General features: G+C 29.3%; 2 protein-coding genes across 3 annotated transcripts; one reads left to right on the top strand and one right to left on the bottom strand.

The window, feature by feature from the left end:
* The first annotated feature begins 1202 nt into the window (after nt 1-1202).
* Nucleotides 1203-8521, top strand: LOC133547614 (gastrula zinc finger protein XlCGF57.1-like). 2 transcript variants are annotated; one of them, XM_061893225.1, is made up of 2 exons: nt 1203-1702; nt 7145-8518. In XM_061893225.1, exons 1-2 carry the CDS (start codon nt 1516-1518, stop codon nt 8248-8250), a joined length of 1293 nt encoding a protein of 430 aa, XP_061749209.1. In that variant the 5' UTR covers nt 1203-1515; the 3' UTR covers nt 8251-8518. The 2 variants fall into 2 exon arrangements, with proteins under 2 accessions (XP_061749209.1, XP_061749210.1); XM_061893226.1 differs by lacking the exon at nt 1203-1702 and adding an exon at nt 4909-6584 and having other exon boundaries at nt 7145-8521.
* Nucleotides 8522-13059: 4538 nt separating this feature from the next.
* LOC133547613 (zinc finger protein OZF-like) lies at nt 13060-23948 on the bottom strand. Its single transcript, XM_061893224.1, has 3 exons — nt 23895-23948; nt 23518-23630; nt 13060-15326 (listed from the first exon to the last, which is right to left on the bottom strand). Exon 3 carries the CDS (start codon nt 15274-15276, stop codon nt 13903-13905), a length of 1374 nt encoding a protein of 457 aa, XP_061749208.1. The 5' UTR covers nt 15277-15326; nt 23518-23630; nt 23895-23948; the 3' UTR covers nt 13060-13902.
* Nucleotides 23949-60948: the final 37000 nt, after the last annotated feature.

Below are 60948 nucleotides of genomic sequence, written 5' to 3'. Positions count from 1 at the left end.
CTTGGTCATTTATTAAATAATTGATTGAGGATGAAAAACTTATTGGGGTGTTACCATTTAGTGGTCAATTGTATGGAATATGTACTGTACTGTGCTATCTACTAATACAAGTTTCAATCAATCAATCAATCAATCAATCAATCAAATCAATGAATGCCTACTGAAGCTATGGTGCTGTTAAGTTATTGTGGCTCGATGTGCCATTTTTAATTGTATTTTAATGTACTATTATTTAATATATAATATTGTTTTAGTTGCTTAAGAGATATTCCTGGCTCTGAATTTGCTCATTGCTATTTTTATGTTTTTGTGCATTATTTGTTGCCGTCATAATTAAACAAACAGGTTACTCATCAGTTACTCAGTACTTGAGTAGTTTTTTTCACAACATACTTTTTACTTTTACTCAAGTAAATATTTGGGTGACTACTCCTTACTTTTACTTGAGTAATAAATCTCTAAAGTAACAGTACTCTTACTTGAGTACAATTTCTGGCTACTCTACCCACCTCTGGTGGTAAAATTTCTCTGGGTTCCTGCTCATGTAGGAGTTGAGGGAAATGAGTTAGCTGATAGATACGCAAAACAAGCAAGCACTAAAACAGAAGTAAACATGGAGATAAAGCACAGTAAAGAAGAAGTGAAGAGCATCATTAAGATAGAACACAATAAAAAGTGGCAGGATAATTGGAATAAGGAAACAAAAGGTAGAGAGTTTTACAAAGTCCAGAGGAGAGTAGGTGTAATGAGAGGAGGAATAGAAATAGGAAAGAAGAAGACATTATTACTAGAATGAGATTAGGACATACTTATCTAAATAGTTCACTAAAATTGATAGGCAAACATAATACAGGGCTGTGTGATTTTTGCCATCAAATAGAGAATGTTGACCATGTTTTAATACAATGTAGGAAATACAATAGAGAAAGAGAAATACTGGAAAATAAGTTAGCAAAAGAAAATATTAGGTTAGAAGTGGGAAGTATATTAGGATTGCATTCAGAACACATAGGATATAAAGCAATATAAACATATTTAAAAAACACTGGGTTGAATAAAAGAATATAGAGTAGGGATCCACCTCGGTCCAAACTCCATTACAGTAGGTGGCGCTAATGCACACCACAAGGTTGCTTGCCAACCGACATAAAAAAAAACAAAAGAAGAAGAAGATGTATGCTTCGTTCAATCGAACGAATCGTTCGCGACCGACACAACGCTAGCACATCGACGCAGAAAGCCGCGAGCAGGACGCTAATAAGTCAGTCTTATTATTTGTTCTCCAGTTTGAAATATTTACGTCGTATAAAACACATATTTTATTCTTTAGTTAAGGATAAAGTGGTCTGGATGCGCTAGAAGCACTGTGCCGCTTCTCGTGCTATCTTTGCTTGTTAGTTAGCTTAGCTGGCTAGTTAGCTTAGCTTGTTAGCTGCTAACAGAAGACACAGAAGTTATCAACACATCGCTAAGTAGAGATCAAGTGTGAGAGTAAAGTGTTGTGATTGTGTGAAAATGTCTACATTACAAATGTTGAGAGCGTTGGTGGATCAGCGACTAACTGCTGCCGTTGAAGAAATATTTGTAGTGTTAGAAAGAACGATAGCAGAATACCAGGCGGAACTTTCTAGAACAAAAGAGGAAAACTATCAACTACTGGACGCTGTTTTCAAGAAACCTCAAGTTGTGTCACACAGAACAGGTTTGTTGACTTCTTACTCTCACATCTTTACTAACTTTATATTTGATTGTTAACAAGACAATGACATTTATTATGTGAGTGGAGTAGCCTTGTCAAGTGAAAGTAAACAATCCGGCATGCAAATGAAAGAAGATTCATGGAACAGAGTATTGTAACTAAAGAAGATCATGGGTAATCAACAGAAAACATTCCTAGGTTTTGTTACAGAGGTAGTCAGCAAATCATAATGACAGCAAGCACTAAAGTGTCCGTTCGCAACTTGCTTAAAATTACTTTCTTTTTTTTTTTCTACAAAAAAATATAACTAGATTATCACTGACTTGCTTATGTTACTATTCGTGGTTTAACAGAATGTATACATATTTTTAAATGTCCATTATCTTTCACAATGACTAACTGAGAAAGGCTCCGGCGACCCCGAAAGGGAGAAGCGGTAGAAAATGGATGGATTGATAATTATATAGAATAAAAATGGTTGGGAATTAGTGCATGCTAGTCACTTACTGCTGTCTCGTACACACACTGGGAGCGTGTGCACGTACACAGAAACAGTTCGAGAGAAGCAACTAACACTTTGCAGTCATGTTGTTGTTATCATGATAGAATATACTTTCAGTGATAACTAGGGATGTACGCTTTGCTTTTTCACTCGGGCACTGGTGCTATTAAATGAAAACATTTAGTAAGTAACTCAGAAAAAAAATTGAAGTAATATGAAGTGTTCTAAATATTAATTATAATATCAGCACTCAAACAACAATATACAGTAACACACATGTGCACTCATACTAATAAGACCTCATTCAGCTTTTTATAGCCAAGTAATACTATAAAAGTATAGTCCAGTAGCATGTATCAGTAACATAACATGACTGACAGCACATGCATGTCCATTACTGATCATAATGCCACGCATACACATGCCAGAATGAGAAGTGACACTGATAGGTTTTCAATGGAGTCAGTCCCCAGGAACGGGGATTTGTTTAAAGTCTGTAAAAAATCGGATAATGTTAACACAAGGTCTAAAGGGCAAATATTTATCCATGAAAGCAGAATATGGCTTTTAGCACAAAATGATGTAACTCCACACATACGTAACATGTACACGCACATTAGCTTTGTGTGTTGACCTAACGCAGGAGTCGGCAACCTTCAGCATACAAAGAGACATTTTAGCCTGTTTCCCCCAAATAAAACCCACCTAGAGCCACAAACTCTGTTAGATTCCTAAAACGATGATAACACCACTTATAGTTGTGTTACACGTGTGCTATAGGATTTATGAAATCAAACACTTATTTGATTTATCTCTGGGTATAACAAAGCAAATCATCAAATTATTTTGAATATTAGAAACAAAATACACTCTTCCTTCCTTTAATAATTAATTGAAATTAAAAAATCAACTCATTCCAATGTTCTGAAGGCATAAAACTGTGGATTATTCATTTGACTAAAAACAACTACTTGGTCATCAATAAAAACAGCAAATTAATAAAAATGTAAGTAAATAAAATATCTATCTTTGTTGATCCGTCCATTGCTAGGGGTTGACCGCTAAAAACAATTTAATTGCATGGCAGCAAGAGATGTCGCATAAGGGCTGTGACATACATTTACATCCACAATATATTCACATGGGTTTTATTTTCCTATGACAAGATCCCAGAACTCTCCAAAATTACAACTGTAAAATTCAAATGAACTAACTAAATAAAATGAAATATAATAGATCAAGTAACCATTATTTGTTGACATTCGGTTTCAAAGCCGAAGGGAGCCAGGGAGGCATGAAAGAACCTCATGTGGCTCCAGAGCCGCGGGTTGAAGACCCCTGATCTAACGCTAGCTATCATTGAATATAGATTCAATATAATAAGATAGTGTAAGTCAGTGTTTTTCAACCTTTTTTGAGCCAAGGCACAATTTTTGTGTTGAAAATATCTGGAGGCACACCACCAGCAGAAATCATTAAAAAATAAACCTCAGTTGACAATAAAAAGTCGTCACAATTGTTGGATATGACTTTAAAGCATAACCAAGCATGCATCAATATAGTTCTTGTCTCAAAGTAGGTGTACCTGTCACACCGTGCCGTGACTTATTCTGAGTTTTTTTTGCTGTTTTCCTGTGTGTAGTGTTTTAGTTCTTGTCTTGCGCTCCTATTTTGGTGTCTTTTTCTCTTTTTTTGGTATTTTCCTGTAGCAGTTTCATGTCATCCTTTGAGCGATATTTCCCGCATCTACTTTGTTTTAGCAATCAAGAATATTTTTTTTTTCTTTCTTTGTGGGGACATTGTTGATTGTCATGTCATGTTGGGATGTACATTGTGGGCGCCGTCTTTGTTCCACAGTAAGTCTTTGCTGTTGTCCAGCATTCTGTTTTTGTTTGTTTTGTAGCCAGTTCAGTTTTAGCTTTGTTCTGAATAGCCATCCCCTAGCTTCAATGCCTTTTCTTAGGGGCACTCACCTTTTGTTTATTCTGGGTTTAAGCATTAGGTACCTTTTGACCTGCAAGCTGCCTTCTCGCGGTTCCCGACATCTACAAAGCAATTAGCAACCAGCTGCCACCTACTGATATGGAAGAGTATTACACGGTTACTCTGCCGAGCTCTAGATTTCAGACACTCAACAACAACACATCATTTGCAGACTATAATTACTGCTTTGCAAAAAATATTTTTAACCCAAATACGTGAAATTAGATCATCTCCCACGGCACAGCAGACTGTATCTCACGGCACAGTGGTTGAAAAACACTCGTGTAAGTAATATAGATGCTAAAATGTTCTGTTAAACCACAAATGGTAACATCTATCCTTTGATGTTCTGTGTGTGTGTGTGTGTGCGTGCGTGCGTGCGTGCGTGCGTGCGTGCGTGCGTGTGTGTGTGTGTGTGTGTGTGTGTGTGTGTGTGTGTGTGCGTGCGCGTGGGCGTGTAAGTCAACATTGAAGAGTTATGACATGATGGTGTTGTTACAGTGTACAAACCCCGTTTCCATATGAGTTGGGAAATTGTGTTGGATGTAAATATAAACGGAATACAATGATTTGCAAATCCTTTTAAACCAATATTCAATTGAATATGCTACAAAGACAAGATGTTTGATGTTCACACTCACAAACTTTATTTTTTTTTTGCAAATAATAATTAACTTAAAATTTCATGGCTGCAACACGTGCCAAAGTAGTTGGGAAAGGGCATGTTCACCACTGTGTTACATCACCTTTTCTTTTAACAACACTCATGGTTCTCGAGCTGGAAGAATCCTCAGATCCTACAGTGAGGAATGCACAGGTACCAATCCGAACAGGCCGGAAGTGGCAAGCAGGGCCAGAGGTTGCCAAAGCCATTGGCAGGCTCCAACACCAGGAGATAGTTGGCAGGGTGCAAGTAGGAAGAGCGGGGCTTGGCTGGGGAGATTCTCCACGCCTTTGGTCCAAGGCCACAAAGAGGGAACGCAGAGCCATGGTTGTGGAGGAGGTCTCAAGGGCGAACCAGGAGCAATATACCATCAAGGCCGTGTCTCAAGGTCGCCAAGGAAGATGGACCACTTGGGAAGGTACCCTTAGCAGACCCATCAGCTGGGCCGACCTATGGAAGATGCCCCAAGCCAGACTCAGCTTCCTACTCAGGGCAACTTATGACACCTTGCCATGCCCCAGAAACCTCCACCAGTGGTACGGCCAGGAGGAGAGCTGTCCCCTGTGTGGTGCTCCCAATGCCAGCCTGCAGCACTTGCTATCAAGCTGCAAGATCGGGCTGACACAGGGTCGCTTCAGATGGCGACATGATCAAGTCCTGATGAAACTGGCAGAAATCCTGGAGAGCAGTAGACGAGAGGCCAACAGCCAACCCATAGCCAAACAACATTCTGTCATGTTTGTGAGGCCAGGGGAAGGCAAAGGAGACACCAGCCGAAGAGGCCCCCGCAGTGTCCTCTCTCTGGCAAGGGACTGGAGTATGAGGGCTGACATTGGCAAACAGCTCCAATTCCCCCGTGAGATCACCACCACTTCACTCCGCCCAGACATTGTGCTGTGGTCTGCTGTTACCAAGTCTGCCATGCTGGTTGAGCTTACCATCCCCTGGGAGGAGGGAATCCAGGCAGCATACGAGCGCAAAGCAGCCAAGTATGCAGATCTGGCTGCTGAGTGCAGAGAGGCAGGCTGGTCCACTACCATCTACCCTGTGGAAGTAGGCTGTCGGGGCTTCGTCGGTACATCAACCATAAGGCTGCTCCGAGATGTGGGATTGACTGGGGCTAAGCTCCGAAGGGAAACAAAGGCCCTTGCTGAGGAAGCAGAAAAGGGAAGTTTCTGGTTGTGGCTGAGGAGGAGAGATAAGTACTGGGGGTCGAGGCAATAAGATGGGTCAGCTGCAGGGGGTGGCAGGGAGACGTCCCTGCCACCGCTCCGCCACCAGGAGGCGTTCCGGGGTTAAAGAGAGCGAAACTCCTATGAGCGGTGGTCCCCGGCTGATGACCCTGCAGCTGACCCAAGGCGCTGTAGGAGGCGCGTCAGGCATACTTGCCCAGCAGAAACAACACCATATCTGTACAATCAATCTGCTTTGCAAAAAATATTTTTAACCCAAATACGTGAAATTAGATAATCTCCCACGGCACAGCAGACTGTATCTCACGGCACAGTGGTTGAAAAACACTCGTGTAAGTAATATAGATGCTGCCGTGTGTGTCTTTCTCTCTCCGTCACTCTCATCATCTTTCCCCTCAAGATCTCCAACGCTGCTGATAAAGGGAACAGGTGATTGGATCACTCGCTCCAGCTGAGGTATCTGCTCACCTGTATGCTGCTTCCTGGCCGGCCCCTGCACACGCCCCGCCCGCAGGGAACGCGTAGGCCACGCCCCTCTCCACAGTTATATTATTCTTTTATTTTTCCATATTTAACATATTGTGTTGAAGTTTGTGGAAATGTTTACAGCAACAGTCTTCCAGCTTGTATTCTTAGGTTATTTCAATTAAGAGGAGAAAACTATCATTTACGGGGGATATTGATTTTTGAAATAGGTAAAGTAAGAAGGAATACAAAATACAAATGGATCACAGTTTTAGGAGTTAAGTGGTGGAACAAGCTCAGTGATGAGTTGAAGACATGTAGTTCTCTCACTGGGTCCATGTGTACACTCTCAGTTACATTAACACTGACATTATACATGTGGGCCAATAGATAGAAATGCTGTTAAATGTAGCTTTGATGTGGCAAGCTACTTTTGCAGTGTAGCGTGTAGTGTAGCTTGCTACAATTCTCTGAGGATAGCTTAGCTACATTTAATGGAGAGTAACTTGTAGCTTAGCTTACTACATTTTCCAGGTCGCTTGCCCATCACTGTCTGTTTGGCCTAGCTCACATGTGAATAGTTTGAATACTGCAAACTTCAATACAGTAACACCTCATTTGTGTTTTATGTTCTGCAGACGTCCAGCAGGTGTCAGCAGAGAGTCATGAAGAGATTCCCTCCAAGCAGCAGGAGTGGAGCTCCAGTGTGGGACAGAAGGAGCTACAGGCCCCCTCCCACATTAAAGAGGAAGAGGAGGAACTGTCGAAGCAGCTTCAAAGGGTGGAGGAGGCTAATGATGAAGATGAAGCTCAGTCCTTACAGCTTCATCACAGTCAAAGTGAGGAGAACAGAGGGGCGGAGCTTGTAAGTCAACACATCACAGAAGCTGATGGAGAGCATTGTGAAGATATAAAGTCAGAACCAGACAGCATCTTTGCTCCACTGTCAGACATGGACCACATGATGTCACACTCTTCTGATCACAGTGACCACATCCAAAAACCTTTGGAGAGTAAAAATGACTCCAAAGGTGATACGAGACATCACACTAACAACAAACACTTTGACTGCTCTCAATGTGGGAAATCATTTAAAAGAAAGACTGATTTTACAAGACACAAGAGAATACATACTGGAGAGAAACCTTTTACTTGCTCTGTTTGTAAAAAAAGTTTCTCCACAAAGCAACACATGACCACACACATGAGAACACACACTGGAGAGAAACATTTTACTTGCTCTGTTTGTAAGAAGAGTTTCTCCATTAAGTCTGCCATGACCAGACACATGAGAACACACACTGGAGAGAAACCTTTTCCTTGCTCTGTTTGTAAGAAGAGTTTCTCCAGAAAGCAACACATGACCACCCACATGAGAAGACACACTGGGGAGAAACCTTTTCCATGCTCAGTGTGTCCCAAAAGATTCTCCATAAATGAGCAAATGAAAAGACACATGAGAACACACACTGGAGAGAAACCTTTTACTTGCTCTCTTTGTAAGAAGAGGTTTTCCAGAAAGCTTAACATGTCCACGCACATGAGAACACATACTGGAGAGAAACCATTTACTTGCCCTGTTTGTAAGAAGAGTTTCTCCACAAAGCTTGTCATGACCAGACACATGAGAACACACACTGGAGAGAAACCGTTTAGTTGCACTGTGTGCGATAAAACATTCAGGGTTAAGTATCAGGTCAGTAAACACAAGTGTGTAACAGTCATGGAAGCTGCAGGGATTTAAAAACACTTAAACAGTGATTGTGCTAAATGTACTTTAAAACACAGCATGTTTAATATGAATGAATATTTGATGTTGTATGTAGTGCTTCTCATCTTCTACTGTTATTCTATGTTGTTCTGGAATTACTTTTAAGTTGTGTGCATTTATTGAATATCATGTATGTAGCTACTATTTTATTTCATTTTCTCATTGTTAAAGAGAGAACTTCTTATTATTTACAGTTGTTTTTTGTTCACACATTTTCTTCCATTGCATTTTTATTGATGTTATTATCCAATTAAAAGAATGAATGAATAAAATTGTTAACAAAATGTGGACTGAGCAGCATTATTACATCATGGATGTTAACTCCTGCAAAACATCAACAAAGAAGAAAAAGGCTGAAGTTAGCAACACATCACTGAACTTTAGAGCCATCGTGAGTGGAGTTGCTTGTTTTTATTGCTGCATTTGTACTTATTTCACCTCACATCTTCACTTTCAACCCTAAAGTCTTCTTCAAATATATTGTTGAAGGTTTTGAAGACCGATGTTTATGATGTGTGTGTAGTCTGTGGAAAGGGTTGTTGTCCCTTGTGGATCCATTTGTTCACTTGCACAGATACATCTTCATCATCATCATCATCATCAGACATAACCGGTCCACTACTGGATGAAACCTTAGCATTAATGTTCTAATATCAGTGTGACCTCATTATTCCTTGATTATAAGACCTAAAGGCCTACTGAAATGAGATGTTCTTATTTAAACGGGGATAGCAGGTCCATTCTATGTGTCATACTTCATCATTTCACGATATTGCCATATTTTTGCTGAAAGGATTTAGTAGAGAACATCCACGATAAAGTTCGCAACTTTTGGTCGCTAATAGAAAAGCCTTGCCTTTACCGGAAGTCGCAGACGATGACGTCACCCGTGTGATGGCTCCTCACATCCTCACATTGTTTTTAATCGGAGCCTCCAATAAAAAGAGCTATTTGGACCGAGAAAACGACAATGTCCCCATTAATTTGAGCGAGGATGAAAGATTTGTGTTTGAGGATATTGATAGCGACGGATTAGAAAAAAATAAAATAAATCAAGTTTAAAAAAAAAAGGCGATTGCATTGGGACGGATTCTGATATTTTTAGACACATTTATCAGGATAAACCTGGGAACTCCCTTATCTTTCTATTGTGTTGCTAGTGTTTTAGTGAGTTTAATATTACCTGATAGTCAGAGGTGTGTGTCCACGGGTGTCTTGAGGCCAGTATTTGAAGGAAGTCGACGGCAGCTTTATGGATGGCACAAGCTCAACTGATCTCCGGTAAGTGGCAACTTTTTACCACAATTTTCTCACCCAAAACTGCTGGTTGACGTGTGGTCAGGATCCATGTTCGCTTGACCGCTCTGATCCATAGGAAAGCTTCACCTCCGGGAATTTCAAACAAGGAATCACCGTGTGTTTGTGTGGCTAAAGGCTAAAGCTTCCCACCTCCATCTTTCTACTTTGACTTCTCCAATATTAATTGAACAAATTGCAAAAGATTCAGCAACACAGATCTCCAAAATACTGTGTAATTATGCCGTTAAAGCAGGCGACTTTTAGCTGTGTGTGTGTGTGCAGCGCTCATACTTCCTATAAACCCGTGACGTCTTGCGTACACGTCATCATTCTGTGACATTTTCAAGAAGAAACTCCCAGGAAATTTAAAATTGCAATTTAGTAAACTAAAGCGGCCGTATTGGCATGTGTTGCAATGTTAATATTTCATCATTGATATATAAACTATCAGACTGCGTGGTGGCTAGTAGTCGCTTTCAGTAGGCCTGGAAAATACAGATTTCAGCACTGTATTGCTGTGTTGGATCCGCTTTGGACTGGACTCTCGCGACTGTGTTGGATCCATTATGGATTGAACTTTCACAGTATCATGTTAGACCCGCTCGACATCCATTGCTTTCCTCCTCTCCAAGGTTCTCATAGTCATCATTGTCACCGACGTCCCACTGGGTGTGAGTTTTCCTTGCCCTTATGTGGGCCTACCGAGGATGTCGTGGTGGTTTGTGCAGCCCTTTGAGACACTAGTGATTTAGGGCTATATAAGTAAACATTGATTGATTGATTGATACTCCAACTCACCACACTGAGAAGTGGGGGCGATCCTGAGCTAGCAGATGCATGTTGCTATCATGTTTTATCAGCGAGGAAGACAGCAATTGTGTATACTTTTTTGTCGGAAGCAAGTTGTATTTGTGGTATACTGAAGTTTCATGATGTTGTTTGCACATCAGATTGACTCTCTCTCTCATCCACAGTCTGGAGTGCAGCTGACGCTGGTCAATCCAACACACCTGAGGTTGATTAGCGTGCCTTTATTAACTGGCTGCTTACGGCCCGTTAGCGCCGGTACTTTGTGGTTACTGCTGTTCCTCACGCATGACTGTCCTTCTCGTCTCACTTGCTAAACCCTCCTGTTTTTGCTCGTGCATCTTGCAGGTTTGCCTGTTTATCCAGCGCCGACTAACGCTTGCAGTTTATCATTTTGTGTTTCTGTTTTACTTCATTCTTGAAGTATGTTTCCTAGCTTCGTATAGAGATTTATTTTTGTACTTTGCTCTTTTATTTTTTATCTTATCTGTCAGTATTATTCCCAGTCTTTACTAGCGCTTTTGGTTTAGTTTTGGTATTTATCTTAGTAGTTTTTATGGTGTGTTTTTGTGCTCCACCATCGCTTTATGTTTTTGTGGCTACATCCTCCTTGCGCCCAGAATAAAAGAATACATTTTGTCTACAAACAATATGTCTCTGCATCCTTGGGTTCCATCTAATTCAGCTCCTAACAGTATTGCTCTGCTGAATAAATGAATCACTATAGCTGCCAATATGGAAGATTATTTATATATTTAAGAAGATATCATTTCCTAAACAGGTAGCAAAATGACACCACAAAAAGTGAACTAGCAGCAGGACTCAGTTAGTATTTTATTAATTTAAAAATGAATTAACTATAAAGAGTAACATGAGAGTGGATTTTTCACAAGAGTTCACCAAAAACTGGAAATTGGGAATGCTAGTTACAATCATTTCGTTATTTTTAACATGCAGAAGAACGAGGTGGCACCGTGCAGTGAAAAAAGGGATATTTATTGATAAAAGAACAAAAACCCAGAGCAACTTTTCTATGAAGAAAACAAAACAAACTGCTGAAATCCAGCAAAACACTCACAGAAAATCAGCAAAAAAAGAAAAAAAACTAACCAAAGTAATATTAACAATAATAACGATAATAATAATAAAAAAAATGAAAGAATATGAACAGTTAGTAAATAAATAAATAGAAAAAACTATGTACATATAGGGAGTCATCTTTAAAAAAAAAATAACAGTTTAATCACGAATTGGAAAAAATAAAATTAGTCTTATGTGGCGTGACATAATGGAGCCAGTATTCCCAGTATGAAGTACATTTCTCTAGTTTATAAATAATAAAAGCTGTTATCTCCTGTGTTTTATAAATGTCCTTTGTGATTTCCATCCATTTCTTCAAAGTTGGGCTCTCCTGTAATATCCATTTCCTGGTAATGCTCTTTTTACAAACCACTAGTAGGATATTCATGAAGTATTTCTCTTTTTTCAGCCAATCCTGAGGTGCGATGTGTGAAAAACAGAATGTTACTTTCAAGGGGTGATTTGAAAATATCCTGTAGAGCTTGGTGTATCTCTTTCCAATAGTCCTTTATGGCAGAGCAGTCCCAGAAAACATGCTAGTGGTTTGCCTTTAGATTCCCACAATTTGTCCCACAGGCAGGGGAGTTGTTATCATACTGAGACTTCTGAGAAGGTGGAATAAAACTTTCCCAGCCAAACTCTCCACTTGGGTGAGCTGCTACAAGTCCATTGATATCTCCATTTTATTGTCCATTCTTCCTCAGATGTAGTTATCCCTCCTTCCTTCTCCCATTTTGTTTTAACACATGAAGTTAAATATGATTTCTTATACAAGCATGAAACACTTCTATCAATAGTTTCTGAATTATATGCTTTTGTAAACAGTTCAATGAAACAACTGCTTGTCTTTGTTACATTTTTCACCTTCATATTAACAAAATGCCGCAACTGCAAATATCAATAGAAGTTTTGTTTTTTTAATAAATGTGTCAAATTTGTCACTGACAGTTTAGTTAGGTTTTTTCCTCTGTGTTTGTTTTTATTTCCTGTAAGCGCTCTTATTTTGGTTCAGTTTCCTGCTTGTCTCTCTGAGAGCTGTTTCCCCTCAGATGCGGCTGATTGGCACCTGGCCACACCTGGACTGTCAATCAGCCGGTTGCTATTTAGACCTGCTTTGCCCTCCAGTCAAGGCTAGAGTAGTGTTGTTGTACTGGAAACTAATTTACAAACACAACTTCATCACACACAATACTCCACTATGGAATTGTTCTTATATTAAAATGAGAAACAAATCCATCTTTGTACAGCAATGGTTTGAAAAAGGCATTTGGTCACTGATGCACTTATTGAGTGAGAAATGTATTTTATGAATTGAAGATTTCATTAACGACATCCTGCAAATAAAAATAATTACTAAAAATAAAAGGCTTTTGTAAAAAACATTCTAATTACAGCATACCATCTTTTGTAATTATTTACTATTTCTTCAATAGTATATTAAAAAAAAATAGAACTTGAAAGTTTCCAATCTTCCAAAGGCAAAGGGGTTCATTTTGGAAAAAAAACAACCTCGGAATTGACCACTTAAAATCATTTTTAGGATATTGAATTGCAATTGAAGACAACACTTGTTCGTTCTGTGATTGGGAAACAAAATAAACTGTTTATTTTATGAATGTATGCAAAGTAAATCTATGTATAATATTGGCTTTTGCCAAAACGACAAACTTTGATTGATATTGATATTGTTTTGGGGATGTTAAAAAGAAAAACAACCATAAAAATGTTTAAAACACAATAATAGGAGTTTTTGTTTTATCCACAAATGTAAGTTTGTAAAAACAAAACCATCCTTCCACAAACAATTCAGCTATTTTCTCTCACTTTTATATTGCATAAAGGTCTGGGGACATACATATGAAACAATCACAACACAATCATCATATTACAAAAGACAGTAATAAAGATCATTAATAAACTGGATTATAGAGACCCAACAAATGATTCATAAAGTCACATTTTAAAATTGTATAAAAGACAACTGTTCAAATGATGTATAAAGTAAATAATAATATGCTTCCTGAAGTGGTCCAGAAGATGTTTCAGATGTGAACCAGTACATATGTATATCATATAAAGGTGATAATCTATGGGATTATTAACAATTAGAAATACAAATAAGTAATAATTTTATATTTCAAACTATCTAATCTATAAATGTAAAGATCATATTAAACAGATTGTTAGACAAACAACAATGTCACACATGTTATATGTGCTGATGTTGTTAGAAAGTCAAAATGAAAGTCTTGACAGTTTATTTCAAATCCTGCAGTTTCATTTGCTGCTGCTGTTCTCACCAGCACACTTGTGTTTCTTACACTGGTACTTAGAAGACAATCTTTCACCACACACACTGCAACTCAACACTTTCTCTCCTGGGTGTCTTCTCATGTGTGCTACAAGGCTTGATCGGTCACTAAAGCTTCTGTTGCAGATTCAACAGGAATGTGATTTTTCACCAGTGTGTGTTCTAGTGTGTCTTTTCAAACACTGACTTTGTGTAAAACCTTTACCACAGGTTGAACAGGAAAAAGGTTTTTCGCCAGTGTGTGTTCTCATGTGTACTTTTACAGACTGTCGATTTAAAAAATCTTTACAACAAATTGAACAAGAAAAAGGTTTTTCTACACTGTGTATTTTCATGTGTTCTTTCAAACTCTGACTTTGTGTAAAACCTTTACCGCAGATTGAACAAGAAAAAGGTTTTTCTCCAATGTGTGTTCTCTTGTGTATTTTCAAACTCTGACTTTGTGTAAAACCTTTACCACAGGTTGAACAGGAAAAAGGTTTTTTGCCAGTGTGTATTCTCATGTGTACTTTCAAATGTTCCTTCCTTGAAAAAGATAAGCTACAGATTGAACAAGAAAAAGGTTTTTCTCCAGTGTGCATTCTCATGTGTACTTTCAAATATTTACTTAGAACAAAACCTCTACTACAGATTGAACAGATAAAAGATTTTTCTCCAGTGTGCGTTGTCATGTGTACTTTCAAATTGTGACCATTTGTAAAACCCTTACCACAGACTGAACAGGAAAAATGTTTTTTGCCAGTGTGCGTTCTCATGTGTACTTTCAAATGTTGCTTCCTTGAAAAAGATAAGCCACAGATTGAACAAGAAAAAGGTTTTTCACCGGTGTGTGTTCTCATGTGTTCTTTCAATTTGTGAGTTTCGACAAAACCTTTACCACAGATTGAACAGATAAAAGGGTTTTCACCAGTGTGTAATATTGTGTGTTTTTTCAAACTCTGCTTTTCAACAAAACCTTTACCACAGATTGAACAGACATAAGGTTTTTCTCCAGTGTGTATTCTCATGTGTCTTTTCAGAGAACTATGGTATTTAAAGGTTTTGTGAGAGTGAGAAGATGTGAAGTGAGTGTTGTCAGTGTGACATGTCTTATCATCTTTAGAGTCTTCATCATCAGTGTCAGGAGAGTGTGACGTTGTGTCCTCACTATCTGATAGTGGAGCTAAGAGCTTGTCTGCTTGTGATCCTCCACAGTGGTCTCCATCAGCTTCTGTTGTCATGTGTTGTGTTGAGCTGCTGCTTGGAGGCTCCCCCCCTCCCCTCTCCTCACTTTCACCTTTCACCTCATCATCTTCACTCTTCACAGGGACACCAGTCACTGGGAACTCCTCCAACCATTTAGGCTGACTGATGCCCTCTTCCTCCTCTTCCTCTTTAATGTGGGGCGTCAGTGAGTCTTCCTCTTCCTTTTTACAGGGAGGTGTCTGTGTCAAAGAGGAAAAGGAGACGCCAGAGGGTCCGTGGCGCCTGGTCTTCCTCTTCGATGGATCCTCCTTCACCATCCTGAAGCTACACTCCTGTTTTTCAGGCAGAACTTGTTCTTCACAGACATCTGCAGGACACAAAATGACAAACATGCTTGCGAAATGTCCAGATTCAGTCAGTAAGTTCACATGAACTTAAAAAAAACAAGATATTATATGAATTGGCCTGAAAACCAGCACACTGCTCTTCACAACATTATTAAGAGGAAAATAAGACCACTTTTTACGAGGGGTGGGCAATATGGCCTAAAATCTAAATTGCAATAAATTCCCTTTAACCTGAGTGCAGCTGGGATAGTCTCTAGCGCCCTCTGGGATTTTGATGTCAGTTACTGATGTATAAACTTGGAGAAAAGATTAAGTCGTTTACAGTGTAAATCTGTATTCTGTATTGTTGTCGCTGTTATGACGCCATCTTGTGGTCGAGTTTGCTCACTGCGAGTGCTCTGGTTTGAAAGTGTATTTCCTTTTCCTTCGTGCCTTGAACCCGAAGTAAGGTTTCGTCATTGATCTCGCCAAGCAACGTTTGTAAGTGTAACCAGGATTTCCACTGGATGTGGAACGGTAGCGCCACGGCAACAGACTCGATCCGTTTTTTGTTTCAGAGTCAATGTGTCAGTTTCCACCGCCTGGCTTCTATAAAAGGTGAAAAAAGAACAATCCGAACACAAGCACAGACGAAGCAGAAACAGACTGCTTTTACATACTGTTAACCCTGCTAAAGTGATTTGGGATCCTGAAGTGAAACCCAAGGGTATTTTGGGAGGTCACATAAACATCCGAAGCCTAGTTCCCAAGTGTGATGAAATCAGATTATTACTGTCCGAGTCTAATCTTGATTTTCTATGCATAAGTGAAACGTGGCTGCATGATAACATTTTAACCAGCTTAACCAGTGTTCCGGGATATAAATGTTTTAGAAGGGACCGAACTGTGGGAAGGGGAGGGGGGGGGTACTGATATATGTCAAAGACTTACTTAATGCAAGGGAAATTCCCCTGACTGCTGATATATCTACTGAATGTTTATGTATCAATGTCACACTATCACAAAACATGCAATTCAATGTATTGGTGGTATACAGCCCTCCATCTGCGTGCGCTGCAATGCTATGCGAAGACTTAGATGTACTGTTTAAGAATTTTAAGAATAACAGTGAAGTACCTGTCTTCGGACACTTCAACTTAAACTGGCTAGACAAACACTGCAGAAAAAAAATAAAAGAACTCACATCCAAACATGACTTTAGTCAGAAGATAGAAACCCCACATGTATCACTAAAAACACTCAGACACTAATTGAGTTAATCTTCACAAACAAGCCTGACAGAATCATAAAATCTAGTTACCAGCTTGTTAGATGATAATCTGACATTAGCTGCAAGAAAACCCACAAAGAAACGTCTGACGAGGTTTAAAAGTCAAGATCAGAAAACTTTTAAACTTGAGATCCCTCACCAATCAACAACTGCATTTGAAAAGGAATTAAAGGGTCTTACTTGAGACGAGCTCCAACAACATGGCCAAGTACACGCCTGTTGTAATCAGCTAATGTCTGCTATCGGACGCATTATTGATCAATATATTAGAAAGCGAAAAAATTATGATATCCGGAAATTAATGAAAATAAGAGATTATGCCTCAAAAACTTTTATCAAAACTCGTAGTGACAGATTCGAAAATATTTAAAGACTTACGTAATCAAGTAGTTAAACAGCTCGGAATGTCCCAATCAAACTATTACATCCACATGCTTTTAGAGGCCAAAGGAAATGGTAAAATGATCTGGAAACTACTACACAACCTATTAAACCCAAAGGGTAACACCACCCAAACCCAATATAAACTAAAGTAGGAGACAAAATCATTACTGATTGTACTCAAGTCTCAAATGAGTTCAAATAATTCTTTATAGAATCTGTCAAAAACCTTTCCTCGGGTTTTTCCTGTCTGACTAATGATGATCAAACAACAGACATACCTGATAAACAAGACAGCTCATTTCAGCTCAAGGAGGTTAGTCAGACAACTGTCTTAAATGCCATACATGACCTAAACACCACATACTCAAAGGATATTTATAACCTAGACACAGCTTTTATTTTTTTTTAATAGCGGCATCCTTATGCAGCCTCTTACCCGTCGTATTAATATTTCCATTAAAACTGGGCAATTCCCAGATGGATGGAAAACTGCACAGGTAATACCACTTTTAAAATCTGGTGATGCTGGATTAACATCTAACTATAGACCCATCAGCCTTCTTCCAGTTTCATCTAAAGTCCTGGAGAAGATTGTTTCGGAACAACTAATGCACCACCTTGAGACAAATCACTATTTGAATCCCTTGCAATTCGGATTCAGACGTAACCATTCTACAGAATCTGCCACTTGTTTTTTAACTGAAAAGATCAAACATTCCCTTGACAAAGGACAGGTAGTCGGTGCAGAATTTTCAGACTTAAAAAAAGCATTTGATACAGTCAATCATAACATTTTAATTTCAAAACTAGCTACTGTAAATTCAACTTATTGAAACAGTCATTGTCCTGGCTTGAGTCACATCTAAAGGGCCGTGAACAATGTGTCACCATTAATAATGTGAGATCTTCCTTCCGCAAAATTGAAACAGGGATACCTCAGGGTAGTGTCTTGGGACCGATACTATTTAGTCTATACATCAATGACCTACCAGATGTATGCACAGATATAGATTTACAGATGTATGCGGATGACACAGTCCTATATACATCTGGTAAGACCTGTACTCTAGTTGCTGAAAAGCTAAATGCTAAATTAGACAAAATAGCATCTTGGCTGGCATCATCCTGTTTAACCCTGAACACTAAAAAGACTAACTGTCTGCTTCTCCATAAAAAAGCAACCTCAAAAAAACCTGAATATAAAAATTAATGATGAGGTCATTGAACAAGTACCTGAAGTCAAATATTTGGGCATAATCATAGACTATCAGCTGAATTTTAAAAGTCACATTAAGAAAATGTGTAAAACCCTGAAGGCCAACCTAGGCTGTTTTAAGATTATAAGAAACTGCTTAACTCTCAGCTGTGCTTTTACTTTTATGAATTCAATGATTCTTTCACACATATCTTATAGCTTAACTACATGGTCCCAGTCAGCAGTCAAGACCATTGAGTGTCTTTATTACCGGGCCTTGAAAGTCCTAGACAAGAAGAGAATACGATATCATCATTGCCAAATTTTAACCACATTTTAATATTTCCATTAAAACTGGGCAATTCCCAGATGGATGAAAACCTTGCCAAATTTTAACCAAATACAATATTTTAAGTTTTACCAATTGTATTTTGTTACATCCAGTCAAACTGGTTTTTAAATGTTTGGATAACTCTGCTCCCCAATTGCTCTGCAAGGCCATTACAAGACTGCAAAGTGGTACCAGAACTACCACCAGAGCAATGTCAAAAGGCAACTGTTGTGTTCCATTCCGTAGAACATCTTTTGCCCTGACTGCCTTTTCAATAAAAAGACCACAACTATGGAACTCTTTACCTGACACTTTGAAAAGTATAACTGCACTTGTCACTTTCAAATAAACAAACAAAATTATGGCTAGTTGAGCAGCAATCGTGTTCCCATGTTTAGTTTTTTCTATTTTTTACCTTTTGGTTTTTATCTAGCCTGCACTTTGTGTTGTTATTATTATTATTATTGGCTTTTATCTAGTTTGCGCTTTGTATTATTTCTATTATCATTATTATCGACTCATTTTTGTCTTATTTTCATTTTCTTGTTTTAATGATGTTGGATCTGTGTTGTTGTTGTTGTTGTTGTTGGGGACAAGTGTTGTAAATTAGTTTTGGCTACAAACACTATGATGCATACATTGGATAACTGTTTCAGATGTCTAGGTTTTTTGGATCCGTCCCTATTTCAAATAAACCTTAATATATAATATATGTGAGTGGAATGTGTTGATGTTGGAATGGTTTGAATAGGTTAAAAAATGTGGGGATGGTGCAACTTGGACAAATGTTACTCAGGTGGGTGTACGCATGTGTGGAAGGTACGTAGACACAGAAAACTCCCCCACAAGCATGTTTGTGTGAGAGGTATTAAAACGGAGGTATTAAAACATTAGTCAATCAATCAAACAAATGGTCAATGAACTTTGCAGTCATGGATACACTGTGTGTTTATTTTCTCCGGCTGCGGCTCTCAAATTGCATACAAAAGGTCTTCTTTTGTTCGTTTGGTCTGAAAGCGTAAAAAAGCGCTGCCTCAATAGGACAAAAATAAAGCGGGTCTGGGGGCCCAAACGTTGCCATTCTTGTGTGAGTGTAGGCGTGTAGTCCTTATGTGACATCATCATGTCATGTTCATGAGGAAGCTGAGCTTGTTTCATACACGACTCCCCTCAGCCGTCTCCACTCCAACACACATGAGCAGCTAACCTGGCTAACATTAGCAGGTGACTTATGAGAAAATTCTCACAAGACCACAACTCTTCTTCTCTGACCTTCCCAAAGTAATAATCCAATCAATAATCACTGAACTCAACAAAAAAACAAGGCATATTATTTCAACAATGACTTCCGGTGTCACAGAACTGGCTAATATAACAAAATCTGCTTTTCATTGCACAATATCAGGGAAATTGACATCAATGTAAGAGCAATGTTGTCATTCTTAGGAGAAGCAACATTTGTCAGGGAAAATAATGCCTTGCCGGTAAGGTCTATTCAGGTGTACTGGAGAGGAGCCTAGGCCAGATAGTCGAACCTCGGATTCAGGAGGAACAGTGTGGTTTTCGTCCTGGTCGTGGAACTGTGGACCAGCTTTATACTCTGGGCAGGGTCCTTGAGGGTGCATGGGAGTTTGCCCAACCAGTCTACATGTGTTTTGTGGGCTTGGAGAAGGCATTCGACCGTGTCCCTCGGGAAGTCCCGTGGGGAGTGCTCAGAGAGTCTGATTGTGGCGGTCCGCTACCACTACGATCAGTGTCAGAGCTTGGTCCGCATTGCCGACAGTAAGTCGGACCCGTTTCCAGTGAGGGTTGGACTCCGCCAAGGCTGCCCTTTGTTACCGATTCTGTTCGTAACTTTTATGGATAGAATTTGTAGGCGCATTCAGGGCGTTGAGGGGATCTGGTTTGGTGACAGCAGGATTAGGTCTCTGCTTTTTGCAGATAATGTGGTCCTGATGGCTTCATCCGGCCAAGATCTTCAGCTCTCACTGGATCGGTTTGCAGCAGAGTGTGAAGCGACTGGGATGGGAATCAGCACCTCCAAGTCCAAGTCCATGGTTCTCGTCCGGAAAAGGGTGGAGTGCCATCTCCGGGTTGGGGAGGAGATCTTTCCCCAAGTGGAGGAGTTCAAGTACCTAGGAGTCTTGTTCACGAGTGAGGGAAGAGTGCATCGTGAGATCGACAGGTGGATCGGTGCGGCGTCTTCAGTAATGCGGACGTTGTACCGGTCCGTTGTGGTGAAGAAGGAGCCGAGCCGGAAGGCAAATCTCTCAATTTACCGGTCGATCTCCGTTCCCATCCTCACCAATGGTCATGAGCTTTGGGTTATGACCGAAAGGACAAGATCACGGGTACAAGCGGCCCAAATTAGTTTCCTCTGCCGTGTGGCGGGGCTCTCCCTTAGAGATAGGGTGAGAAGCTCTGCCATCCGGGAGGAACTCAAAGTAAAGCCGCTGTTCCTCCACATGGAGAGGAGCCAGATGAGGTGGTTCGGGCATCTGGTCAGGATGCCACCCGAACGCCTCCCTAGGGAGGTGTTTAGGGCATGTCCAACCGGTACGAGGTCACGGGGAAGACCCAGGACACGTTGGGAAGACTATGTCTCCCGGCTGGCCTGGGAACGCCTTGGGATCCCCCGGGAAGTGCTAGACGAAGTGGATTGGGAGAGGAAAGTCTGGGCTTCCCTGCTTAGGCTGATGCCCCCAAGACCCGACCTCGGATAAGCGGAAGAAGATGGATGGATGGAAGATAATTTTTTCTGGACAGCTCATTCATTCTTTAAACACCCAATTGTCCCGTCCTTTTAGGCGGTCATTCGAAATAGCGACTAAACTACAAAGCTAAAGCTAGCAGGGAAAATCCATACACCCACAACACATCTCATCTGCTTGTGTTGTTGTGAAAGACATCATCAATGTTGGAATAATGTACAAACAGGACAGCAGTCGCAAGTGTCGCCTCCACACATCGTTCTGAGAACAGCAACACACTTCCCCTTCACAATAATAGGTCTGACTGCGCTAACAAAATAAAGGTTTAAAAAAAAAAAGCACCTTAAACAAGCGTAATGAACTTATTGATGCATTTACACAATTATTATGCTTTGACCCGAAGTACGGGTCAAAATTGTCTAAAGATTTATTGCACAAATAAATGTGAGCAATTCTACATTTAATTAACAAACTGGAAAGAAAATAACATTTGCCTTGGTGCCCTAAAATATGAACCCTCCTTTAAGGCAACACTTGTCTTGACCTTAAAAAGTAACATTTTGAGGCCTGTCGATGATGTACCTTTTTCCCACCCATCCATCCATTTTCTACCGCTTGTCCCTTTTGGACTCACAGGGGGGCAGAAGGTGGGGTACACCCTGGAAAATTCCATAAAACCTTTACACTATTTATTTAAATTGTATCCAAATTAAAAATGTATCCTCCAGTTTGTGGCTATTATGAGGCATATTTCCAGAGAATATGCATTTTTACAGCATGTTTTAAAGAGATAGCGATTAAAAAAATGACTTCTGGCTATATTATATTGATCAACTAATTCTTATTAGTGAGCAGAATAGAGGCGCTCTCATTGACTCAAATGGTAAAATTAGGATGGTCAAGATTTTGCTAACGTTTGTTTAGGACTTAGAATGCATACAAAATAAAAACATGTTATTGTCTTACATATGGATTGTGAATGACAGGCAAAATAAAAAAAATCAGATCCCCTTTGATCATTTCTCTACATCCTGTGAACGGGTTGATGCTGTGGTGAAAGTGAGAAAATAAATACATGTTGGGAAAATGCAAATTTAAGGAAAAATGGCTGACAAACTTTTTAAAGGGGAACATTATCACAATTTCAAAAGGGTTAAAAACAATAAAAATCAGTTCCCAGTGGCTTGTTGTATTTTTTGAAGTTTTTTTCAAAATTTTACCGGTCCCGAAATATCCCTAAAAAAAGCTTTAAAGTGCCTTTTTTCCACTACCTGCCAAGATACGGTCCATTTTCCTGTGACATCATACAGTGCTGCCAATACAAACAAACAGTGGCGAATAGCACAGCAAGATATAGCGACATTAGCTCGGATTCAGACTCGGATTTCAGCGGCTTAAGCGATTCAACAGATTACGCATGTATTGAAAAGGACGGTTGGAGTATGAAAGTATTGAAGAAGAAACTGAAGCTATTGAGCGAATAGCTATTAACGCTATTCATAGCCATAGCATGGCCGAATAGCTGCGTTAGCATCGCCGGTAAAATGTGCAGACACTCCGGCACATTCAATGGGGGTCTGGCGGCAGATTTCTTGCCACTTTCGCATCTTCGGTGCAACTTGAATCCCTCCCTATTAGTGTTGTTACACCCTCCGACAACACACCGTCGAGGCATGATGCCTCCAAGGTTCCAAAAATAAGTTGAAAAAACGGAAAGTACAGAGCTGGGACCCGTGTGTGTAATGTGTTGAAAATGAAAATGGCGGCTGTATTACCTCGGTGACGTCAAGTTCTGACGTCATCGCCACCAGAGCAATAAACAGAAAGGCGTTTAATTCGCCAAAATTCACCCATTTAAAGTTCGGAAATCGGTTAAAAAAATATATGGTCTTTTTTCTGCACCATCAAGGTATATATTGACGCTTACATAGGTCTGCTGATAATGTTCCCCTTTAAAACCTGCTTAGAGATTGTTGGTGGTAAACCCAGAGAGGCATGTGTGTGTTATAAAATGATGGTAGAATTAGCTTTATTATTTGGGTTTGGGGGCCATGTCATGGAGCTCGTCCACAGCCCAACTCTGACTTGTTCCACCACTGACAGTTTATTGTACAAATAGACTGGGATGTGTAACTCATCTTTAGTAGTTACATTCCACAGAACACAGACAACCACGTGGTTGCAAGACCACGTTGCAAGTAGCAGACGGAATGCATCATCCTCACAAGACAACACAACTTCTTATACACAATATATTAAGCATAGTGTTAATAATGAAATGTAAAGTTAGTAAAGATGTGAGAGTAAGAAGTAAACAAACCTGTTCTGTGTAACACAACTTGATGTTTCTTGAAAACAGCGTCCAGTAGTTGATGTTGTCGCTCCTTCTCCTCTTTTGTTGGACAAAGTTCCTCCTCATACTTTGCTATCCTTCTTTGGCACATTTTCACACAATCACAACACTTTACTCTCACACTTGATCTCTACTTAGCGATGTGTTGATAACTTCTGTGTCTTCTGTTAGCAGCTAACAAGCTAAGCTAACTAGCCAGCTAAGCTAACTAACAAGCAAAGATAGCACGAGAAGCGGCACAGTGCTTCTAGCGCATCGAGACCACTTTATCCTTAAAAACGAATCCCATATGTATTTTATACGACGTAAATATTATAAACTGGATAACAAATAATAAGACTGACTTATTAGCGTCCTGCACACTTCTTTCTCCTTCTCCTCCTGTTCTGCTGTCTTCCGTTTACACCGGAAGCTGGAAATGACGTCACAGCTGAGCGGGCGAAGAGGTAGCTCTATATAAGATATTGCTTGCTGTCACTGTTACCATGCTTTTCTTTTACGTAATATTTATTTGAAAAACAATGTGATATAAACGAGTGTCTTGTTTTTCAAAAATAAATTCAAAGTATATCAAACAAAGCTTTAATGTTGGGGTTCAGTGGCGCCCCCGTGCGACATTCATTGCAACGACAAGAGTGAAAGTTCTGGAAATTGTAGCGATATTACTGCCTGATTTTTTTAAATTTACCCTTCCACGTGTTTTTATTGTTGTACCCTTTTAGTCTTAATCAATTTTATACGAAAAATTAATAAAACATTGAAATATCACAGAAAGTGACGACGCAGGACCTCCTTTGTAAAAAAGTACAGGAAGTGACGTAATTCACGCATGCGTGGATCGATCGTGTCGTGAATTTATATCCATTTTTAAAAAGTGTGAAACATTTCCTCTCTTAAACAAAAGTCTCTTTCTTAAAGTGAAATCCAAATCCTCACATTGTGTTAATGATTTCAATTTATTCATTCAGTCTTAGAAGATTTGTATAAAATAGAAAACACTTACATTATTACTTTTATTGGAATATATTACGTCGTTTTAAATAAGCACATTTAAGCACAAGTTTATCATTTAATTATATACATTTTATTTTAATCTTATTGGAATGGTCTCTCATATTTACTTTTACTTTCTTTAACGGGTTTTGTTTGTAAGATGATTGGATTTAATGTGATGTTTTTTATATTGCTGAGTAAAATACTGAAAACACTGACTCATATTGTATTGAAAGTACCTTAATGTGTCCAAACATTGTTTATGTGTGTTTAATTGTTCAATAACAAAATAAAATAAATACTCAGAAGTAGAACTGGTTAGCAAATAAAGTCTTATTTTAACATAAATAATGTTGAAGTCATATTAGATGACATTATATAAATATGTATATTAAATATAATTTGAATAGTTGGCAAGTAAACAAAATGCATTTGCCATACCTAATTGTATTATATCAATTATAACTCAACCCCACACTTTACAACATGTATTCACACTTTGTTGTGTGAAAATATTTTACACAAACTTACATTCAATTATAGTAATCATTATAATATAATAAGATATATAACAATGTGTGTTCTGGATCTAAATTAATGCATGGAAAATAAATAGTTAAACAATCTTTTTAGTGAGGTGGCATCTTTTTCACCTGAAAACTTATCTACTTAAGTGTGCAATAAAAGTCTTACGTATTACTTGGATTACATTTGAATAGAACCTTATTGAGCATATTAACAAGATTCTTTTAGAAAATGTGCCAAGTATGAAAAAGTCATTTTGTATTTGCGTACAGGATGTTGAATGACAATGATCTCGACCCACTATAAATAAACAAAACAGGAAGATTGGAGAATGTGGAAGGAAGTTATGACTGTTATCATTTTCCACCACAAGGGGGCGATGTTGGTGTCGATATCAATGACTAGTCATGATCAAACCCCGAATTAAAGGCCTCATATCAGTTTGCAAGGAGATCCCATCATCTAAAGAGAAGTAAAGACAACTTGATGGTTGATGGCGAGGGGCAGTTTTGGCCGCCAGGCTCCGCCCACCACCAATGGGTACCAACAGGTACTGACCCATTTTGCACGACAGGGTGTCATCATCATCATTTGTACCAACTCTGAGTACAATCTCAGTTTGTGGAGCTGTGTTATAAATGTGTAAAGTTGTGTGGCGAGCCATCAGGTCAAAGTTTGGTCAAAGTCCCGAGGAGGAGTTTGTTCAAGTACCACCCCTTTTTGACTTCAACATGGCTGACGGAAACCAAAATGGCCGACTTCCTTTTGGTTTTCAAATATGGCTTCTTGAGACTTTTACGTTCCTCCTGTCACGATAGCCGCTGGTGATGTTGGTGGCGATACGTGAATCTGGGGCGAGGGGCACAATCATTCACATTTTCAAGAGTTAATATTTGATGTTTGGCTTCGGGGCTCCTAAACTAAATCATTTTTTGCTTGCAAGATTTGGAGAGTTTTGGGAGAACCTTTCCTCACACACACTGCACATTCTAGAACTATCCTTTAGCCACGCCCCCTGGGCTAATATACTTCCAGTGTTGTGACCTCTGTTTACAATTTGTCAGCTCCAAAATATACCTTCTCACTGGCTACTCGGCCTGTCAATCTTTGGCCTCCACACCATTCCATTCAGAAGCCATTCTCCATTCAAAAGCAATACTTGGCTGCCACTTCTCTCATCAACTACATCCCTCCAGAAAATACACTGATAATACTTGATCTGAAGCAATCAAATATATCATGAATCTACTCAGGTCACGTGGTTTATAACAGGGGTAGGGAACCTATGGCTCGCGAGCCGGATGTGGCTCTTTTGATGACTGCATTTGGCTCTCGGATAAATCTGAGCTGACATTGCTTAACACGATAAGTAATGAATAATTCCACTTGTAATCACAGTGTTAAAAATAACGTTCAAAATATAAAACATTCATTTTAATCCATCCATTCATTTTCTGCTGCACCTGTTGAAGAAGTTACATAAAGGTAAGTAGTTATTTATTTATTAGTGGTTAATGTGGGCTTGCAATCCTGGGGGTTCTTCAGACCACCAAGCACCGACATGAGAGCCTGTTTCAGGGTTTAAATATTGTTTTATTTTTAAATAAGACTCTCAGTTGCTTTCCAGCAATTGTCTTTTTCTCTTTCCTTCTCGCTCGCGCTCTGGCTCCAGCCCCAACCCCGTCTCTCTTCCTGGCTGCTGCGTATAACAGAGCGACAGGTGATTACATAACAAGGCCCAGGTGGGCCTTCTATGGTCCTGGCACACCCCGCTTCGCTGCAGGCCCGCATGCCACGACCCCTCCACAGTTAGCTTCAGAATAACAATGTTATTACAAAAAATAAGAGACCTGTTATACTTTACAAATGTTGGTCTTACTTAAAAATGCACGCGTTTAGTTGTGTTCAGTGTTGAAAAAAATATTATATGGCTCTTACGGAAAAATATTTTAAAAATATTTGGATTGTAGCTGAGATAGGCGCCAGCACCCTCCGTGACCCCAAAGGGAAAAAGCGGTAGGAAATGGATGGACGGATGGATGGATTTTTGGCTCTCTCAACCAAAAAGGTTCCCGACCCCTGGTTTATAAGAAAGATAATGAAGTTGGATAAATGAGTCATAATTGCAATGGTCTTGCAGACAACAGAAAAAGATAACTTATATTTATGTGGCTGAAGGAAAAAAGAACACAATATTGTTTGTCTTCAAGAAACGCATTCAGGGGCGTGGCTAAGATGCACATGCAGTAGTTTGCCTCTGCAGTTACTCCGGTGAAAACTATAAGATTTAATCTTAATTCTGCTTTTTTTTTTTTTTTTTTTAAACTGACAACGTTTGGTCAATTATATGCATGCATATCCCTCTGGGTAAATTCGACCCTATTAAGATATAGATAACAACGATTATGCCCAAGACACGAAGAGGGAAGCAATCAGAGTCACCTGTGGCCGTAAACGAGCCTGAGGCTAGCGCTGAGATGGCGTCATCAACTCTGGAGAAGATGCTGGATAAGATACTCGAGTCTATAAACAAACGTTTTGACATGCTTGAGGAAAAGCTTGAGGCTCTTTCAAGCAAGCAGTCGGCACTGACCAACCGAGTGCAGGACATGGAGCAGCAAGGTTCTGAACACGAGCGCCGCATTGAAGCGCTCGAACAAAAATTGGCTCAAACGCAGAAGAGGAACGAACAATTGGTAGCTAAAATAGACGAATTGGAAGGGCGCTCAAGACGGAATAATATAAAAATAGTCGGGATACCAGAGCAAGAAGAAAAGGGAAGACTTACGGATTTCGTTGCGGACCTGATACCAAAGTTGTTTGGAGCGAGTAACTTCTCCAAGCCAGTGGTGGTGGACCGCGCGCACCGTGTCCCGCTCGCTCGCTATGGTAACGGCAAGGGACCCAAGAATACACTTCTACCAGGATAAGGAGCTACTTCTTCGACCAGGAGCTGATCTACAACGGCCTGCGCGTGTTCCTGTTTCCAGACTCCACTGCCGAAGTGACAGCGCAAAGACGGGCCTTTCGAGAGGCAATGAACATGCTGCGGGAGAAGGAAATCAAGTTTATGCTGCGTTTTCCAGCTCGCCTGCATGTAGAGTACAACGACCAGGTAAAGGTGTTTACCTCTCCTGCAGACACTAAGACCTTTATTATAAAACATTTGAGTGACTAATTATCAATAATGGCTCTACCACACAAGGCTTATGAGAAGTATAAAAGCAGAAATACACTTTTTCACTGAGGTTTATTTCACCGGAGGTCGCAGGAAAAAAAAAAAAACACTTCACTGCCGAGCTACTAATTGCTTGGGGCAATGAACGCAGCTACGAGCATGTGCCCTGCGCCTGAAGATGGGGGTGGGGGACTCATGGACTGGGGAATCGTCCAAAACGACATCTTATGGACATCACCACAATGGAGATTTCACTCCAAAACATTGAACTACACACGATGGGAACCGAGGGAGGGGGGAACAATGGGGTGTGAGTGTTGTGTATGTGTGAATCTGAGCATGAATGTGGAGGAAAGAGATGTACAATCATATTTCAACCTACTAATTACTAAGGTTTTTTTTTCATGTAAGGACAAAAAAAAAAAAAAAAAACCTAAAACACCATAATGTCAACTTGTAAGAAAAAAATCACACTAGTTTCATGGAATGTTAGGGGCTTAGCCAAAAATATTAAAGCAGGGAAGGTTTTTTCACATTTAAATTCATTAAAAGCAGATGTTGTATTCTTACAAGAAACACATCTCTGTAAAGACAACCAACACAAACTTCAAACAAGCTGGATATCTCAGGTTTATCACGCACCCTTTACTTCACAAACTAGAGGTGGAGCTATTTTATTTCATAAAAATGTGCCTTTCATACTTACATCAAAAATAATTGACCCTAATGGGAGATTTATTTTATTGAATGGTCATATTACATCCTAGCCAGTAACTTTTTTGAATATCTATGGACCAAACACTGATGACTCAAACTTTTATCATCGAGTCTTTGGTCTACTTCCTGATGATAGCTCCTCTCATATCTACATTGGTGGTGATTTTAACTGCCTTTTGGACCCCACTTTAGATAGATTGTCAACTAAATCTCATGTCATTGCTAACTCAACTAAAACTATTAATAATCTTATGAGATCAAGAAATATCATAGACATATGGAGAGTAAAACACCCTAAGAAAAGGGAGTATTCATTTTACTCCGCTGTACACAATTCCTACACGAGAATTGATTACTTTTTAGTGGAAGGCTCTGCCCTCTCCAATGTCAGTAATCCTGAGTACCATAGTAGAATCATCTCAGATCACAGTCCTGTGAGTTTGCAGATTCAAATTGATCTCCTTAAAATCAAACAAAAATGGAGATTTAATCCACAACTATTATTATATGAAGATTTTAAAGAGTATATAAACAAGATTATCCAAGATTTTATTGAGGTGAATGATAACGGAGAGGTCTCAGACTCCACATTGTGGGAAGCTCTTAAAGCTACTGTGAGAGGATATATCATTTCATTTGAAATCTCAAAACAAAGAGAAACAAGAAAAAGGCAGAGAGAATTAGAAAAAGAAATTAAAGAAATGGAAAAAAATCATATAAATTCTCTTTTGCAGTCTGATTACAATAAGATGCTGAAACTGAAAAATGAATACAACTCTCTTCTTCTTCATGGGGAAGTATCTAAACTCCTGCTGAAAAATAAACAAAAACATTTTGAAATATCCGATAAACCACAAAAACTTCCATCTAGACAGCTCAAAGGAGATCAAGCCAAAGCTGCTATTCACAAAATATGCTCAAAAACAGGTGAAACATGTACAGATTTAAAGGATATCAATAATGTCTTCAAGGACTTTTATTCAGAATTATATCAATCTAATTCAGCTATATCGGTTAATGATTTCAATGATTTTTTTTACCTCATTAAACTTACCTCAACTGAGTCCAAATAATCAGAATTCTTTAGACAACACTATTTCAACTGAAGAACTGCAAAAAGCACTGAAATCTTTCTCCTTGAATAAAAGTCCTGGTCCAGATGGATTTGGTGCGGAGTTTTATCAAGCTTTCAGTGAAATACTATCCCCTATAATACTTAGAATGTTAAATGATTCTTTTGTGAACAACAAACTTCCAAGTTCTTTGTATGAAGCCCATATATGTATAATACCAAAAAAGGGAAAAAATCCACTTGATCCAGCCAATTCTAGACCTATCTCCCTGCTCAATTTAGACCATAAGATTCTAACTAAGGTACTCGCAACAAGGTACTCGCAACCACATAACAGAAATGATTCATCCAGATCAGGTGGGTTTCATCCCGGACAGACCTTCTTTTGGCAATGTACGGAGATTACTGAACGTATTGTACTCTGACTGCACAGGAAACAAAAAGGCTGCCGTCCTGACTCTGGATGCTCATAAAGCTTTTGATTCAATTGAGTGGGCTTATCTTTTTCATGTTCTCAAATTATTTGGATTGGGAGAAAATTTTATAAAATGGGTTAAAATAATTTATTCTGCACCAAAATCATATGTCATAACTAATAATGTAATATCGGATAGTTTTGAATTACATCGCGGTGTGAGACAGGGTGACTGCCTTTCGCCCTTACTCTTCAATTTGGCCCTCGAACCACTGGCTATTGGTTTAAGAATGAAGTCTAATATTAAAGGATTTTCAGTGGGCTCATCTCACTTTATGCAGATGATGTACTTGTTACACTCACTGAGCCAGAAGTTGCACTACCACTTCTTTTAGAATATGTAGACTCTTTTGGTAGAATATCTGGTTATAAAATAAACTGGTCCAAAAGTGAGCTTATGTTCCTAGGAGATAACGTTGAGATCAGTCAAAATCCAGTTAAAGTCGCAGAAAATTACATATCCTATCTTGGCTTAAAAATATCTAAAAATGATGAATCATTACTAAAGTTGAACTTTATTGAAGCCTTTGAGAAACTGAAAGTGTGTATTGAGTATTGGAAGACCCTACCTCTCTCTATGTTAGGCAAGGTGAATGCTATTAAAATGATCACTCTGCCCAAATTTATTTATCTTTTTCAAAATTTACCAATTGTAATTCCTGTAGATTTTTTCAAAAAACTTGAATCTTTAGTTCTAGATTTTGTGTGGGGATGTAAAAAACGCAGAATATCCAAAAAGCACTTATTTAGATCTACAGAGGAAGGGGGACTGGGTCTTCCAATGTTCAAAAGTTATTATTGGGCATCAAATCTGAACGCATTGACCTATTGGAAGATGGGGTCCCCAAATAATGAATCTCTTAATTCTGCTCCCTTATGGCTGAAATTGGAACTGCAGTCATTAGTGAAACCTTATACATCATTGCTATCGTTACTTTTTACTAAACCAGTCTCTTCAATTAAATCAATAAGTCATAGTGTTGTAGTACAACATTCTATCAAAATTCTTTCTCAAATTAAAAAACAATTGAATATTTCCAATGTGACTATGTATTCACCAATATATCACAATCATGCATTTATTCCATCGATAACAGATAAAACATTTTTTGACTGGTACTCAAATGGAATTAAATGCATAAAAGACATTTATGTCGAGGACAGTCTTGTGTCATTTGAGCAATTGCGAATCAAATTCAATTTGTCCCAATTCAGTTGGTTTTGCTATTTGCAGGTAAAAACATTTATCAAAGAAAACATTTCAAAGTCTCAGCTGGTAAATGAAAAACATCCTCTTTTAGAAGTATTAAATTTACCACCCACAAGTAAAAAGTCTATCGCTAAATTTGTCAGCTGCTTCATTATGTCCATGACATCAGCAGACAGTGTTCAAAGAGCATGGGAACAGGAACTAAGAACAACAATACCCAATCAGCAATGGGAACAGACACTCTCTCAAATTCACAAGTGCTCAATTAACAGCAGACATAGGCTCATACAGTTTAAAGTGATTCATCCTTTTTACTATTCGAAAGTTTTATTACACACATTTTATCCTGATACATCTCCACTTTGTGATAAATGTAAATCTGCTGAAGGATCATTGTCTCACTCCTTTTGGGGATGTCCAATTATTCAATCATTTTGGTCCAGCATTTTCTTTTTTTACTCGGGGGTATATCAGAGACAAATTGTCCCTGATAGGGATATGATCTTATTTGGGTGGTCTTCAGAAACACAAAAGCTTCCAAAACATATTAGAAGTGTGTTGCTGCTTGGGACGCTTTTGGCCAAAAGACTCATTCTCAGAGACTGGAATAGTCTATCTGCACCCAACTTCAGGAACTGCTTAAATGAACTTGTGAATGTAATGACTCTTGAAAAAATAAGATTTATAAACTCTACAAATATGAACAAATGGGAATTAACCTGGAAACCTTTACTGACATATATTGAAGCATAACTTATAGACATTTCAAGAAAAACTAAACTGCCATCTTATTGTAGTTGTATTCCTTTTTTATCTTTATTGTTATTATCTTTTGTACTGATTCAACACTACACTTGTTTTTCTTGTGTCACTTCTGATATGGTTTTGTCATGGTTTACTTGCTTTTTTGTTCAGTTTTTTTTGTATTGATCAAGCCCTGTAACTTTTCCTTTTTTTCCCCTCTAAGTGTGTACGGTGGACAGGCCCTCGGGAGGTGATCTTGTGAACACTTGCTGAGGATCCTTGATGCCGAGGTATGTTCATCTATTTTGCTGTGATCTCGATAGCCTGCTGATCGTGAGCCGCAGCGGGATGGATGGATATATGTATATATATATATATATGTATGGATATATATATGTGTGTGTGTGTATGTATATATATATACAATATATGGGTATATTTTCTAATAGTGTCTGTACTGTAAACCTTGAGTTGTTAAAGTTCATGTGCACCTCTCTCCTCAAGTGTGTATGTGTGTGTGTATGAGTGGATGTGACTGTTTGTCATTTTAACTGTAAAATCTAATAAAATATATTTGCACAAAAAAAAAAAATAAATACATGTTTACTAAATGAATATTAAATATATGATTAGTATATGATTACATATACGTTTAGTATATGAATATTAAATACATGTTCAGTGTATTAATATTAAATACATGTTTAGTGTATAAATATTAAATACATGTTTAGTGTATGAATATTAAATACATGTTTAATGTATGAATATTAAATACATGTTTAGTGTATAAATATTAAATACATGTTTCGTGTACGGATATTAAATACATGTTTAGTGCATGAATATTAAATACATGTTTAATGTATGAATATTAATTACATGTTTAGTGTATGAATATTAAATACATTTTTAATGTATGAATATTAAATACATATTTAGTGTATAAATAATAAATACATGTTAAGTGTATAAATATTAAATACATATTTAGTGTATAAATATTAAATACATGATTAGTGTATTACTATTAAATACATGATTAGTGTATTAATATTAAATACATGTTTAGTGTATTAATATTAAATACATGTTTAGTGTATTAATATTAAATACATGTTTAGTGTATAAATAATAACTAAATGTTTAGTGTATAAATATTAAATACATGTTTCGTGTACGGATATTAAATACATGTTTAGTGCATGAATATTAAATACATGTTTAATGTATGAATATTAATTACATGTTTAGTGTATGAATATTAAATACATTTTTAATGTATGAATATTAAATACATATTTAGTGTATAAATAATAAATACATGTTAAGTGTATAAATATTAAATACATATTTAGTGTATAAATATTAAATACATGATTAGTGTATTACTATTAAATACATGTTTTTGTATGAATATTAAATAAATGTTTAGTGTATGAATATTAAATACATGTTTAGTGTATAAATATTAAATACATGTTTCGTGTACGAATATTAAATACATGTTTAGTGTATCAATATTAAATACATTTTTAATGTATGAATATTAAATACATGTTTAGTGTATGAATATTAAATACATGTTTCGTGAATAAATATTAAATACATGTTAAGTGTATGAATATTAAATACATGTTTAATGTATGAATATTAAATACATGTTTAGTGTATAAATATTAAATACATGTTTCGTGTACGAATATTAAATACATTTTTAGTGTATCAATATTAAATACATGTTTAATGTATGAATATTAAATACATGTTTAGTGTATGAATATTAAATGCATTTTTAATGTATGAATATTAAATACATGTTTAGTGTATGAATATTAAATACATGTTTCGTGAATAAATATTAAATACATGTTAAGTGTATGAATATTAAATACATGTTTAGTGTATGAATATTAAATACATTTTTAATGTATGAATATTAAATACATGTTTAGTGTATAAATATTAAATACATGTTTTGTGTAATAATATTAAATATATGTTTCGTTTATTAAAATTAAATACATGTTTTTGTATTAATATTAAATACATGTTTAGTGTATAAATATTAAATACATGTTTGGTGTATGAATATTAAATACATGTTTAGTGTAATAATATTAAATATATGTTTCGTTTATTAAAATTAAATACATGTTTTTGTATCAATATTAAATACATGTTTAGTGTATAAATATTAAATACATGTTTAGTGTATAAATATTAAATACATTTTTACTGTATAAATATTAAATACATGTTTAGTGTATTAATATTAAATATATGTTTAGTTTATTAAACGTAAATACATGTTTTGTATTAATATTAAATACATGTTTAGTGTATGAATATTAAATACATGTTTAGTTTATGAATATTAAATACATGTTTAGTGGATATATAATAAATACATATTTAGTGTATTAATATTAAATACATGTTTAGTGTATTAATAATAAATACATATTTAATGTATTAATATTAAATACATGTTTAGTGTATAAATATTAAATGCATGTTTAGTGTATTAATATTAAATACATGTTTAGTGTATAAATAATAACTATATGTTTAGTGTATGAATATTAAATACATGTTTAGTGTATGAATATTAAATACATGTTTAGTGTATTAATATTAAATATATGTTTAGTTTATTAAAATTAAATACATGTTTTGTATTAATATTAAATACATGTTAAGTGTATAAATCTCAAATACATGTTTAGTGTATTAATATTTGATTCAAGTTTAGTGTATGAATGTTAAATATATGTTTAGTGTAATAATATTAAATATATGTTTAGTTTATTAAAATTAAATACATGTTTTTGTATTAATATTAAATATATGTTAAGTGTATAAATCTCAAATACATGTTTAGTGTATTAATATTAGATTCATGTTTAGTGTATGAATGTTAAATATATGTTTAGTGTATGAATATTAAATACATGTTTAGTTTATTAAAATTAAATACATGTTTTTGTATTAATATTAAATACATGTTTTTGTATTAATATTAAATACATGTTTAGTGTATGAATATTAAATACATGTTTAGTGTATGAATATTAAATACATGTTTAGTGTATTAATATTAAATACATGTTTAGTGTATTAATATTAAATACATGTTTAGTGTATAAATATAAGTGTATAAGAAACCAAACTTATGTAAAAAAAAATGAAAGAAACAAAAAAAAGGAAAAAGAGAGATAGAGAGACGGAGAGGACCGGACTTATTAAGAGGGAACGTGCGCCCTCCTGTGGACTTCTGCCGCAACTGCATACATAAAGAAATTCATTATTTCCAAGTGTGCCTTATTTAGAGGATAATAAATACATGTTTACTGTATGAATATTAAATATATGATTAGTATATGATTACATATACGTTTAGTATATGATTATTAAATACATGTTCAGTGTATTAATATTAAATACATGTTTAGTGTATGAATATTAAATACATATTTAGTGTATAAATATTAAATACATGTTTAGTGTATAAGTACTAAATACATGTTTAGTGTATGAATATTAAATACATGTTTAGTGTATGAATATTAAATACATGTTTAGTGTATAAATATATGTTTCGTGTACGAATATTAAATACATGTTTGGTGTATAAATATTAAATACATGTTTAATGTATGAATATTAAATACATGTTTAGTGTATGAATATTAAATACATTTTTAATGTATGAATATTAAATACATATTTAGTGTATAAATATTAAATACATGTTAAGTGCATGAATATTAAATACATATTTAGTGTATGAATATTAAATACATGATTAGTGTATTAATATTAAATACATGATTAGTGTATAAATATTAAATACATGTTTAGTGTATTAATATTAAATACATGTTTAGTGTATAAATAATAACTAAATGTTTAGTGTATGAATATTAAATACATGTTCAGTGTATAAATATTAAATACATGTTTAGTGAAATAATATTAAATATATGTTTAGTTTATTAAAATTAAATACATGTTTTTGTATTAATATTAAATACATGTTTAGTGTATAAATATTAAATACATGTTTAGTGTATTAATATTAAATACATGTTTAGTGTATAAATAATAACTACATGTTTAGTGTATGAATATTAAATACATGTTTAGTGTATAAATGTTAAATACATGTTTAGTTTATGAATACTAAATACATGTTTAGTGTATTAATATTAAATATATATTTAGTTTATTACAATTAAATACATGTTTTTGTATTAATATTAATATTTAGTGTATGAATATTAAATACATGTTTAGTGTATGAATATTAAATACATGTTTAGTGTGAAATATTAAATACATGTTTAGTGTATTAATATTAAATACATGTTTAGTGTATTAATATTAAATATATATTTAGTTTATGAATATTAAATACATGCTTAGTGGATATATAATAAATACATATTTAGTGTATTAATATTAAATACATGTTTAGTGTATAAATATTAAATACATGTTTAGTGTATGAATAATAACTAGATGTTTAGTGTATTAATATTAAACACATGTTTAGTGTATGAATATTAAATACACTTTTAGTGTATGAATATTAAATACAAGTTTAGTGTAAAAATATTAAATACATGTTTAGTGTATTAATATTAAATATATATTTAGTTAATTAAAATTAAATACATGTTTTTGTATTAATATTAAATACATGTTTAGTGTATAAATATTTGATACATGTTTACTGTATTAATATTAAATACATGTTTAGTGTATTAATATTAAATACATGTTTAGTGTATGAATATTAAATGCATGTTTAGTGTATAAATATTAAATACATGTTTAGTGTATTAATATTAAATATGTTTAGTTTATTAAAATTAAATACCTGTTTTTGTATTAACATTAAATACATGTTTAGTGTATGAATATTAAATGCATGTTTAGTGTATAATATTAAATACATGTTTAGTGTATGAATATTCAATACATGTTTACTGTATAAATATTAAATACATGTTTAGTGTATTAATATTAAATATATGTTTAGTTTATTAAACTTAAATACATGTTTTGTATTAATATTAAATACATGTTTAGTGTATGAATATTAAATACACGTTTAGTGTAAGATTATTAAATACATGTTTAGTTTATGAATATTAAATACATATTTAGTGGATATATAATAAATACATATTTAGTGCATTAATATTAAATATATGTTTAGTGTATTTAAATTAAATACATGGTTTTGTATTAATATTAAATACATGTTTAGTGTATGAATATTAAATACATGTTTAGTGTATTAATATTAAATACATGTTTAGTGTATAAATATAAGTGTATGAGTAACAAAACTTATGTAAAAAAAAAAAATAAAAGAAACAAAAAAAAAGGAAAAAGAGAGAGAGAGACGGAGAGGACCGGACTTATTAAGAGGGAACGTGCGCCCTCCTGTGGACTTCTGCTGCAACTGCACGCATAAAGAAATTCATTATTTCCAAGTGTGCCTTATTTAGAGGATAATAAATACATGTTTACTGTATGAATATTAAATATATGATTAGTATATAATTACATATATGTTTGGTAAATGATTATTAAATACATGTTCAGTGTATTAATATTAAATACATGTTTAGTGTATGAATATTAAATACATGTTTACTGTATGAATATTAAATATATGATTAGTATATAATTACATATATGTTTGGTATATTATTATTAAATACATGTTCAGTGTATTAATATTAAATACATGTTTAATGTATGAATATTAAATACATGTATAGTGTATTAATATTAAATACATGTTTAGTGTATGAATATTAAATACATGTTTGTGTATAAATATTAAATATATGTTTAGTGTATTAATATTAAATATATGTTTAATGAATAAATATTAAATACATGTTTAGTGTATTAAACTTAAATACATGTTTTTGTATTAATATTAAATACATGTTTAGTCTATAAATATTAAATACATGTTTAGTGGATGAATAATAAATAAATATTTAGTGTATTGATATTAAATACATGTTTAGTGTATAAATATTAAATACATGTTTAGTGTATAAATATTAAATACATGTTTAGTGTATTAATATTAAATATGTGTTTACTTTATTAAAATTAAATAAATGTTTTTGTATTAATATTAAATACATGTTTAGTGTATAAATATTAAATACATGTTTAGTGTATTAATATTAAATACATGTTTAGTGTATGAATAATAACTACAGGTTTAGTGTATAAATATTAAATACATGTTTAGTGTATGAATGTTAAATACATGTTTAGTTTATGAATATTAAATACATGTTTAGTGTATTAATATTAAATATATATTTAGTTTATTAAAATTAAATACATGTTTTGTATTAATATTAAATACATGTTCAGTGTATTAATATTAAATACATGTTTAGTGTATGAATATTAAATACATGTTTAGTGTATAAATATTAAATACATGTTTAGTGTATTAATATTAAATACATGTTTAGTGTATAAATAATAACTACATGTTTAGTGTATGAATATTAAATACATGTTTAGTGTATAAATGTTAAATACATGTTTAGTTAATGAATATTAAATACATGTTTAGTGTATTAATATTAAATACATGTTTAGTGTATTAATATTAAATACATGTTTAGTGTATTATTATTAAATACACTTTTAGTGTATAAATATTAAATACACGTTTAGTGTAAAAATATTAAATACATGTTTAGTGTATTAATATTAAATACATGTTTAGTGTATTAATATTAAATACATGTTTAGTGTATTATTATTAAATACACTTTTAGTGTATAAATATTAAATACATGTTTAGTGAATGAATATTAAATACATGTTTAGTGTAAAAATATTAAATACATGTTTAATGTATGAATATTAAATACATGTTTAGTGTATGAATATTAAATACATGTTTAATGTATGAATATTAAATACATGTTTAGTGTATAAATATTAAATACATGTTTCGTGTATAAATATTAAATACATGTTAAGTGTATACATATTAAATACATATTTAGGGTATGAATATTAAATACATGTTTAGAGTATTAATATTAAATACATGTTTAGTGTATTAATATTAAATACATGTTTAGTGTATAAATAATAACTAAATGTTTAGTGTATGAATATTAAATACATGTTTAGTGTATAAATATTAAATACATGTTTAGTGTAATAATATTAAATATATGTTTAGTTTATTAAAATTAAATACATGTTTTTGTATTAATATTAAATACATGTTTAGTGTATTAATATTAAATACATGTTTAGTGTATTAATATTAAATACATGTTTAGTGTATAAATAATAACTAAATGTTTAGTGTATGAATATTAAATACATGTTTAGTGTATAAATATTAAATACATGTTTAGTGTAATAATATTAAATATATGTTTAGTTTATTAAAATTAAATACATGTTTTTGTATTAATATTAAATACATGTTTAGAGTATTAATATTAAATACATGTTTAGTGTATTAATATTAAATACATGTTTAGTGTATAAATAATAACTAAATGTTTAGTGTATGAATATTAAATACATGTTTAGTGTATAAATATTAAATACATGTTTAGTGTAATAATATTAAATATATGTTTAGTTTATTAAAATCAAATACATGTTTTTGTATTAATATTAAATACATGTTAAGTTTATGAATCTCAAATACATGTTTAGTGTATTAATATTAGATTCATATTTAGTGTATGAATATTAAATACATGTTTAGTTTATTAAAATTAAATACATGTTTTTGTATTAATATTAAATACATGTTTAGTGTATAAATATTAAATACATGTTTAGTGTATTAATAATAAATACATGTTTAGTGTATGAATATTAAATACATGTTTAGTGTATGAATATTCAATACATGTTTAGTGTATTAATATTAAATATATGTTTAGTTTATTAAACTTAAATACATGTTTTTGTATTAATATTAAATACATGTTTAGTGTATGAATATTAAATACACGTTTAGTGTATGAATATTAAATACATGTTTAGTTTATGAATATTAAATACATGTTTAGTGGATATATAATAAATACATATTTAGTGTATTAATATTAAATACATGTTTAGTGTATAAATATTAAATACATGTTTAGTGTATTAATATTAAATACATGTTTAGTGTTTAAATATTAAATACAGGTTTAGTGTATTCATATTAAATAAATGTTTAGTGTATGAATAATAACTACATGTTTAGTGTATGAATATTAAATACATGTTTAGTGTATTAATATTAAATGTTTAGTTTATTAAAATTAAATACATGTTTTGTATTAATATTAAATACATGTTTAGTGTATTAATATTAAAAACATGTTTTTGTGTATAAATGTTAAATACATGTTTAGTGTATGAATGTTAAATACATGTTTAGTGTATTAATATTAAATATATGTTTAGTGTGTGAATATTCAATACATGTTTAGTGTATTAATATTAAATACATGTTTTTGTATTAATATTAAATACATGTTTAGTGTATGAATATTAAATACATGTTTAGTGTATGAACATTAAATACATGTTTAGTGTAAAATATGAAATACATGTTTAGTGTATTAATATTAAATTTATATTTAGTTTATGAATATTAAATACATGTTCAGTGTATTAATATTAAATACATGTTTAGTGTATGAATATTAAATACATGTTTAGTGTATAAATATTAAATATATGTTTAGTTTATTAAAATCAAATACATGTGTTTGTATTAATATTAAATACATGTTTAGTGTATTAATATTAAATACATGTTTAGTGTATTAATATTAAATACATGTTTAGTGTATGAATAATAACTACATGTTTAGTGTATTAATATTAAATGCATGTTTAGTGTATAAATATTAAATACACTTTTAGTGTATAAATATTAAATAAACGTTTAGTGTAAAAATATTAAATACATGTTTAGTGTATTAATATTAAATATATGTTTAGTTTATTAAAATTAAATACATGTTTTTGTATTAATATTAAATACATGTTTAGTGTATAAATAATAACTACATGTTTAGTGTATGAATATTATATACATGTTTAGTGTATAAATATTAAATACATGTTTAGTGCATTAATATTAAATATATGTTTAGTTTATTACAATTAAATACATGTTTTTGTATTAAAATTAAATACATGTTTAGTGTATTAATATTAAATACATATTTAGTGTATAAATAATAAATACATGTTTAGTGTATTAATATTAAATACATGTTTAGTGTATAAATATAAGTGTATGAGAAACCAAACTTCTGTAAAAAAAAATAAATAAAAGAAACAAAAAAAAGGAAAAAGAGAGAGAGAGAGACGGAGAGGACCGGACTTATTAAGAGGGAACGTGCGCCCTCCTGTGGACTTCTGCCGCAACTGCACACATAAAGAAATTCATTATTTCCAAGTGTGCCTTATTTAGAGGATAATAAATACATGTTTACTGTATGAATATTAAATATATGATTAGTATATGATTACATATACGTTTAGTATATGATTATTAAATACATGTTCAGTGTATTAATATTAAATACATGTTTAGTGTATGAATATTAAATACATATTTAGTGTATGAATATTAAATACATGTTTAGTGTATGAATATTAAATACATGTTTAATTTATAAATATTAAATACATGTTTAGTGTATTAATATTAAATACATGTTTATTGTATTAATATTAAATACACTTTTAGTGTATAAATATTAAATACACGTTTAGTGTACAAATATTAAATATATGTTTAGTGTATTAATATTAAATACATGTTTAGTGTATAAATAATAAATCAATGTTTAGTGTATAAATATTAAATACATGTTTAGTGTATTAATATTAAATACATGTTTAGTGTATAAATATTAAATACATGTTTGTGTATTAATATTAAATACACGTTTAGTGTATGAATATTAAATACATGTTTAGTGTATGAATATCAAATACATGTTTAGTGTATTAATATTAAATCAATGTTTAGTGTATAAATATTAAATCAATGTCTAGTGTATACATATTAAATACATGTTTAGTGTATGAATATTTAATACATGTTTAGTGTATTAATATTAAATCAATGTTTAGTGTATAAATATTAAATACATGTTTAATGTATTAATATTAAATATATGTTTAGTTTATTAAACTTAAATACATGTTTTTGTATTAATATTAAATACATGTTTAGTGTATGAATATTAAATACATGTTTAGTGTATGAATATCAAATACATGTTTAGTGTAAAAATATTAAATACATGTTTAGTGTATTAATATTAAATCCATGTTTAGTGTAAAAATATTAAATACATGTTTAGTGTGTAAATATTAAATACATGTTTAGTGTATTAATATTAAATACATGTTTAGTGTATGAATAATAACTACATGTTTAGTGTATGAATATTAAATACACGTTTAGTGTATGAATATTAAATACATGTTTAGTGTATTAAAATTAAATACATGTTTTTGTATTAATTTTAAATACATGTTTAGTGTATAAATATTAAATACATGTTTAGTGTATTAATATTAAATACATGTTTAGTGTATAAATATTAAATACATGTTTAATGTATGAATATTAAATACATGTTTAGTGTATTAATATTAAATACATGTTTAGTGTATGAATAATAACTACATGTTTAGTGTATGAATATTAAATACACATTTAGTGTATTAATATTAAATACATGTTTAGTTTATGAATATTAAATACATGTTTAGCGTATAAATAATAACTACATGTTTAGTGTATGAATATTAAATAAAAATTTAGTGTATTAATATTAAATAGATGTTTAGTTTATGAATATTAAATACATGTTTAGTGGATTAATAATAAATACATATTTAATGTATTAATATTAAATACATGTTTAGTGTATAAATATTAAATACATGTTTAGTGTATTAATATTAAATACATGTTTAGTGTATGAATATTAAATACATGTTTAGTGAATGAATATCAAATACATGTTTAGTGTATGAATATTAAATACATGTTTAGTGTATAAATATTAAATGCATGTTTCGTGTATTATTATTAAATATATGTTTAAAAAATACATGTATACCGTATGAATATATATAATTAGTATATATTTCAATATATGTTTAGTGTATTAATATTAAATACATGTTTAGTGTCCATCCATCCATCGTCTTCCGCTTATCCGAGGTCGGGTCGCGGGGGCAACAGCCTAAGCAGGGAAGCCCAGACTTCCCTCTCCCCAACCACTTCGTCTAGCTCTTCCCGGGGGATCCCGAGGCGTTCCCAGGCCAGCCGGGAGACATAGTCTTCCCAACGTGTCCTGGGTCTTCCCCGTGGCCTCCTACCTGTTGGACGTGCCCTAAACACCTCCCTAGGGAGGCGTTCGGGTGGCATCCTGACCAGATGCCCGAACCACCTCATCTGGCTCCTCTCGATGTGGAGGAGCAGCGGCTTTACTTTGAGTTCCTCCCGGATGGCAGAGCTTCTCACCCTATCTCTAAGGGAGAGCCCCGCCACACGGCGGAGGAAACTCCTTTCGGCCGCTTGTACCCGTGATCTTATCCTTTTGGTCATGACCCAAAGCTCATGACCAGTGTTTAGTGTATAAATATTAAATACATGTTTAGTGTATTAATATTAAATACATGTTTAGTGTATTAATATTAAATACATGTTTAGTGTATAAATAATAACTACATGTTTAGTGTATGAATATTAAATACATGTTTAGTGTATAAATATTAAAAACATGTTTAGTGTATAAATATTAAATACATGTTAAGTGTATTAATATTAAATATATGTTTGGTTTATTAAAATTAAATACATGTTTTTGTATTAATATTAAATACATGTTTAGTGTATAAATATTAAATACACGTTTAGTGTATGAATATTACATACATGTTTAGTGTATTAATATTAAATACATTTTTAGTGTATGAATATTAAATACATGTTTAGTGTATAAATATTAAATACAATGTTAGTGTATTAATATTAAATAGATGTTTAGTTTATTAAACTTAAATACATGTTTTTGTATTAATATTAAATACATGTTTAGTGTATGAATATTAAATACATGTTTAGTGTATGAATATTAAATACATGTTTAGTGTATGAATATTAAATATATGTTTAGTTTATTAAATTCAAATTCATGTTTTTGTATTAATATTAAATACATGTTTAGTGTATGAATATTAAATACATGTTTAGTGTATGAATATTAAATACATGTTTAGTGTATTAATATTAAATACATGTTTAGTGTATGAATAATAACTACATGTTTAGTGTATTAATATTAAATACATGTTTAGTGTATGAATATTAAATACATGTTTAGTGTATTAATATTAAATACATGTTTTTTGTATAAATATTAAATACATGTTTAGTGTATGAATATCAAATACATGTTTAGTGTATAAATATTAAATACATGTTTAGTGTATAAATATTATATACATGTTTAGTATATTAATATTAAATACATGTTTAGTGTATAAATGTTAAATACATGATTAGTGTATTAATATTAAATATATATTTAGTTTATTAAAATTAAATACATGTTTTTGTATTAATATTAAATACATGTTTAGTGTATAAATATTAAATACATGTTTAGTGTATCAATATTAAATACATGTTTAGTATCCATCCATCCATTTTCTACCGCTTATTCCCTTTCGGGGTCGCGGGGGGCGCTGGCGCCTATCTCAGCTACAATCGGGCGGAAGGCGGGGTACACCCTGGACAAGTCGCCACCTCATGGCAGGGCCAACACAGATAGACAGACAACATTCACACTCACATTCGTAGTATATTAATATTAAATATATGTTTAGTGTATAAATATAAGTGTATGAGAAACCAAACTTATGTAAAACAAAATAAAAGAAACAAAAAAAAAGGAAAAAGAGAGAGAGAGAGACGGAGAGGACCGGACTTATTAAGAGGGAACGTGCGCCCTCCTGTGGACTTCTGCCGCAACTGCACGCATAAAGAAATTCATTATTTCCAAGTGTGCCTTATTTAGAGGATAATAAATACATGTTTACTGTATGAATATTAAATATATGATTAGTATATAATTACATATACGTTTAGTATATGATTATTAAATACATGTTCAGTGTATTAATATTAAATACATGTTTAGTGTATGAATATTAAATACATGTTTAGTGTATGAATATTAAATATATGATTAGTATATAATTACATATATGTTTGGTATATGATTATTAAATACATGTTCAGTGTATTAATATTAAATACATGTTTAGTGTATGAATATTAAATATATGATTAGTATATAATTACATATACGTTTAGTATATGATTATTAAATACATGTTCAGTGTATAAATATTAAATACATGTTAAGTGTATAAATATTAAATACATGTTTTGTGTATTAATATTAAATACATGTTTAGGGTATAAATAATAACTACATGTTTAGTGTATGAATATTAAATACGGGTTTAGTGTATTAATATTAAATACATGTTTTTTGTATAAATATTAAATACGTGTTTAGTGTATGAATATCAAATACATGTTTAGTGTATAAATATTAAATACATATTTAGTGTATGAATATTAAATACATGATTAGTGTATTAATATTAAATACTTGTTTAGTGTATAAATATTAAATACATATTTAGTGTATTAATATTAAATACATGTTTAGTGTATAAATATTAAATACATGTTTAGTGTATAAATATTAAATACATGTTTAGTGTATGAATATTAAATACATGTTTAATGTATGAATATTAAATACATGTTTAGTGTATAAATATTAAATACATGTTTAGAGTATGAATATTAAATACATGTTTAGTGTATAAATATTAAATATATGTTTAGTGTATGAATATTAAATACATGTTTAATGTATGAATATTAAATACATGTTTAGTGTATAAATATTAAATACGTGTTTTGTGTATTAATATTAAATACATGTTTAGTGTATTAATATTAAATACATGTTTAGTGTATGAATAATAACTAAATGTTTAGTGTATGAATATTAAATACATGTTCAGTGTATAAATATTAAATACATGTTTAGTGTAATAATATTAAATATATGTTTAGTTTATTAAAATTAAATACATGTTTGTGTATTAATATTAAATACATGTTTAGTGTATAAATATTAAATACATGTTTAGTGTATTAATATTAAATACATGTTTAGTGTATTAATATTAAATATATATTTAGTTTATTACAATTAAATACATGTTTTTGTATTAATATTAAATACATGTTTAGTGTATGAATATTAAATACATGTTTAGTGTATGAACATTAAATACATGTTTAGTGTAAAATATTAAATACATGTTTAGTGTATTAATATTAAATACATGTTTAGTGTATTAATATTAAATTTATATTTAGTTTATGAATATTAAATACATGTTTAGTGTATTAATATTAGATACATGTTTAGTGGATAAATAATAAATACATATTTAGTGTATTAATATTAAATACATGTTTAGTGTATAAATAGTAAATACACGTTTAGTGTATTAATATTAAATACATGTTTAGTGTATTAATATTAAATACATGTTTAGTGTATTAATATTAAATACATATTTAGTGTATTAATATTAGATACATGTTTAGTGGATAAATAATAAATACATATTTAGTGTATTAATATTAAATACATGTTTAGTGTATAAATATTAAATACATGTTTAGTGTATAAATATTAAATACATGTTTAGTGTATTAATATTAAATATGTGTTTGCTTTATTAAAATTAAATAAATGTTTTTGTATTAATATTAAATACATGTTTAGTGTATAACTATTAAATACAGGTTTAGTGTATTAATATTAAATACATGTTTAGTGTATGAATAATAACTACAGGTTTAGTGTATAAATATTAAATACATGTTTAGTGTATGAATGTTAAATACATGTTTAGTTTATGAATATTAAATACATGTTTAGTGTATTAATATTAAATATATATTTAGTTTATTAAAATTAAATACATGTTCTGTATTAATATTAAATACATGTTTAGTGTATAAATATTAAATATATGTTTAGTGTATGAATATTAAATACATGTTTAGTGTATGAATATTAAATACATGTTTAGTGTATAAATATTAAATACATGTTTACTGTATTAATATTAAATACATGTTTAGTGTATAAATAATAACTACATGTTTAGTGTATGAATATTAAATACATTTTTAGTGTATAAATATTAAATACATGTTTAGTGTATTAATATTAAATATATGTTTAGTTGATTAAAATTAAATACATGTTTTTGTATTAATATTAAATACATATTAAGTGTAAGAATAATAACTACATATTTATTGAATGAATATTAAATACATGTTTAGTGTATAAATATTTAATACATGTTTACTGTATTAATATTAAATACATGTTTAGTGTATGAATAATAACTACATGTTTAGTGTATGAATATTAAATACATGTTTAGTGTATAAATATTAAATACATGTTTAGTGTATTAATATTAAATATATGTTTAGTTTATTAAAAATTAAATACATGTTTAGTGTATGAATATTAAATACATGTTTAGTTTATTAAACGTAAATACATGTTTTGTATTAATATTAAATACATGTTTAGTGTATGAATATTAAATACACGTTTAGTGTATGAATATTAAATACATGTTTAGTTTATGAATATTAAATACATGTTTAGTGGATATATAATAAATACATATTTAGTGTATTAATATTAAATACATGTTTAGTATATGAATATTAAATACATGTTTAGTGTATTAATATTAAATACATGTTTATTGTATAAATAATAACTACATGTTTAGTGTATGAATATTAAATACATGTTTAGTGTATAAATGTTAAATACATGTTTAGTTTATGAATATTAAATACTTGTTTAGTGTATAAATATTAAATACATGTTTAGTGTATTAATATTAAATATATATTTAGTTTATGAATATTAAATACATGTTTAGTGGATATATAATAAATACATATTTAGTGTATTGATATTAAATACATGTTTAGTGTATAAATATTAAATACATGTTTAGTGTATGAATAATAACTAGATGTTTAGTGTATTAATATTAAACACATGTTTAGTGTATGAATATTAAATACACTTTTAGTGTATGAATATTAAATACACGTTTAGTGTAAAAATATTAAATACATGTTTAGTGTATTAATATTAAATTTATATTTAGTTTATGAATATTAAATACATGTTTAGTGTATTAATATTAGATACATGTTTAGTGGATAAATAATAAATACATATTTAGTGTATTAATATTAAATACATGTTTAGTGTATAAATAGTAAATACACGTTTAGTGTATTAATATTAAATACATGTTTAGTGTATTAATATTAAATACATGTTTAGTGTATTAATATTAAATACATATTTAGTGTATTAATATTAGATACATGTTTAGTGGATAAATAATAAATACATATTTAGTGTATTAATATTAAATACATGTTTAGTGTATAAATATTAAATACATGTTTAGTGTATAAATATTAAATACATGTTTAGTGTATTAATATTAAATATGTGTTTGCTTTATTAAAATTAAATAAATGTTTTTGTATTAATATTAAATACATGTTTAGTGTATAACTATTAAATACAGGTTTAGTGTATTAATATTAAATACATGTTTAGTGTATGAATAATAACTACAGGTTTAGTGTATAAATATTAAATACATGTTTAGTGTATGAATGTTAAATACATGTTTAGTTTATGAATATTAAATACATGTTTAGTGTATTAATATTAAATATATATTTAGTTTATTAAAATTAAATACATGTTCTGTATTAATATTAAATACATGTTTAGTGTATAAATATTAAATATATGTTTAGTGTATGAATATTAAATACATGTTTAGTGTATGAATATTAAATACATGTTTAGTGTATAAATATTAAATACATGTTTACTGTATTAATATTAAATACATGTTTAGTGTATAAATAATAACTACATGTTTAGTGTATGAATATTAAATACATTTTTAGTGTATAAATATTAAATACATGTTTAGTGTATTAATATTAAATATATGTTTAGTTGATTAAAATTAAATACATGTTTTTGTATTAATATTAAATACATATTAAGTGTAAGAATAATAACTACATATTTATTGAATGAATATTAAATACATGTTTAGTGTATAAATATTTAATACATGTTTACTGTATTAATATTAAATACATGTTTAGTGTATGAATAATAACTACATGTTTAGTGTATGAATATTAAATACATGTTTAGTGTATAAATATTAAATACATGTTTAGTGTATTAATATTAAATATATGTTTAGTTTATTAAAAATTAAATACATGTTTAGTGTATGAATATTAAATACATGTTTAGTTTATTAAACGTAAATACATGTTTTGTATTAATATTAAATACATGTTTAGTGTATGAATATTAAATACACGTTTAGTGTATGAATATTAAATACATGTTTAGTTTATGAATATTAAATACATGTTTAGTGGATATATAATAAATACATATTTAGTGTATTAATATTAAATACATGTTTAGTATATGAATATTAAATACATGTTTAGTGTATTAATATTAAATACATGTTTATTGTATAAATAATAACTACATGTTTAGTGTATGAATATTAAATACATGTTTAGTGTATAAATGTTAAATACATGTTTAGTTTATGAATATTAAATACTTGTTTAGTGTATAAATATTAAATACATGTTTAGTGTATTAATATTAAATATATATTTAGTTTATGAATATTAAATACATGTTTAGTGGATATATAATAAATACATATTTAGTGTATTGATATTAAATACATGTTTAGTGTATAAATATTAAATACATGTTTAGTGTATGAATAATAACTAGATGTTTAGTGTATTAATATTAAACACATGTTTAGTGTATGAATATTAAATACACTTTTAGTGTATGAATATTAAATACACGTTTAGTGTAAAAATATTAAATACATGTTCAGTGTATTAATATTAAATATATTTTTAGTTTATCAAAATTAAATAAATGTTTTTGTATTAATATTAAATACATGTTTAGTGTTTAAATATTTAATACATGTTTACTGTATTAATATTAAATACATGTTTAGTGTATAAATAATAACTACATGTTTAGTGTATGAATATTAAATACATGTTTAGTGTATGAATATTAAATACATGTTTAGTGTATTAATATTAAATATATGTTTAGTTTATTAAAAATTAAATACATGTTTATTGTATGAATATTAAATACATGTTTAGTGTATTAACATTAAATATATGTTTAGTTTATTAAAATTAAATACATTTTTTGTATAAATATTAAATACATGTTTAGTGTATGAATATTAAATACATGTTTAATGTATTAATATTAAATACATGTTTAGTGTATAAATAACAGCTACATGTTTAGTGTATGAATATTAAATACATGTTTAGTGTATAAATATTAAATACATGTTTAGTGTATTAATATTAAATATATGTTTAGTTTATTAAAATTAAATACATGTTTTTGTATAAATATTAAATACATGTTTAGTGTATGAATATTAAATACATGTTTAATGTATGAATATTAAATACATGTTTAGTGTATAAATATTAAATACATGTTTCGTGTACGAATATTAAATACATGTTTAGTGTATAAATATTAAATACATGTTTAATGTATGAATATTAAATACATCTTTAGTGTATGAATATTAAATACATGTTTTGTGAATAAATATTAAATACATGTTAAGTGTATGAATATTAAATACATATTTAGTGTATGAATATTAAATACATGATTAGTGTATTAATATTAAATACATGATTAGTGTGTAACTATTAATTACATGTTCAGTGTATAAATATTAAATACATGTTTAGTGTAATAATATTAAATATATGTTTAGTTTATTGAAATTAAATACATGTTTTTGTATTAATATTAAATACATGTTTAGTGTAAAAATATTAAATACATGTTCAGTGTATTAATATTAAATATATTTTTAGTTTATTAAAATTAAATACATGTTTTTGTATTAATATTAAATACATGTTTAGTGTATAAATATTTAATACATGTTTACTGTATTAATATTAAATACATGTTTAGTGTATAAATAATAACTACATGTTTAGTGTATGAATATTAAATACATGTTTAGTGTATTAATATTAAATATATGTTTAGTTTATTAAAAATTAAATACATGTTTATTGTATGAATATTAAATACATGTTTAGTGTATTAACATTAAATATATGTTTAGTTTATTAAAATTAAATACATGTTTTTGTATAAATATTAAATACATGTTTAGTGTATGAATATTAAATACATGTTTACTGTATTAATATTAAATACATGTTTAATGTATAAATATTAGCTACATGTTTAGTGTATGAATATTAAATACATGTTTAGTGTATAAATATTAAATACATGTTTAGTGTATTAATATTAAATATATGTTTAGTTTATTAAAATTAAATACATGTTTTTGTATAAATATTAAATACATGTTTAGTGTATGAATATTAAATACATGTTTAATGTATGAATATTAAATACATGTTTAGTGTATAAATATTAAATACATGTTTCGTGTACGAATATTAAATACATGTTTAGTGTATAAATATTAAATACATGTTTAATGTATGAATATCAAATACATGTTTAGTGTATGAATATTAAATATGTGTTTACTTTATTAAAATTAAATACATGTTTTTGTACTAATATTAAATACATGTTTAGTGTATAAATATTAAATACATGTTTAGTGTATTAATATTAAATACATGTTTAGTGTATTAATATTAAATACATGTTTAGTGTATTAATATTAAATACATGTTTAGTGTATGAATAATAACTACAGGTTTAGTGTATAAATATTAAATACATGTTTAGTCTATTAATATTAAATATGTGTTTACTTTATTAAAATTAAATACATGTTTTTGTACTAATATTAAATACATGTTTAGTGTATAAATATTAAATACATGTTTAGTGTATTAATATTAAATACATGTTTAGTGTATTAATATTAAATACATGTTTAGTGTATGAATATTAAATACATGTTTAGTGTATTAATATTAAATGCATGTTTTTGTATTAATATTAAATACATGTTTAGTGTATGAATATTAAATACATGTTTAGTGTATTAATATTAAATGCATGTTTTTGTATTAATATTAAATACATGTTTAGTGTATAAATATTAAATACATGTTTGGTGTATTAATATTAAATACATGTTTAGTGTATTAATATTAAATACATGTTTAGTGTATAAATATTAAATACATGTTTAGTGTATTAATATTAAATATATGTTTAGTGTATAAATATTAAATACATGTTTAGTCTATGAATGTTAAATACATGTTTAGTTTATTAAACTTAAATACATGTTTTTGTATTAATATTAAATACACATTTAGTGTATGAATATTAAATACATGTTTAGTTTATGAATATTAAATACATGTTTAGTGGATAAATAATAAATAAATATTTAGTGTATTAATATTAAATACATGTTTAGTGTATAAATATTAAATACATGTTTAGTGTATAAATATTAAATACATGTTTAGTGTATTAATATTAAATATGTGTTTACTTTATTAAAATTAAATACATGTTTTTGTATTAATATTAAATACATGTTTAGTGTATAACTATTAAATACAGGTTTAGTGTATTAATATTAAATACATGTTTAGTGTATGAATAATAACTACAGGTTTAGTGTATAAATATTAAATACATGTTTAGTGTATGAATGTTAAATACATGTTTAGTTTATGATTATTAGATACATGTTTAGTGTATTAATATTAAATATATATTTAGTTTATTAAAATTAAATACATGTTCTGTATTAATATTAAATACATGTTTAGTGTATGAATATTAAATACATGTTCAGTTTATAAATATTAAATACATGTTTAGTGTAATAATATTAAATATAGGTTTAGTTTATTAAAATTAAATACATGTTTTTGTACTAATATTAAATACATGTTTAGTGTATAAATATTAAATACATGTTTAGTGTATTAATATTAAATACATGTTTAGTGTATTAATATTAAATACATGTTTAGTGTATAAATAATAACTACATGTTTAGTGTATGAATATTAAATACATGTTTAGTGTATAAATATTAAATACATGTTTGGTGTATTAATATTAAATACATGTTTAGTGTATAAATAATAACTACATGTTTAGTGTATGAATATTAAATACATGTTTAGTGTATAAATGTTAAATACATGTTTAGTTTATGAATATTACATACATGTTTAGTGTATTAATATTAAATATATATTTAGTTTATTATAATTAAATACATGTTTTTGTATTAATATTAAATACATGTTTAGTGTATAAATATTTAATACATGTTTACTGTATTAATATTAAATACATGTTTAGTGTATAAATATTAAATACATGTTTAGTGTATAAATAATAACTAAATGTTTAGTGTATGAATATTAAATACATGTTCAGTGTATGAATATTAAATACACTTTTAGTGTATGAATATTAAATACACGTTTAGTGTAAAAATATCAAATACATGTTTAGTGTATTAATATTATATATATATTTAGTTTATTAAAATTAAATACATGTTTTTGTATTAATATTAAATACATGTTTAGTGTATTAATATTAAATATATATTTAGTTTATTATAATTAAATACATGTTTTTGTATTAATATTAAATACATGTTTAGTGTATGAATATTAAATACATGTTTAGTGTATGAATATTAAATACATGTTTAGTGTATTAATATTAAATACATGTTTAGTGTATGAATATTAAATACATGTTTAGTTTATGAATATTAAATACATGTTTAGTGTATTAATATTAAATATATATTTAGTTTATTATAATTAAATACATGTTTTTGTATTAATATTAAATACATGTTTAGTGTATGAATATTAAATACACGTTTAGTGTATGAATATTAAATACATGTTTAGTGTATTAATATTAAATACATGTTTAGTGTATGAATATTAAATACACGTTTAGTGTATGAATATTAAATACATGTTTAGTTTATGAATATTAAATACATGTTTAGTGGATATATGATAAATACATATTTAGATTATTAATATTAAATACATGTTTAGTGTATGAATATTAAATACATGTTTAGTGTATAAATATTAAATATATGTTTAGTTTATTAAAAATTAAATACATGTTTAGTGTATGAATATTAAATACATGTTTAGTTTATTAAACGTAAATACATGTTTTGTAGTAATATTAAATACATGTTTAGTGTATGAATATTAAATACACGTTTAGTGTATGAATGTTAAATACATGTTGAGTTTATGAATATTAAATACATGTTTAGTGTATAAATATTAAATACATGTTTAGTGTATTAATATTAAATATATGTTTAGTTTACGAATATTAAATACATGTTTAATGTATGAATATTAATTACATGTTTAGTGTATGAATATTAAATACATTTTTAATGTATGAATATTAAATACATATTTAGTGTATTAATAATAAATACATGTTAAGTGTATAAATATTAAATACATATTTAGTGTATAAATATTAAATACATGATTAGTGTATTAATATTAAATACATGATTAGTATATAAATATTAAATACATGTTTAGTGTATTAATATTAAATACATGTTTAGTGTATTAATATTAAATACATGTTTAGAGTATTAATATTAAATACATGTTTAGTGTATAAATAATAACTAAATGTTTAGTGTATTAATATTAAATACATGTTTACTGTATTAATATTAAATACATGTTTAGTGTATAAATAATAATTACATGTTTAGTGTATGAATATTAAATACATGTTTAGTGTATAAATATTAAATACATGTTTAGTGTATTAATATTAAATATATGTTTAGTTTATTAAAATTAAATACATGTTTTTGTATAAATATTAAATACATGTTTAGTGTATGAATATTAAATACATGTTTAGTGTATAAATATTTAATACATGTTTACTGTATTAATATTAAATACATGTTTAGTGTATGAATATTAAATACATGTTTAGTGTATTAATATTAAATATATATTTAGTTTATTAAAATTAAATACATGTTTTTGTATGAATATTAAATACATGTTTAGTGTATAAATATTTAATACATGTTTACTGTATTAATATTAAATACATGTTTAGTGTATGAATATTAAATACATGTTTAGTGTATTAATATTAAATATATATTTAGTTTATTAAAATTAAATACATGTTTTTGTATTAATATTAAATACATGTTTAGTGTATAAATATTTAATACATGTTTACTGTATTAATATTAAATACATGTTTAGTGTATGAATAATAACTACATGTTTAGTGTATGAATATTAAATACATGTTTAGTGTAGAAATATTAAATATATGTTTAGTTTATTAAAAATTAAATACATGCTTAGTGTATAAATGTTAAATACATGTTTAGTTTATGAATATTAAATACATGTTTAGTGTATAAATATTAAATACATGTTTATTGTATTAATATTAAATATGTGTTTAGTTTATTAAAATTAAATACATGTTTTTGTATTAATATTAAATACATGTTTAGTGTATGAATATTAAATAAATGTTTAGTTTATTAAAATTAAATACATGTTTTTGTATTAATATTAAATACATGTTTAGTGTATTAATATTAAATACATGTTTAATGTATTAATATTAAATACATGTTTAGTGTATAAATATAAGTGTTTGAGAAACCAAACTTATGTAAAAAAAATAAAAGAAACAAAAAAAAAGGAAAAAGAGAGATAGAGAGACGGAGAGGACCGGACTTATTAAGAGGGAACGTGCGCCCTCCTGTGGACTTCTGCCGCAACTGCAGGCATAAAGAAATTCATTATTTCCAAGTGTGCCTTATTTAGAGGATAATAAATACATGTTTACTGTATGAATATTAAATATATGATTAGTATATGATTACATATACGTTTAGTATATGATTATTAAATACATGTTCAGTGTATTAATATTAAATACATGTTTAGTGTATGAATATTAAATACATATTTAGTGTATAAATATTAAATACATGTTTAGTGTAAAAATATTAAATACATGTTTAGTGTATGAATATTAAATACATGTTTAGTGTATAAATATTAAATACATGTTTAGTGTATGAATATTAAATACATGTTTAATGTATGAATATTAAATGCATGTTTAGTGTATAAATTATAAATACATGTTTCGTGTACGAATATTAAATACATGTTTAATGTATGAATATTAAATACATTTTTAATGTATGAATATTAAATACATATTTAGTGTATTAACAATAAATACATGTTAAGTGTATAAATATTAAATACATATTTAGTGTATGAATATTAAATACATGTTTAGTGTATAAATATTAAATACATGTTTAGTGTATAAATAATAACTAAATGTTTAGTGTATGAATATTAAATACATGTTCAGTGTATGAATATTAAATACACTTTTAGTGTATGAATATTAAATACACGTTTAGTGTAAAAATATCAAATACATGTTTAGTGTATTAATATTATATATATATTTAGTTTATTAAAATTAAATACATGTTTTTGTATTAATATTAAATACATGTTTAGTGTATTAATATTAAATATATATTTAGTTTATTATAATTAAATAAATGTTTTTGTATTAATATTAAATACATGTTTAGTGTATGAATATTAAATACATGTTTAGTGTATGAATATTAAATACATGTTTAGTGTATTAATATTAAATACATGTTTAGTGTATGAATATTAAATACATGTTTAGTTTATGAATATTAAATACATGTTTAGTGTATTAATATTAAATATATATTTAGTTTATTATAATTAAATACACGTTTTTGTATTAATATTAAATACATGTTTAGTTTATGAATATTAAATACATGTTTAGTGTATTAATATTAAATATATATTTAGTTTATTATAATTAAATACATGTTTTTGTATTAATATTAAATACATGTTTAGTGTATGAATATTAAATACATGTTTAGTGTATGAATATTAAATACATGTTTAGTGTATTAATATTAAATACATGTTTAGTGTATGAATATTGAATACATGTTTAGTTTATTAAACGTAAATACATGTTTTGTATTAATATTAAATACATGTTTAGTGTATGAATATTAAATACACGTTTAGTGTATGAATATTAAATACATGTTTAGTTTATGAATATTAAATACATGTTTAGTGGATATATGATAAATACATATTTAGATTATTAATATTAAATACATGTTTAGTGTATGAATATTAAATACATGTTTAGTGTATAAATATTAAATATATGTTTAGTTTATTAAAAATTAAATACATGTTTAGTGTATGAATATTAAATACATGTTTAGTTTATTAAACGTAAATACATGTTTTGTAGTAATATTAAATACATGTTTAGTGTATGAATATTAAATACACGTTTAGTGTATGAATGTTAAATACATGTTGAGTTTATGAATATTAAATACATGTTTAGTGTATAAATATTAAATACATGTTTAGTGTATTAATATTAAATATATATTTATTTTACGAATATTAAATACATGTTTAATGTATGAATATTAATTACATGTTTAGTGTATGAATATTAAATACATTTTTAATGTATGAATATTAAATACATATTTAGTGTATTAATAATAAATACATGTTAAGTGTATAAATATTAAATACATATTTAGTGTATAAATATTAAATACATGATTAGTGTATTAATATTAAATACATGATTAGTGTATAAATATTAAATACATGTTTAGTGTATTAATATTAAATACATGTTTAGTGTATTAATATTAAATACATGTTTAGTGTATAAATAATAACTAAATGTTTAGTGTATTAATATTAAATACATGTTTACTGTATTAATATTAAATACATGTTTAGTGTATAAATAATAATTACATGTTTAGTGTATGAATATTAAATACATGTTTAGTGTATAAATATTAAATACATGTTTAGTGTATTAATATTAAATATATGTTTAGTTTATTAAAATTAAATACATGTTTTTGTATAAATATTAAATACATGTTTAGTGTATGAATATTAAATACATGTTTAGTGTATAAATATTTAATACATGTTTACTGTATTAATATTAAATACATGTTTAGTGTATGAATATTAAATACATGTTTAGTGTATTAATATTAAATATATATTTAGTTTATTAAAATTAAATACATGTTTTTGTATTAATATTAAATACATGTTTAGTGTATAAATATTTAATACATGTTTACTGTATTAATATTAAATACATGTTTAGTGTATGAATAATAACTACATGTTTAGTGTATGAATATTAAATACATGTTTAGTGTAGAAATATTAAATACATGTTTAGTGTATTAATATTAAATATATGTTTAGTTTATTAAAAATTAAATACATGTTTAGTGTATGAATATTAAATACATGCTTAGTGTATAAATGTTAAATACATGTTTAGTTTATGAATATTAAATACATGTTTAGTGTATTAATATTAGATATATAGTTAGTTTATTAAAATTAAATACATGTTTTTGTATTAATATTAAATACGTGTTTAGTGTATTAATATTAAAGACATGTTTAGTGTATTAATATTAAATACATGTTTAGTGTATAAATGTTAAATACATGTTTAGTGTATGAATATTAAATAAATGTTTAGTTTATTAAAATTAAATACATGTTTTTGTATTAATATTAAATACATGTTTAGTGTATTAATATTAAATACATGTTTAATGTATTAATATTAAATACATGTTTAGTGTATAAATATAAGTGTTTGAGAAACCAAACTTATGTAAAAAAAATAAAAGAAACAAAAAAAAAGGAAAAAGAGAGAGAGAGAGACGGAGAGGACCGGACTTATTAAGAGGGAACGTGCGCCCTCCTGTGGACTTCTGCCGCAACTGCAGGCATAAAGAAATTCATTATTTCCAAGTGTGCCTTATTTAGAGGATAATAAATACATGTTTACTGTATGAATATTAAATATATGATTAGTATATGATTACATATACGTTTAGTATATGATTATTAAATACATGTTCAGCATATTAATATTAAATACATGTTTAGTGTATGAATATTAAATACATATTTAGTGTATAAATATTAAATACATGTTTAGTGTAAAAATATTAAATACATGTTTAGTGTATGAATATTAAATACATGTTTAGTGTATAAATATTAAATACATGTTTAGTGTATGAATATTAAATACATGTTTAATGTATGAATATTAAATGCATGTTTAGTGTATAAATTATAAATACATGTTTCGTGTACGAATATTAAATACATGTTTAATGTATGAATATTAAATACATTTTTAATGTATGAATATTAAATACATATTTAGTGTATTAACAATAAATACATGTTAAGTGTATAAATATTAAATACATATTTAGTGTATGAATATTAAATACATGATAAGTGTATTAATATTAAATACATGATTAGTGTATAAATATTAAATACATGTTTAGTGTATTAATATTAAATATATGTTTAGTTTATTAAACGTAAATACATGTTTTGTATTAATATTAAATACATGTTTAGTGTATGAATATTAAATACACGTTTAGTGTATGAATATTAAATACATGTTTAGTTTATGAATATAAAAACATGTTTAGTGGATATATAATAAATACATATTTAGTGTATTAATATTAAATACATGTTTAGTGTATAAATATTAAATACATGTTTAGTGTATTAATATTAAATACATGTTTAGTGTATTAATGTTAAATACATGTTTAGTTTATGAATATTAAATACATGTTTAGTGTATTAATATTAAATACATGTTTAGTTTATTGAAATTAAATACATGTTTTTGTATTAATATTAAATACATATTAAGTGTAAGAATAATAACTACATGTTTAATGTATGAATATTAAATACATGTTTAGTGTATAAATATTAAATACATGTTTCGTGTACGAATATTAAATACATGTTTAGTGTATAAATATTAAATACATGTTTCGTGTACGAATATTAAATACATGTTTAGTGTATAAATATTAAATACATTTTTAATGTATGAATATTAAATACATATTTAGTGTATAAATATTAAATACATGTTAAGTGTATAAATATT

This window comes from Nerophis ophidion, unplaced genomic scaffold (genome assembly GCF_033978795.1).
Source record: "Nerophis ophidion isolate RoL-2023_Sa unplaced genomic scaffold, RoL_Noph_v1.0 HiC_scaffold_136, whole genome shotgun sequence".
In the NCBI taxonomy this organism is placed as follows: domain Eukaryota; kingdom Metazoa; phylum Chordata; class Actinopteri; order Syngnathiformes; family Syngnathidae; genus Nerophis; species Nerophis ophidion.
The sequence above is the reverse complement of the archived record's forward strand: the minus strand, read 5'-3'. Positions and strand labels throughout refer to the sequence as shown.

Coding starts and splice junctions, on each gene's coding strand:
- LOC133547614 (XM_061893225.1), top strand. CDS start 1,516: ATGTCTACATTACAAATGTTGAGAGCGTTGGTGGATCAGCGACTAACT. Junction 1,703..7,144: donor AGTTGTGTCACACAGAACAG/GTTTGTTGACTT, acceptor TATGTTCTGCAG/ACGTCCAGCAGGTGTCAGCA.
- LOC133547613 (XM_061893224.1), bottom strand. CDS start 15,276: ATGGTGAAGGAGGATCCATCGAAGAGGAAGACCAGGCGCCACGGACCC.